The 60,948-nt window shown below is 44.3% G+C and overlaps 1 long non-coding RNA gene across 1 annotated transcript; it reads right to left on the reverse strand.

Annotated features, from left to right (window-relative positions):
* Positions 1-42,906: 42,906 nt before the first annotated feature.
* On the reverse strand, positions 42,907-60,666 carry LOC134294225 (uncharacterized). The gene is made up of 3 exons (XR_010001193.1): positions 60,326-60,666; positions 52,971-53,031; positions 42,907-44,776 (listed from the first exon to the last, which is right to left on the reverse strand). It is a non-coding gene; the product is annotated as an uncharacterized LOC134294225 (long non-coding RNA).
* Between the last annotated feature and the right edge of the window lie 282 nt (positions 60,667-60,948).

Here is a 60,948-nt window from a genome sequence, read left to right on the forward strand (position 1 = left end):
GCGGGGGGTTGGACTAGATGGCCCTTGAGGTCTCTTCCAACTCTACTATTCTATGATTCTATGATTCTATGATTCTATGATTCTATGATAGGATGGATGGCTGAATGGACGATGCAGCAGCTAAAATGCCTATTGTCCAAAGGCCTTACTATTCTGCAGCTGGAAGAATTATGATCCAATAGTGTCAAGTTTTTAAGGCAGGCCATTCTCAAGGGCCGAATGGCATTTGTTTCCGCCGTATTCCTCCTCCTCGCGTGCTACAGGGATGTTAAACCGATGGACTGGAACGTCAGCTTGCCTTTCAGAGAATGGGGACGTTGTCAGACAAAGGTCGGCACTGGGGCCAAGGTGAAGCTTCCTCTGCAGAAATTCAAAACCACCTCGTGTCGAAACAGGAGTGCTCTCTCCCCTCCATATAGATTGGGAACAAGATTTCTCTTTCATTTAAATGTGTTCTATTTTTGAGAGTTACATGAGAGAGAAAGAGAAAGAAAGAGAGAGGGAGCTTTTGAGAGTGAAATTGGTTCTGAATAATTTAGCTCGGTGGATGATAACCTTACAGCTGTCTTGGCTTTTGCTATATAGAGAAGTATAATTGGGAAGAGACAGAAAGGGAAAAGACCCTTGGCCTTTTTTCATCCACGGGACTTCAGAACGTTAATTCAGTCGCAGTGGCTGATGGAGAAATGTGCTGGGAGGCAGCGAAGTCCACAAACGGGACCCGCTGCAATGTCTGCGGCTCTGGTTGGCAATTGGTTGTAGACACTCGTCTGTCATGGTTTCAGAATTGGACTGGACTTTGGGACAGGGCTTGAATCCCCAATTGCTGACACTGAGCAAGTCACATTTTCTAAGGACGACAGTAGTGAACCCTGTCTGTGCAAGTTTTGCCTCAAAAGTTTGACTTAAAACTGCCATAAATTGGAAGTTAGGGATGTGCAAAACAGCAGAAATCCATTCTGCTTTCGTTTCGAATTTCTGTCTCCAGGAAGATTCTTCCCAAAGTGGAACTCTGGTTCCCGAACTATGAATCGGAATGGCTCCCCTTCCGAATCTCCAGAAATCTTTCCAGAAACAGAACAGGGAGCCACCAAAATTTGAAATGAAAACAGAACGGATTCCTGACACTGAAACTTTTTCAGTGCAATCTGGACATCCATCTATCACTGGTGCTTTCGGTGATACTATTGTGGACTAGATCATAATTGTCCAAGGTGGATGTTAATCGCGCAGTGGTTGGAAAACAAAAGTGATCCATGAGAACAAGCCAGGCTGATGTTGTTATTGACTAACCAGATGTATTTGACTTTGGCCAGTTTTCTGATAGCAGCTATTTGTCACATTTACCTCTGCATTCAGGGATAACCATGGATATTATCTTGAGTTCCTTGGAGGTAGGGTGGCATATCAAGATAATAAATGCATGCAGATCCCTAACTGGACAGTATCAGAGCTGTGTTATGTTATTTGGTCTCCCTTGAAGCTCAGGAGAAATTTCCAATGGAAAAGCATAACATTCAAGAGATAATTGTCCCCTCCTTTGAAACCTTCCAAGTCCAAGGATTGTGTGCCTTGCTAAACTCTTTGGGTTGTTAGAGAATTTCAAGGGGTCAGGATTTTTTGCTCTTCCCTTTAATTGGGAAATTGATCCGTCTGCACTAAGTGATCCGTTTATATTAATCTTATAGGCAAGAGCAGGAGCCAGGCCTTAGACCAACACTATGTCTAATGATTTGCTGATGCTTGTAGAAACGCACCCGGCTCTGGTTTTGAGCTCTTGATGGGAGAAGGAATTGCGGCACAGTTCAAGGCAGGCGGAATCAAGGGAAAGTCAAAGAGAAAATGTGTTTTGAGGCTGGTTTTGCTGTGCAAGCTCAATGACAGGCATCTGAAGGAAAGGAAAATGATGACCTAGTGAGTTGCTAGCAAAAATCGCTGACGGCCGGGCCAAGGTTCGGATCAGACCCTACAAAACAATTGACCCCATTGGAAATGCTGGATGTTTTCCCAGAATGCAGTAATAATAACAATAATAATACATGTTATTTGTTACCTACCTCTCCTGAGGACTTGAGGTGAAAGGAAATGGAGGCCCCTTCTACACTGCCATGCAATCCAGCATCTGATCCCAGATTATTTTATTATAGCAGTGTAGACTCATATGTTTCTGTTCAAAGCAAATAATCTGAGATCAGATACTGGATTATATGCCGTTTATACAATGACAAGACAGACAATTGTACATAGCTAGAGGTGTATATAGGCTTTTTCCATCTTCGGCATCTTGGAGGCTTGTGCTTGGTTTCAGTCATGGGAGGTACTGTCGCTCCATCTCCATGCCAAAGAGTTTTCCTCCTTGATCACCAGCAATTTCTGGCATTTTTCCTTTATGGGTGCCTTAAATACTCCCCCACTTACCTATTTATCTACTCACATTTTGCTTTCGAACCGCTAGGTAGGCAGAAACTGGGCTAAAGGCCAGGAGCTCACCCTGACCCGGGCTTCGAACTGTCAACTTCTTGATCAACAAGATAATAATAATAATAATAATAATAATAATAATAATAATAATAATAAAAATAATTTACTGGAGGTTTAAAGCCCGGCCATATATATATAAACATTTTTTGTGTCTATATGAGAAACTTTTGCTTAAAAAAGAGTATTGTGGCTGAAAAAGTCTAAGAACCCCAGATGTAACCAGTCTGGCTGCCATGTTTGGAACTCATTAGAGTTTCCAAACTTGGTGCAGAGATAGCCCAATGTGAAGCGCATTGCAGAAGTCCAACCTTGAGGCAACCAGCAGATGCATTATCATCTTAAGGTCCTCCAAATCTAGAAAGGGGTGCAACGGGCTGAAGCTAGTAGGAACACTACTGATCGTTGTATCTCCCTGGAGTGACATTTGAAGAGATGGACCCAGGCGTCGTTGTCACAAGCTGTTTTCCTTGACTGTTTCTTAGAGGCATCCAGTTGACCATTCTGCGATTCTAAATATTGGACGGAGTGGCTCTTTGGCCAGAGGAAAGCACTGCTTGGAAGTTCTTTGAAGATGCTGGCTGGACCCCACACCACCACAACAAACTAGAATCAATTCAAATCCAAGCTGCCCGCATCTCCTCTGGTCATTAAACCACCGCCGCGAAAACCACAGCAAAGAGAACCAGCAGTAGATTCGCAGGAGACGGAAATTAAGGCGGCGTCTGTTGTGTAGCAAAACACATTTAAGAAAGAGGCCTCCTTTGAAATTGACCTTCAGCGTTCCCCTGCCGTTCTGGCTGCGATGCACCAAAGTCCTTCTGGCTCCCTTTGTACAACAAGAGGCGAGCGTGCTGTTTTATGTGCAAATCTCCCTCCCTTGCTCGCTCCTGCCGCCTTCCCAAATGCACTGACGTCTACACTTTGCCTTTGAAACAAAGTCTATTTTTATTTATGCTCTTTTCTGGGTTTAAGAAAAGCCCGGCTGGGATAAGGTAGGGGTCGGAGTAATCTTACTAAGCCTTATCCCCGCCCCCCTCCCTCCGCAACTCACGTCTTCAAGATTAGACTTTCTTCTCCTTTTCCCCAACTCATTTCCATTTCATTCTGGTGATAACCACAGCAGAGGGCAACACGAGGAGGAACGAGCCCATGCTCGACTGAGTTTGTCATTAGCGAGGACAGGCTGGTATCGGTGGGATCGTGCGCCTTCATGTGCCGTTGCCAAAGGGGTCGGGCGCACCAAGGCAGGCATGAAAGGGCCCTGATGGCCGTCGCTTTCAACAGAGGCCACTTGTCACCACTTGCGTCTCTATTAGGGATGTATTTTTCCTATCACTGTTTAAATGAAGGTGATTCGGGCCCAGCTTCTCTCTGTTTATGTTACAAAACAAAACGGGATTCTTGGCTCCGGTTCATGCAGAGTGCTTTGATTACATCAGTGGTTCCCAAACTGATTTGGCCTACCGCCCTCTTTCCAGAAAAAAATATGACTTAAAAAAATTTTTTTTAAAATTTTAATAGCAATTAAACAGAAAGATGTATATATCTGTGGTCATCACTGCTCTCCTGGATTGCTGCAGCGCCCACCAGGGGGCGGTAGAGCCCACTTTGGGGATCACTGGATTACATAATAACAATAATAAAAATAATAAAATAAGACAAAGAATCAGTACAAGAAAACCACACTACAAACTAGAGCTGACAGCTGGCACAACAAAACATTGCATGGAAAGTTCCTTGACAAAATTGATGGAAAAGCTGATAAGGAGAAGACCTGGCTCTGGCTCACGAATGGGACCCTGAAGAAGGAGACAGAAGGCCTGATCCTTGCAGCCCAGGAGCAAGACATCAGGACAAAGGCAATTCAGGCCAAGATCGAAAAATCAGATGACCCAAAATGCAGACTCTGCAAGGAAACCGACGAAACCATTGATCATATCCTCAGCTGCTGTAAGAAAATCACACAGACAGACTACAAACAGAGGCACAACTATGTGGCCCAAATGATTCATTGGACCTTATACCTCAAGTACCACCTCCCAGCAGTAAAGAACTGGTGGGATCACAAACCTGCAAAAGTATTGGAAAATGAGCACGCAAAGATACTGTGGGACTTCTGAATCCAGACTGATAAAGTTCTGGAACACAACACACCAGACATCACAGTTGTGGAAAAGAAAAAGGGTTGGATCATTGATAAAATCAGCAATTAAAACATAGCATACAATAAAAACACATAATAACCAAGAATAAATGAGGTAATGATACATGTTCCTGAATGCTGGACTAGATGTCCCTTGTGATCTCTTCCAACTCTAGGGTCCCATGATTCCATGTGCCAGAATGCGCTATTCACAAGGATCAGTGCCAGAATCCAATATCACATTAACTACGTGACTACATCAATGTAATTACTTAAAGAAGGAGTTCTCAAGCGTTTTCGGGCGTGGAGCCCTTTTTGAAGCAAACATTTCTCGTGGAGCCCCAAGAAATGCTTATATATTATATTATATAATGTGTAATGTGTATTGTGTAATATATATATATATATATATATATATATATATATATATATATATCAGGCATGGGTAAACTTTTTGGACCAACATAAACAGTATTTCATTGCAAAACCCTAAGGGCTGTCCATGTTGCAAATCAGTCTCCAGAGGCTGATGGTTTAACTGATGATTTAGAGAGGATTGTGAGCTTTCCTGTGACATAAAGTGATGGGCCCTCAAGTCTGGAAAAGGATGGTTCCCTCTGTGAGAAAACCAGCTCGGAAAGTGCAGGACCTCAAGGAGGAGGAGTCAGAAGAAGCAACAGCAGATAAGGAATCAAGTGAAGAGCTGAGTGATAATTAGGGTTCCCATGGGAACCCACCTGCAGCTACGGAGATCAACAAAAGTCTTCATTTACAAATCAGAGCCTTGTTCAGAGAGATTACATGGGAAAGTTGTGAAGGAAATTCACGGGAAGCAGAATGCTTTCATGGGTGTCTATTAAGCAACAGGTTATTTACCTTAAGGTCAGTTCAGGCAACGCTGCGCAAGAGTTCTCTCGTTCCTGGTTCAAGTCAAGCTTTGATTTTGGATTTAAAATATCCTGGAAGTTTTCTATGTTCTTGTTTATGTACTCCTGTTCTAGAACTTGTTCACTCCCCTTTGCTATATGTCAGTGCATGCCCTGTGGCTCACGAGCATGGTGTTTCCACACACACAAACTGGATCATTATCTTCCTATCCTCTGAACGCGTGGGACTCTGCTCCTAGCTACAATCTATTGGCCTATAAAGCCGTGAGTAAGCAGAATTTATACCCTGCCAGAGAGGGGATGAATCAGGTTCACAGAGCATGTGATTTCCAGCTGGGATCTTATACATACTGTTTTCAAGGAGCAGCAGGAACTGTTTACTTTCCTTTTACCGAGGCCTCTCTCTGCACCCAAAAGACTTGAACAGCTGAAGACACAAAGAGGAGGAACGTTTTGCCAGGGAAGGAGAGGGAGTGTTGCTCAGTGGTTGGTAGAAACAGACAAAAGCAAAACATTGGCTCCGTCTTTTGACGCAAGCCTGCCATCTTAACCTGTGCACAAAGCTTTAGAGCAGGCTTTTGACTAGAGCTTTGGTTGGGAAAGCACAGCATCTTAATACGTTCTGTAAAAGCAAAAGGAGGTCCCAGAAGCCATGCCTGAAGCCGGCGCTACCCATGCATGCCCAGCCTATGATCATCTGCCGCTGACACTCTGAACAGAAGCCGAATCCAACTGAGAATTTTGGCTGAGGTCTCTGCAGCTGTCCACTCTGAGCATGAAGAATGGAATCGTGCCCTTTGTCAGCCTGTCAAGCAACGGAGCCAAGCCCAGCACTCTCCCCGCTGCCTCCTCGCTCCCAGCTGTTCCACAGCAGAGCCAGGAGGAAGCTCCTCTCTGTGCCATCGACCAACGTGACTTTATTAACTCTGGGGCAGTGTTTTTGTTTCCTATTCCTTTTTAAGATACTCCTTTTTCTGTCTTGAGAGGCTGAAACTTTCTGACACACCCACCTGCTTTCCCCCACCTACTGCTATTACCAAAGGTTTAAACAACAAGCCATCCACTTGGAGTCAAATGCCAGCTAAGCTTTTAGATGTGCGTCTAGAGACAGGGGAGATGGAATAAAAAGAGACAAATGCAGAAAGAATATATATATATATTTGGTATGCATAATAATCACCTAAAGGCATTGGCCTGATTGTGGAAGCAAAGCAAGATCTGACTTGGTTAGCATTTGGAAGGAAGGCCTGCGGGGAATACCTGGTGCTGCTGGCTAGATTCGTCAGAAGTTTTCAGCTTTCAACATCCAAGTCTGGGATAAAAGCAATGCACATCCAATAAATTAATAACATTCCATTAGAAGTGGACCATAGACTTGAGCTGTAAAATTCTAGAGAAGTGCTCTTTCAGGTAGAAAAATATATATATATATATAACAGAAGAAAAATGAACCATTGACCGCATAAGGAAGCTCATGAAGAAACACAACCTACAAACTATCTTCAGACCCACCAAGAAAATCCAAGAAATGCTCCGTTCAGCCAAGGACAAGAGGGATCCTCTCACCTCTGGAGGAGTCTACCACATAGCATGCAGCTGTAGACAAGGAGTCTCCATACGGACCACCAAATACAGCATTGTCCAAACACGAATCAAGGAACATGGAAGACACACGGAAGTCAGCTATAGTAGAACACTTGATGAACCAACCTGGACACAGAATATTATTTGAGAACACAGAAATTCTGGACCACCCGACAACCACCATGGGAGGCTACACAGAGAGGCCACTGAAATCCTGTTTTGTGCTTCCGAAGAAATGAAAGAAACGAATTAAATGGGAGAAACGAATTCCGTGCACAGCTCTAGTTGCTACTATCCCTGGTTTTGTATGGCTATGCAAAATCAATGGAAGTATCCCAAGCTTCGTGCTCCCGGAGAAACGAAAGAAACGAATTAAACGGGAGAAACGAATTCCATGCACAACTCTATTTGCTACTATCCCTGGTTTTGTATGACTATGCAAAATCCTTGAAAGTATCCCAAGCTTTAAGCTCTTTGATGGAGGTCCTTTTCTCAGTCCCACGGCCGTCCCATGATTGTTTGTTGGAACAGAAGACCTTCTTCTTGGCTGCTCCCAAATGTTTGAGTCCCACTATTAGGAAAAGGATTGAATATAAATGAATGAAAGAGGATGATTAATCTGGGGAATTTTTGTATTTAGAACCCACTCCTACAATCAGCACAGGTACAACGGATGCTAAATCTCGCAGCTTTTTGTCAGTCTGGATGAGCCCACATTTCACTTTAAGGAGGAAAGAGGGAAAAGAGTAACAATGTGCTTTACATATGGAAGCTTAACAAAAGTTTAGGAGAAATAAGGGGGAAATAATGGCTGTTTTTGCCTCTTTAAGGAGTTGTGTTTTGCATAACAAAGAAAAACAAGTGTCCCCAACTCTCCCTATTTTTTTAAAAGGCCCTTTTAGCATAATGCAAAATAGCGTCAATAGGTTCCTTTTAATATATATGATAATGAGTTTGTAGGCAGGGCAGGGGGGAAAAAAATTACAAGCCAAGCCAACAGATGCCTTGTCAACAAGGTTTAGAATTTAGAATCATTGGGGCCTTTTAAAGAAACAGACTTAGTGTGACATAAAACTGAAGCGTATTATAATATTTCAAATTCACACTGTTCGATGTGACACTTTTGCCTCATTAAAATGAAGAATGACACAGCCGGAGAGACAGTCCCGTTTTCCCAGCTTTGTATCTGGAGTTCAAAAGATGTCTCCGGCAAATTGTTCCAAAGAGACAAAGCATAAAGCACCTGGAACACCATCCTGCACACAATTAATCCCCTCGCTTTCCGGGAACGCTGTCGGCGTGGCACAGGGGTGGCCAAAGGAAGCATACGTGGCTGGCTATGGCTCTCCAGAACCCGTTTAATGGGGACAATAGCGATTTTCTCCCGGAGTGTAATTGTTGGTGGTTTGTGATCAATCTGTCCTGAGGCACATCTACTTCCCGGGCTTTGTAAATAGTGTAAATAGATACACAATCTATCCAAGGGTAGGATGCAGCTTCCATACCAAGATATTTCAGGCAGAACAGCTTCTTCTCCCTGTTCGGCTCCTAGAATGTTTGACTTCTTCTCGCTGGTTGTCCTTAAGGCATTCCTGTGGGGTGTGAACCTCCAAGCACAACCAAAGGTAACATCCGAAAGACCATCTATTCATACAGATGGAAGGGACCACAAGGGTCATCTAGAGTGCCCAAGAGCCATCCTGGAAGGCACGACTCCATCAGTCCTGAAAGAGTGGTTTAGTTGTTTGAAGACCTCCTAGAATCATAGAATCCTAGACTTGGAAGAGACCTCATAGGTGATGGCCAAGCTCATTATGCCAAAAAGCAGGAAAATCGCATTCAAAGCAATCCCAACAGATGGCCATCCTGCTTAAAGGTCTCCAAAGAAGGAGCCTCCACCACACTCCGGGGCAGAGAGTTCCACTGCTGAACGGCTCTCACAGTGAGGAAGTTCTTCCTCATGTTCAGGTGGAGTCTCTCCTTTCCTGAAGTTTGAAGGTCTTGTTCCATTGCGTCCTAGTCTCCAGGGCAGCAGAAGAGAAGCTTGCTCCCTCCTCCCAATAATAATAATAATAATAATAATAATAATAATAATAATAATAATAATTTATTTATATACTGCCCTATCTCCCGGATGGGACTCAGGGCGGTTTCCAATCATAAAAACCAAACATACATTACATAACAACATAATAACACATTATTAAGCAAGGTAAAACAATACAATTATATAGCAATAAATAACACTAACACAACCTGATCAAGGTGACGGGAACCATAAACCCCATACACTAAAATGTATCATTGTAGGCTAGATAAATCTTGTGCAATATATTCAGGCCCAGAGATTGGCGGTATTCCAATGTAATTACTATGACTTCCTTCCCCTCACCTCTTGATCCATGGCGCTCCTCAGGTCTCCTGTCTCTCCACCTTCTCTTCTGCAGGCTAAATACGTCCTTGATGGAGTACTTCCTCATTCCTTCCCACATGCTGCTGGAAGATTTTATGGTGCCGTAAATTAGTTAAATTAGCCTCCCCGCATAAAGCGGTACCTAAATTTCCTACTCGACAGATGCAACTGTCTTTTGGTTGCTTAGGTCAACAGCGAGCTAGGCTTTTATTAATAGTCAGGAGCTCAATCCGACCCAGGCTTCGATCTCATGACCTCTCGGTCAGTAGTGATTTATTGCAGCTGGCTACTAACTAGCTGCGCCACAGCCCGGCCCCAACTGTTTGTCTTCCCTTTTGACACTTATGAGGGACTATACCCCTGTGGACTCTCATCCTCATCGTTTTGCCTTACACAGCAGGATTGGTTTCCAACAACACGCAAAGCTTTTCTAACCAACGCAAGGGAGTGGGAATCTCTCTATTCCGTTGGTTTTAGATCCTTTCCTAAGCAGACCATTGTCTGGAATGACAAAAGGCAGGCAATGGGATGTATCTGCCCTCTTGAGAAGGACTTGGTCGGAGAGCCAGCTCCGTTTTGGCTGCTTGGTGAGATTAATTTCACCATGCGTTCAGGTTGGCGAAGGGACGGCATCTGATCACAGCTTCCAAATACAGCTTGTGGATCAAAGCCATGGCTGGAGATTACGGCTTGGGTGAGCAGCACAGGTATAAAATTGCAAGGCTTGTGCTTCTCTCTATCCCATCATCCTGCCGTTGGATCAGACTCCAAAGGCCGCCCGGTCCAGCCGCTTCCTGCCATGGAAGAAGAAATACACCATCCAAACACTCCTCCAACGAAGGAGGTTCCATCACCCGTCCCGGCAATGTTTTCCACGGCCAAACCGCTCTGACCATCACCATGTCCTTCCTAATTTTAGGAAAAGTCTCTAACGGCTGTTAGGAATTGCAAGAGTCAATGTCCAAAAGACCCAGAGGGCCAAAGTTTGCTCGTGCCTAGGCTAAGATGCTTTCTTTCTTCCTTCTTTCCTTTCTTTTCCACCTGAGAGAGAGAGAGAGCGGGCGTTGATTAGAAACCCTCCATCATTTTGTCACAATGTGCGCACAAGTATTTCTGCTGCTAAAGAGATCAACCCGGGTGAGGCACAGAGAGAGAGTGGCGCTCGAAACAATATTTTACAAGCCCGCTGGGCCCATAAATCAAAAGCCCTTAATGGCTCCCGTTGGAGGAGTCTTGTGTCTTGGGCAAGCAAATAAAGGTCATTAGTCCCATTCCGGGAAGCAAATTACAATTAATGTCCTGCGCTGTGAGGCCGGGTTAGACGTCTCGGGTGCGAGTCACCTGTTCGGCCAAGTTACCACCAGTTTCACATTGACGGGGTGAAGTTGAAGAGATCCGAGCTTCATGAAGTCAAAACAGGGAAGAGAGGGACGTTGAGGTCACCATCCCAGACTTTCCTCCAAGCGCAAAAGATCTTCCATATCCTCCGACATGTCACATATGGAAACTGAAACACGAGGACAAGTGATATCAGACTGTTTTTATTTTGGTACTTATTTACTACTTACTACTTACTACTTACTTGCTATGTATTTGCTACTTACTTGCTACTTACTACTTACTTACTAGTTACTACATACTTGCTACTTACTTGCTACTTGATTACTTGAAGCAACAGCTCCCCCTGTGGCTGGAATCCTGAAGCTGGAAAAATGTTAAAAATGCCTCTGAGTCTGTCTACTGTATGTTGTTGTCTGTTGGCATTGAATGTTTTCCATATATGTGTTCATTGTAATCCGCCCTGAGTCCCCTTCGGGGTGAGAAAGAAGGGCGGAATATAAATACCTTAAATAAATAAATAAATAAATACTACTTACTTACTTATTACTTACTGCTTATTTACTACTTACTTGCTACTTACTTGCTACCCACTTGCTACCTACTTGCCACTTACTACTTACTACTTACTTATTTACGTAGGTAATCCCTCGTTGTCCAAGCATGATGGCCTTCCAAGTCCTGGTGATGGATATGTAGGTGGCTGTGGCACCTGGTGAGCATAATGGGGGAGAAAACCAGTTTGTGGCTCCTCGGAAATGTTTTTAGGCTCAAAGCAATGCAGTGGTGGGAGTCGGGGAGAAAGGGTTCCCGTGCTTCATGGGAATTAGCCTCTGTCCCCCAGTTCACATCCACTTTCTCAAAGGACCGTAATATGCCGGGGAGAAAATGAATACATTCGGCAAGAGAAGTCAACCTTCCGTTCGGAGCGCACCAACCTTCAAATTTGCTCAGCGGGAGAGGCGCCTCCTGCTGAGATGCCGCGCGGGCTCCTTCGCCTCACAAGCCTTTTCATCCAGACAAGGGAAGACGGGAAGAGGCAGCCGGCGTGGCCTGGAAACGGGAACAACAACCGAGCCTATTGCCTGTTTGCAGGTGGAGTTGGAGCATATGCAACGTTTCCTTTTGCAGAAATACCTTCCGGCCATTCGTGTGCTGTTGGAAGGACATCACAGTCCACCCCAGAGAGCAAAGGTGGGCACAAGAACCAAGTTTTAATAGATCAACGTAGTTGTGCAAAGGAAGGTGGGAGGTCAGAGGGTCCCTGAGTAAATTCATTATATTGCCAGTTCAGTGGAAATACCTATTTTGTTTGGTTGATAATATAATAATACTAGCTGTGCCCGGCCACACGTTGCTGTGGCAAAGTATGGTGGTATGGGAAATAAAGTATTGAGGAATTGGTAGTAGTTAAGGTAAAGGGTAAAGGTTTTACCTTACATTAAGTCCATTATAAATGGGTTATATAGCTGTGTGGAAGGGCCTTGAGTCTACACTGCCATATAATCCAGTTCAAATCAGATAATCTGTATTTTATAGGCAGTGTGGAAGAGGCCTAAGTGAGGCCTAACTCTGCCTGTCCCCTGGGCTGAGTGGGTTGCTAGGAGACCAAGTGGGCAGAGCATAGCCTTCTAACTGGCAGAAATTGGCTAAAATCAGGACTTGATTTTTGTTTTCTTTTTGTTGTATGAACGTAGAGGCATGGATGAGGGGTTGTGCTGCCAAGTTTAGTGTTTCTGGGATGTGTAGTTTTGTTGTTTTGTCCTAGGCTGAAATTTCATTACCCTTTTATATATATATAATAACACTTTATTTATATTCCGCCCTATCTTCCTATCCAAGGGGACTCAGAGCTGATCACAGTACACATACACAGCAAACATTTAGAGACAGGACAGAACAGAACAAGACAGACAGAAGGAGGTATGTAGTCTTGAAGTCCAGTTCTCTGGTGCCTCTGAGGTTGAGGTTGTGCTCAGATTCAGTCGGGGGGGGGGGGGGGGGAGGTGCTGTTGCTCCATTCTCTATGATGAAGGGCCATCAGGACTTCCTCCTTCCACCTTCCTCTCAGTCACCACATTTCTGGTCTTGTTCTTTATGGTGTCGTAAAATACCTCCCTCACAATTAGCGGTACCTAATTTCTCTACTTACAGCTTATAAGCTGTTTTCGAACTGCTTAGGTAAACAGTGAGCTGGGTTTGACAGTCAGGTGCTCACCCCAACCGGGCTTCGAACTGGCCACCTTTCGGTTGGCAGATCTTGAGGATTGGCGGGTGTGGGGCAGTGTTTCAAGAACATTAGATGTAGAACACAAAAACAAACAGAAAGGCAAATTTTATTCAGCTACACTTTTCTCTGATGAATTAAATATGCAATTACCTCTGCTGAGCTTGTTTAGGAGATATAAATTCAAACACAGCGAAGCAAAATCTCTGTGTATAGTAAGAGATAAACTGTTGCAATTACTCGATGCAATTTCCCATTTAACTATGATTAGTTTTGCCGTTATAATTACTGATCATAGTCTTGTGTTGGAGAACCTCGAGATTGTCAATCATATCAATCAAATCCATGAATAATCCAATCCACAAAGGTTAAGCTGACTTTAACCCTCGGCCACAGTCTTCCCCATTATGAAGAGAAGGACGATTTCCAAGAACCAGGTTTCAAATCCCTCCTTAGCTCTGGAAACCCACGGCATGGCTTTAGATAGGTCACACTTTCTCAACTTCTGCCTCCTTCTCTGACGCATGAGGAAGAGATTGCAGGCATGAACGCCATGTGGCTGAAAACGAAAGCCAGCACAATGTCTGTGCCACTTTCATTATCGTGTTGCCTATCGTTTCATATGAAAATGTTGTCTATTGTTTCGTGTAGATGAACTGTTGACATGAAACGATAGCATGAAGGAAACGAAGGAAATTTTTCATGCACATCTCTAATATATACAACTACATAGCCAATGTCCAAATTCTAGCATGGAACCCAAATGGTCATATATGTATAGCTGCATCAACAGAGCCTGAATGTTTGCTCACCTGAAAGCATCTTGCAGAAACCACCGGCTATGTGCCGGAACTGGAAAGCGTTTCTGGGTTTGGATGTTGATCTGTCTTTGGAAGATTTGCTTGCGTTACCGCATAAACGTAAAGCGTTTTGTAAACTGCCAAAATAGATTTTACAAGGCAAGCTGTTTTGACCCTGGAGTCTCCCAGACTGCAAGACTAATTCATTCATTCCCCCGCCAAATGCACTTTGTGGCATGTTGTAGACAAGGTATGTATGCACATCTTTATAGCATGAAATACTGGCGCTGGCTTGCTACCAAAGAGCACGGCATACGCTTGTCGGGAGGATATTTCTGTATCTTAAAAGAAATAATTCACTCTGCCCAAGATACATAGATCTTCATTTAAACCATGACACAGATCTATAACCTGATGTTAATGTTCGGGGATGAGGGAGCCTTGGGGAAGGAGTGAAATAATAATATTGTCATTGATATTAATGGCAATGATATTATTCAATACGTTTCTGATATTTATTCCTCGCTCATTTCTGTCTCCCTCTTTCACTGATAAAGACCGCAGTCTCTTTATTCTCCCCATAGATGTCAAGGGCATCATAACTTTTACAAAACATCAAGGCACTTATTTTAAACTTTTCCCAGCATCTTTATTCTTGATTTGGCAGGGATGGTCCCAATGAATCTTATAATGAAATATACCCGTTCCCCTTCTTTCATTTTTCCGTATTGTCCTTAGGTTACTTCAACTGCTGCAAAATAAGTTCAAAGAACAAAAGTAGATTTTACTCACCTAACTCAGTGGAAGAGAGAGGCGGAAGGAGGAAGAGGTGGAAGTGGAGTCTGTCCCTTGGTTGTAGGATTAGGCAGAAGCAAACTGTGGCATTAAGCATGTTTGCCGTCTTGACCACACTCGGATGTTGCTTGGTCACATGTGTCCCGGTTTCCATCTGAGAAATATTGGAGAGCATGCATTTTGCCAGTTCAATTTCCTCGGGTGGGTTGGTGGTGGTAAGAAAATTAAGCCAGTATTGAAACTTTCCTACCAGGCTCAGCATCTCCCTCCTTCCATTTACAGCTCCTTCTCTGCCCCATGTGCCCAAACACTATTATATGGGGCTGGAAATCTCTGTTAGATTGTTTTATGACACAGAGGACTGCCGCAGTGATAGAAGGAAAACTCCAATCCTTTGGAGTTCAGGCTCTGTGTCAGACATCCTTTCAGGCCTGAAAGCAATAACCTCTGTTCCTGTCGACTCAACCTGGTTCTTTGGCAGGTAGCTTCAGATCTTCCCTGGGATTGGTTCTCAGCATTTCACCAAAATCCAAAAACTCAGAATTCCATACAATGGAAACAGGGCAGTTGAAGTAGAATAAGAGAACTAGAACATAGGTCAAAATCAGCTGTACTCTGTTCCTTGACATTTTAGAGGCAACTTTGCCAGATTTTGTACATGATCAGATCCCGGCCTCCATCAATGGAGAAACTAGCCACACAGATTCCTTTTGGAAACCATGATGCATTGGTAGACCCAACTAGAGTAGACCAAATGTCCAACTAGAGTAGACCATTTAATCAATTGTTGAACGGCAAGACAACACATAGGTACATTTGTATATTACATCATTGTTCGCTGAAAACAGCATGAGAATTTGGAGACTTTCTTCACCTACTGTGCAGAAGGATAGGGTTGCTGTGAGTTTTCCAGGCCTCTGAGGATGCCTGCCATAGATGTGGACAAAACAACAGGAGAGAATGCTTCTGGGGCATGGCCATACAGCCCATAAAACTCACAGCAACCCAGTGATTCTGGCCATGAAAGCCTTCGACAACACACTGCAGAAGGATAGTTGTACTTCTTTATCAAAGGAGAGCTTAGGAAGGTATCAGTTCTGGACTACTGCTCCCTGAATCTCCAGCCAACATGACCAACAGCTGTGAGTTGTAACCACGGTTGAGTGCAATACAAAAATATAGCTTTCCCAAGCTTTGCCTAAGAAAGTGGATTTGCAGCTGGTGAAAATGGTTCTACTTTTTGGGCAAGCACATTGGCAATTTCCTTGTTTCCAACTCTAGGCTTCTACGCAAAGGAAGAAAATGAATTGCCTTCCCTCCAGTTGAATTATATTTGCAGCTTTGCCTGTTGTAATGATGTGGACTTCCACCTTGTTTTAACGTTGTAAGCCACTTTGAGTTTCAGGGTTAGGAGAAAGTCCACAGAGATGTGAAATAAAAAATAGAAGCAATGTATTTTGGAGATGTTTGATTCAACCCCAGCCATGCAATAATAGTTGTTTTCCAATCGTGGAACTGCTCCAGGACACATCTGCGGTATTGATCAATGGAAGCAAAATGTTACGGTAATTTACCAGAACAGTTCTGGTTATATTCTGTACCCTCTGTCTGTCTCTCCTTCCACTTCTCGTCCAAATATAGGACTAACACGCCACTTTTATTACAGGCAACATTGTTTGCTTTCTGCATTACACAGAAGATATGATTGGTCTTGCATTGAAAATCTGGTCCTGTCTATGAAGCTGCCAGGAATTTTAATACGTGTAAGAGTTGAAAAGATGTGTGTGTGTGTGTTAGAGAGAGATTAACAACAGAGCCAGACAGCCATTGTTATTTCGGTTCAGTTTAACGTGCAACCAGTTTTTCATGTGCAGCTTGGCTATTCTTCCTGACCAAGAGATTTGCATACATTCGGGCCTGTCCAAATCTCAGTCCTGGAAGAGAGATGTGCAGGAAGCATTTCTGCTTTTGAGGGTTTTTCTTAAATTACAATGTTATTATTTTTATTAAAGGTCTGTGTAAATCATGGAGGGCTCATTAGGGAACAAAAAAAGGATTCAGAGCCAGGGCCTCGAGCAGATAATCTCTAAACACACCTACACTATAGAACAGGCACGGACAAACCTGAGCCCTCCCTCCAGGTGTTTTGGACTTCATCTCCCACAATTCCTTCAGTAGGTGGATAACATCCTTCAGTACGTGGACGACATACTCATAGCACAGGCATGGGCCAACTTGGGTCTTCCTTCCAGGTGTTTGGACTTCATCTCCCACAATTCCTTCAGTAGGTGGATAACATCCTTCAGTACGTGGACGACATACTCATAGCACAGGCATGGGCCAACTTGGGTCTTCCTTCCAGGTGTTTTGGACTTCATCTCCCACAATTCCTTCAGTAGGTGGATAACATCCTTCAGTACATGGACGACATACTCATAGCACAGGCATGGGCCAACTTGGGTCTTCCTTCCAGGTGTTTTGAACTTCATCTTCCACAATTCCTTCAGTAGGGCTGGGCTGCGGCACAGGTGGCTAGTAACCAGCTGCAATAAATCACAACTGATCGAGAGGTCATGAGTTCGAAGCCCGGGTCGGGTTAAGTCCCGACCATTAAATAGCCCAGCTTGCTGTTGACGAATGCAGCCCCGAAAGACAGTTGCATCTGTCAAGTAGGGAAATTTAGGTACGTTTTATGCGGGATATTAATTTAACTAATTTACAACACCATAAAACTGCCAGCAAAACACGAGGAAAGGAATGAGGAAGTACAGCCACTATTGGATGGTGAAGCAACAGCTCCCCCTGTGGCCAGAATCGTGAAGCTGGAAAAATGTTAAAATGCCTCTGTGTCTGTCTATACTGTATGTTGTTTGTCTGTTGGCATTGAATGTTTGCCATATATGTGTTCATTGTAATCCACCCTGAGTCCCCTTCGGGGTGAGAAAGAAGGGCGGAATATAAATACTGTAAATAAATAAATAAATAAATAGGTGGATAACATCCTTCAGTACGTGGACGACATACTCATAGCACAGGCATGGGCCAACTTGGGTCTTCCTTCCAGGTGTTTTGGACTTCAACTCCCACAATTCTTGACAGTCTTAGGCCCTTTCCTTTTCCCCCTTAGCTGCTTAAGTGGAAAGGAAAGGAAAGAAAGGAGAGGCCTGAGGCTGTAAGGAATTGTGAGAGCTGAAGTCCGAAACACCTGGGGGGCCCAAGTTGGCCCATGCTTGCTATAGAATGAATGCCATTTGGCACCACTTTAATTGCCATTGCTCAATGCTAGGGGATCATAAGAGTTGCAGTTTGATAAGGTCTTCAAAGAATGCTGGACATTACCAAACTACAAGTCCCAGGATTCTATAGCCTTGAGCCAGGGCAGTTAAAATGTTATCCAACTGGATCAAGAATCCTCAGTGTGAAAACTCCAAACAGATGAAAATATTTGTACTTCAGGACTTATTTTTTGCAAAATGTGCATGTGATTATTTCGCGCAGAAAACAGTGTTGTTTTTCTGGGCAGATTTGTTTTTGTATGTGTAGGGAAATTACCGTTTTCTGCACAAAACAAATCCATGTGAATTCTGCGTAGAGTAGGCTTCGGCCAGCAAATAGTCTTAAAACTGCACTGTTTCCAAAGACGAAAAAGCTAAATTACTCTTTGGTTCTATTGAGAAGGAAATGATTGAAGAATTACATTCCCCCTAATAAAAACAGTAATTTGAAATGTAAAAGAATGGTTCGACATGAACGGATTTTCTTTGGTGCTTGCCTGACAATTTTCCATTCTGGCTAAATGACTGCTATTTGATGATTGGATAAAAAAGTATATGCAGCATGTACTGGTGATTTGTTAAAAGCTGTCATATGCTGTTGCTGGATACATTTCCCCAAAACTGCTATAAATGATCACGTCTGGGGCCAAATTGTTCGGGCTGAATGCTGGACATTTGGATTGACATACCATTAAATAATCTACCGTTATTTCATGAATGTTCATACTCTGGCCCTATTGGGGACCACTGTGGTTGGTAGGTAGATAGATCACATGAACGAACAGATAGGAGACACCATTCATGGATAGATAGATAGATAGAGATTTTCTGCTGAAGGACTCGCTTCTCAGGTTCTCATTATTTCACAGGAAGCCAAACTTGAATCCCTTTGCAGGAGGATATTTATGCAGAGACTCTTCTGGCTTTTCTTTAGACTAAAATGTCAATACAGTAGCAAGTTAAGTAATGCACAAGCGCCACAAACCTTTAGTAAGAGAGAACGGATTTGGGAGGCAAAAAAGATCTGTCTCTTTGAAAACGCTGCCTCCTTAATTGAAGCATTATGCCACGCTTCTTTGTCAAATGGACACTAACAGTGCAACCCAAACAGTCTTGATTCAATTAATGAATAGTCCGTAACAAGTTCACAAACCATTCCTTACAGCCTTTCTTTTGGAAAGAACATGTCTTTTTTTTAACCAAGGCTAATGGATCAAGTCTCCCCAATCTGCTGATCTGTAGATGCACTAGGTTACACTGATTCTTGGCATCAATCCAGGGAAGACTGTTGTAATCAAAAGCAGGAGCTGTGAACCTGCAGTTGTTGAACTACTAGAGCCATCATCCCTCACTGTTGACTAGCCTAGATGAGGGTGCCTATTGGACACTGGAATCCTATCACCTTTGAAGGGCCATAATGTGTTGCTAACTAACACAAACTTCCTCAGCAATCTTCCAAAGCAGAGAAAAGCATGCAGGCTGAGGTATGCAGGCTGAGGCATGCAGGTTGAGGCATAAAAGCTGAGGCACGCAGGCTGAGGCACGCAGGCTGAGGCACGCAGGCTGAGGCACTGAGCCACAATTTACAATAGCTGTTTAGGCTGGGGCTCTGCTACACCAGGATGGACTGCAATCTCTGGAGTGGAATCTCCAGATTGGACTCCTCCCAAAGCGTTCAGGAAAAGCAATTCCATGGAGCTGGAGTTTCTGCTTTGCAGGAAGGGGAGCCAAATCTGCTCTGGCTAGGAATCTAAGTCCAGGTTTTATTTCTCTCTGCCTTGCTGTTGGAACTGGTTTTAGGGGGCAAAGGCTCATTGTATAAGTGTTATTCCCACAAGAACGAAGAGAAAACTAGGAAACAGAACGATCAGGCCATGGCAACCTGTCCTTGTAGGAGAAAGGTTGGAGTTGGAGGAGACAATGGGTTAAAATGCTGCCTTGTCCTCACCATCTGGCCATTCTGAGCCAAAGGGAATAAAGCTTCTTCTCCCACTGAGATCCTTCTCTAGGTTCAATTTCTTGTACACAACTAGCCCGTTCTTCTTTTCTCCAACGGAAAGAAAAGCTGTGATTATGTTTAAGTGTATCACTCATTTTTGACTCCATGGAGCTTGACAAGCAATTCACTGGTTGTCAAATGTCAGGAGTTGGTCTTGAGCACAAAAGGTTGCTTTGAGGGTTGTTGGTTTTGAAATGCTTGAGGCACCGGCTCAAAATCTCCCAACATGGTTCTGAATTGTGGCTTTGTCAACAAGGTCTTAATATTGTGAAGACAATTATTCTGATTGTAGCAACAAGAGCAACAACAACAGACATCTCATTGACAAAGCAAAGCTTTTTGTTCAGGTTCCATGTAGATGTGTGTGTGTGTGTGTGTGTGTGTGTGTGCTCATTATTCAACTAATATGCATTGCTTCATCTACTAAGAACAACCTCCTTGGAGACTCTGGTTCAGAGAAGAGGGAATCTTCAAGGTTACGATAACTATATTTCTTGCTGATGCCTCCACTTTCTAGGTTGCTGTTCCCGGAAGGCCCAAACGTGTCAACCCTCAAAAGTTTTTCATGACAGTATTCTTAGCCCACAAATAGACTTTGGAACTGTAGGGAAGCCAAAGAGACAGGGCTCTCTGAACATCCCCCCAGCATCCAGCCAACGTGCCAGATCACAATCAAATCCATGTGTGAGATGAGATGAAGGGAAGGAATGTGGGGCACGCAAACAACATCTCCGAGCTTATTAATCTGTCAGAGGGAAACAAAGGAAGTATCCAATAGAGATGTGTGTCGTATTTGTTCCTTTTGTTTCATTTCTCGTTCTATTCCGTACTGTCCATTCTGATGGCACGAAACAGAAAGGCCCTCCCGGAACAAAAAACAACTTGAAACAAAAGGCAGGCGGGAGCAGGTATTGGCTCTGAATCTGCTTTTTGGATCGATTGGCTGCAGGCCCTGAAAGGCCCGGGTGCATAGACCCAAAGCCTGCACCCTTAGGCCAAAAGTTCCTGGCCTCAAAGGGCCTGCAGCCGATTGCTGAATAGGGAGCACTTCTTGCTTGGCAATCGGCTGGGCCTCGCTTAGCCTCCTGCAACGGGTTGCAGAGTAAGGAGTGTGCCTTACTCTGCACTCAGCTGCAGGCCCTGCAAGGCCCGGGTGTGTAGGACCAAAGCCTGCACCCTTACTCCCAAAGCTCCTGGCCTCAAAGGGCCTGCAGCCGATTGCTGAATAGGGAGCGCTTCTTGCTTGGCAATCGGCTGGGCCTCGCTGAGCCTGCTGGAACCGGTTGCAGAGTAAGGAGCGCTCCCTACTCGGCACTCAGCTGCAGGCCCTGCGAGGCCCGGGTGCGTAAGACCAAAGCCTGCACCCTTACGTCCAAAGCTCCTGGCCTCAAAGGACCTGCAGCCGATTGCTGAGTAGGGAGCGCTCCTTGCTTGGCAATCGGCTGGGCCTCGCTGAGCCTGCTGGAACCGGTTGCAGAGTAAGGAGCGCTCCCTACTCGGCACTCAGCTGCAGGCCCTGCGAGGCCCGGGTGCATAGGTCCAAAGCCTGCACCCTTACAGTCAAAGTTCCTGGCCTCAAAGGGCCTGCAGCCGATTGCCGAGTAGGGAGTGCTCCTTACTCGGCACTCAGCTGCAGGCCCTGTGAGGCCCAGGTGTGTAGGCCCAAAGCCTGAACCCTTAGGCCAAAAGTTCCTGGCCTCAAAGGGCCTGCAGCCAATTGCTGAGTAGGGAGCACTCCTTACTCAGCACTCAAAAATCGGGAGGTCACCAGTAATTTTATGGTGTCATAAAATACCTCCCCCACTAAATTAGCAGTACCTAATTCCTCTACTTACAGCTCAGCTGTTTTCGAACTGCTTAGGTAAACAGTGAGCAGGGCTTGACAGTCGGGTGCTCACCCTGACCAGGCTTCGAACTGGCCACCTTTCAGTTGGCAGATCTTATTACACCTTCCAGTTGGCAGATCTTATTTACCAGCAGTGCTACAGCCCGAGAAGCATTTGTCTATCTCCCAGACACATACCAATCATTCCTTGAGATGTGCTGGCAACCTCCAGAGATGCTGGCGGAATATATAAACCAGGGGTTGCCAAACTAGGGATCTCCAAGGTAACTTATCCTGCTCTAAACTTTAGACTTAGAGTCATCCTAAGTATGAGATGACTTGAAGGCACACAACAACAACAATCCTAATGCACTTGACTCTCTCTTCAGCCAAAAGCAAGTCCACACCATGCATTGAAAAAATGGTAAATTTATGTTGGTTACAATTGTTCTCCATTTTACATATTGTATTGTTCTTTCGTGGATGGTTTGCACTCCAAATAAGACATGAGGGGTGCGCATCGGAAGGCACGAACCGGGGAGGGAGGAGGCGGCAGCGAGCCTGTGCTGAATAACTGTGAATAGATAAGCCATTGGGCTTGAGATTTGACTCCTTCCCTCCCCAGTTAGTGCCTTCGTATCCTAACTGCAGCATTCTGCCATGGGAAATAAATATTTAGGTGTCTCAGCAGACACAAATCTCCTAATTATAATCCTCTGAAGGAGACATAAACAGCACGCGTGCACGCCGCAATTGCCGGCGATGGTACCGCGAGCTTCCAGGAGATGCCGTCGTCATGGAAACTCGCCACGCCACCCAAGAGCATGGTAATTTCTCCGAGACAGTTTCTCCCTGGTGGCAAGCCATGTTTTGAAAGCAAAAAAATCACTCCTCTTGCTTTTTACTGACACACATATATATATATACACACACACAGTTACCTGCTTGATAACAGGTTCAAGATTTTTTAATGGAACGGCTGCATCGTTTCAATGGCGAAGGGAAACCATGCCTGTGCACAAACATATCTCTAGTGACGGCAGCCTTAAATGCAGTCGGAAAATCATACGGCTGGAAAGTACTCAAAGGACCATCTATCTCAGGCATGGGCCAACTTTGGCCCTCCAGTATGTGGACAAGAGTACATGGACAACATCCTTCAGTATGTGGACGACATATTCATAGTACAGGCCTGGGCCATCTTGGGCTCTCCAGGTGTTTTGGACTTCAACTCCCAGTACGTGGACAACATCCTTCTGTACGTGGATGACATATTCATAGCTCAGGCATGGGCCAACTTGGGCCCTCCCTCCAGGCGTTTTGGACTTCAACTCCCACAATTCCTTCTGTACATGGATGACATACTCATAGCACAGGCATGTTGAGGCTTGTAAAGACACTATTATGGATTGGTTAAGTACATGTAAGAAGCTGATTGGCTGAGCCTGCAAACAGCTAGGAATCTGATTGGTCAATTTTTCTGTCATGCAGCTGGAGAACCAGTCTGAGCAGGTTTACCACAGTGAGTGTGTGTATGCTGACTGGAAACAGCCAGAAGGAAAGATGGCTGCCGAGTCTCAGAGGCCCTGTTATTTCTAAGGCACTGGGACAATTCTATAGACTTTAAAAGTACTACTGTTCTCTGTAAATAATCAGAGAGACTATTGTAAATATCATTGCTCTGCTCGATCATTCTGAAGTTAGTAAAGTTCCCGTTAATTGTTCTACAAAGCTGAGTGGCACAGGTGGACGTAAGAGCTTCTGTTTAACATCATCTACAATCCTTAACAAGCCATGGACCAACTTGGGCTCTCCAGGTGTTTTGGACTTCAACTCCCACAATCCTTAACAGCCTCAAGCCCTTTCCACTGAACTCATTGGAGTTTACACCAAGGGAAGCCTATGTATGATGGTTAGATTAGTATATGTGCATCTGTGCCTTCTAGTTTCCTGTTGACTTAATGGCAGTGACCCCATTCATTCGTTAGGATTTTCTTAAGAACTGAATACTCAAAAGTCGTTTGCCTGTTCTGAAATAAAGCCTGGTATTCGTTGGTGGTCTCCCATCCAAGTACTAGCCAAGGCTGGCATTATTGAGCTTCCAATATCAGATGAGATCTTCTGCCTTTAATACTGTATATACTCGAGTATAAGCCTAGTTTTTCAGCCCTTTTTTAGGACTGAAAAAAAAACTTCCTTAGCTTATACTCGGGTGAGGGTCCTGGTGGGCTTATATTCAGGTCGGCTTATACTCAAGTATATATGGTATATTTATTATTTTTCTCTATTATTAATGGTATTGTTACATTTATTATTTTACTCTATTATCGTTGTTATTTTTACATTTATTTTACTCTATTTTTATTATTATTAATACATTTATTATTTTACGGCATTATTTATTTATTTATTTATTTATTTATTTACAACATTTATATCCCGCCCTTCTCACCCGAGGGGACTCAGGGCGGCTTACAAAAATTGGCAAAATTTAATGCCCAAAACACAATCATAAAACAAAACAATAACAGATCTATTAATAACATTATTAAAACACATTATAAAACCTTAAAAACGTATATATAATTAATTCCATTCGTCCGAGATCCTCATTCTACATCCTTAAATCAGACCATGTCAACTTATTATTATTATTATTATTATTATTATTATTATTATTATTATTATTACATTTATTATTTCACTCTATTATTATTAAAAGGATACATAAGCACATTTACATTGAAGAAGATGAAAATAATGATTTAATCAGAGTTGAACAGTCCTATCTTAAATTACAGTTTGATATAAAGATTCAAAAACATTTAACCTACTGATGCCTCAATTAATGTAATTTTATTGATATCTCAGCTTATACTGGAGTCAATGTTTTTCCAGTTTTTTTGCGGTAAAATTAGGTGCCTCGGCTTATATTTGGGTCGGCTTATACTCGAGTATATACTGTATATTAATATGTACATTATCTGAATTACAACCTCCACTCTCCAGTTTTCTATACCAGGGTAGGCAAGCTCGTGCCATCCAGATGTTTTGAATGCCAACTTACAGAAATTGCAGATACAATGTGGGCTCTACTTCAAAAAAACTAGAGGTTTCTCCATTGGCTATCTATGGTCCCAGCACTGATGAAACTACCTGTATATACTTCTGTTTTGTACATATGTTTGGCACTCACCATGATCACACCCAACCGTGGAAAGACTGGCACGTCCACACACGATCCGTGATGCCATCACGGCACCGAAATCAGATCTCTCAGTCGACACTCATTTCATTTGCAGCTCTTGTCACACAAACATACACTTTTCTGAACAGCTTACGCTAAGTATAAACACAATTTAAATGGGTAATCAAGCGTGAAGCCAAAGGGGGAAAACAAAAGGGATGCAATAACAAGAACGAAAACTGACAGCAACCTCAACGCCAAGGCGTAGATTTCAAAACTGGGAGGCCAAAGAGACGCAAATTCCATCAAAGGGAGTGGAGCTAAAGGGACTCCAGAGATGGTTCCAGAGATGGACCATCATGATGATAAACCATCTTGAAACCAAACCCTGTGAGTAATAGTTGACTGAAATAGGAATATTTTGCTTGGATCAAAGAATTGAAAAATGATGGGATGATGTTGTGGTTATGGTGTTGGACAATAACTTTTGGGACCAGACTCGGAAACCCAATGGATGACCATGCGCAAGTATTGTACCCAGAAAAACTCATGATAGGTTCGCCGTAGGGTCACCATTCATCAGAAACAACTCAAAGGCAAATAACAACAATGGCCAAAGTTTTCCCATCGCCGCCAATGGAACAAAACAAACAAAACAATACAAAAATTTCAAAATTCTGACTCAAAACAACGTGCGCCCCCCCCCCCAAAAAAAATCTAAATATATTCAAAACTAAACGGGGGCCATCCGAATTGCAATATGAAATTCGAAAGAGCCCTAATAACTAAACACTCTGACTGAGCTGTCCAAGGTCCCAACATCTTTTCCACAAGGGGTTCGGCATCTGGAGAAGTGCCTTTCAAAACTGGAGTAAAACCTGCAGTGAAATCATTGATTTATGTATGTATTTATTTATTATTTACAGTATTTATATTCCGTCCTTCTTTCTCATCCCGAAGGGGACTCGGGGCACACAGAAGACGGGGCGACTTGGAAGGCGCTGAACAAACTGCTCTCTGGCACCACGAGATGCAGAATCTCAGGCAAGTTGGCATAATAGTTTCATCTATGCTGACGATCATGCCATCCCCGCCCAATAGCTTCCTAAGATCGACAGAGATACTCGCAGGAACACCTCAGCAAGTGAGAGTCCAGAAGTGGCAGGCTAGAACTCGGAACCTCAATCCATGGCTGAGACTGGATGAGAGACTCTCTCCTGGACACACAGAAGACGGGGTGACTTGGAAGGCACTGAACAAACTGTTCTCTGGCACCACGAGATGCAGAATCTCTGGCAAGTTGGAATAATAGTTTCATCTATGCTGACGATCATGCCATCACCGCCCAATAGCTTCCTAAGATCTACAGAGATACTCCTCAGCAAGTGAGAGTCCAGAAGTGGCAGGCTAGAACCCGGAACCTCAATCCGTGGCTGAGACCGGATGAGAGACTCTCTCCTGTTCACACAGAAGATGGGGCGACATGGAAGGCGCTGAACAAACTGCTCTCTGGCACCACGAGATGAAGAATCTCTGGCAAGTTGGGATAATAGTTTTATCTACGCTGACGATCATGCCATCACCGCCCAATAGCTTCCTAAGATCGACAGAGATACTCGCAGGAACACCTCAGCAAGTGAGAGTCCAAAAGTGGCAGGCTAGAACCCGGAACCTCAATCTGTGGCTGAGACCGGATGAGAGACTCTCTCCTGGGTATACAGAAAACGGAGCAACTTGGAAGGTGCTCTGGCACCACGAGGTGCAGAAATGGGGCCACAAAGCAGAGTCTGCGACATGCGAGTGTGGAGAAGAGCAAACCACAGACCACGCACTACAATGCGGTCTTAGCCCTGCCACATGCACCATAGAGAACCTTCTCACAGCCACACCAGAGGCACTCCAAGTGGCCAAATAAAATGTAGTGCCATGCCCAGTTTGTGATTTTAAATACATTATAACTGTACCCTGACTTCCTTTCTGACACGACAAAGAAGTGCAGTCTTCCCACGTCTGGAACTGGGAGTAAAGTCTTCAGTCACTAATAAACCTCAAGACACTTGCGCTCCGTCTGTCAGGTCCACGCAGTAAAGACTTGGGAAGCATCTCTATGCAACCGGCGCTTTCAAGAGTTGTTGCTCCCATCTTCCTGAGAGAGGTGGGATTGTATGTCTTCTGTCTCCTGAAAGGTGATTTCATGCTTCAGGAAGTAAAGTAAGTTGGGGCCTTGACAATATAAATGCAGATGGCTGGCGGTAATGATTGACACCCGAGGTCGGACGAGAGGAGTTGCGTCCGGGCTCCCAGTCGATCAGGCAGCCGTGAGAACGAAGCCTTGTTCGGGAATTAGGAAGTCAAAGTTCTGACAGGTCCATCTTCCGTCGTTCCTCTCTCTCTCTCTCTCTCTCTCATCGGGAGCCGACGACGGTGGAATTGTGCAGGCAACCGGGGCGAGATTAGATTCTTTTCCTCCCAATTATCTCTTCTAATAGATAACATGAAAGTGGGCTGACAAGCCTCCCAAGCATGGCACCCCATCATGCAAAGAGAGATAGTATGTGCGTGTATATATCTGGCAATGCAGGAGAAGTAGGAGGAAAACACAAAATAATTCACTGGCTCTATACAAGATTCTCAACAGACCGGTTAATAATTTCTTCTCAAAAGCTCAGTGAAAACGGACCGTTACATAAATAAAGGACGACCTGCAAATCTCGCCATTGCTAGGTGCATGATAAAATGCTTCATACGTACTTTGCTTGCACGATAGAAATTGTGCTAGTCGCCGAAATTGGTCCATTAAAGATACAACCTTATAATATAAATTTATTGACTGATTGGTTGATTTGCAGTACAGTAGAGTCTCATTTATCCAACATAAATGGGCCGGCAGAATGTTGGATAAGTGAATATGTTGGATAATAATAATAATAATAATAATAATAATAATAATAATAATAATAATAATAATAATAACTTTATTTTTATAGCCCGCCCCATCTCCCCGAAGGGACTCGGGGCGGCTTACATGGGGTCTGGCCCGATAAAACAAACAAATAACAGTAACAAAGCAATAAAACAATTATCCCAGTAAAAAACATCAACATCAATAAAAACAATCATTAAAATCAATAATAATAAGGAGAGATTAAGAAAAAGCCTATTAAACATCAAAATAGGCTATGAATTTACAAATTAAGCACCAAAACATGTTATACAACAACTTTGACAGAAAAAGTAGTTCAATACACATTAATGCTATGTAGTTATTACTGTATTTACGAATTTAGCACCAAAATATCACAATGCAGTGAAAACATTGACTACAAAAATGCATTGGATAATCCAGAATGTTGGATAAGTGAGTGTTGGATAAGTGAGACTCTACTGTATTTATATTCCGCCCTTCCTTCTCACCCCGAAGGGGACTCAGGGAGGATCGCAATGCACGTAGACATGGCATATATTCAGTGCCATTAGACATACGATATATATAGACAGACACAGAGGCAAGTTAGCATTTTCCAGCTTCCGGCTTGGAATTGAGGATATGCTCAATTCCAACCACAAGGGGAGCTGCTGTTTCATCATCCACTTGTGACACCGACTCCTTGATGGAGTACTTCCTCATTCTTCCACACGCTGCTGGAAGTTAGTTAAATTGGCCTCCCTGAATAAAGCGGTACCAAAATCTTCTACTCGACAGATGCAACTGTCTTTCAAGTTGCTTAGGTCAACAACAAGCTAGGCTATTAAGGGTCAGAAGCTCAATCCGACCCAGGCTGGCTTCGAACTCATGACCTCTCGGTCAGTAGTGATTTATTGCAGCTGACTACTAACCAGCTGTACCACAACCCGGCCACTTGCATTCAAATCCGCCCAGTGGGGTGAGATTTGGAGAACTAGACCTCTTCACACCCATAACGGTGAATTCTACCCTCGTGTCTCCCATGCAAAGAAAGGTGACCACCTGACATAGAACGTTATTTGGAAGGGACTAGAAGAGCCATGTATTCCACCCCTGCCACAAAGGAACACTCAACCAAAACATTACTGAAAGACACTCGCCCAATGACATCCACGTGACATCTTTGAGGCTTTGTTTTCTGCACCACAATATTGCATCCCAGCACACCTCTCTCTCGATCAATATTGTATCTCTTTTTCCCTGTGTACAAGGAATAGTACTGATGGAGGTGTAATTTGGTTATGGGCATAATAGATAAATGGTGGTGTTAGCAAACATTTTTACACGAGCCACAAGGGGATTCTTTGGCAGAGGTTCAGTGAAGCTGAATGATAAAAAAAGGAAGAGAAAAAATAAATTCTTTCCTCCTTAGAGGATCTCTGCAAAATTTGAGGTTTGCACTTAGTCTGCTTGCATGAGGGCTGCCTCGATTGATGGCTTCTTCTAAGCTAGGGAATACGCAAGGCTTTGGGAAATGAATGCAACGATGTTGCACCCATTCTAGTATTTTGAAAGATGCAATAAGTTCGGTCCCAAAACGATTGTACTGAAATATTAGATCATCTCCTTTAGTACTTTAGCTGTGCATTCGTCCACGGCAGAAATGTTGGACTACGACCAGGTTTGTATTGGGAAATACAGTTCTTCAGATGGTCTGGATCCCACCTTTTTAGGGCTTTGTAGTTCATGACCAACATCTTGAATTGGGACCGACAGAAGCCACTGAAGCTGTTTTAACAAGGCAATATGTTGGTGGTTGCATTTTGAGCCTGTTGAAGTTTCCAAACACTATCCAAAGACGACAATAATAATAATAATAATAATAATAATAATAATAATAATAATAATAATAATAATAATAATAACCCAAAATGCAGACTGTGCAAGGAAACCGATGAAACCATGAATCATATCCTCAGCTGCTGTAAGAAAATTGCACAGACAGACTACAAACAGAGGCACAACTATGTGGCCCAAATGATCCATTGGAACTTATGCCTCAAGTACCACCTCCCAGCAGCAAAGAACTGGCGGGATCACAAACCTGCAAAAGTATTAGAAAATGAGCACGCAAAGATACTGTGGGACTTCCAAATCCAGACTGACAAAGTTCTGGAACACAACACACCAGACATCACAGTTGTGGAAAAGAACAAGGTTTGGATCATTGATGTTGCCATCCCAGGTGACAGTCGCATTGAAGAAAATCAACAGGAAAAACTCAGCCCCTATCAGGACCTCAAGATTGAACTTCAAAGATTCTGGCAGAAACCAGTGCAGGGGTCCCGGTGGTGATGGGCACACTGGGTGCCGTGCCAAAAGATCTCAGCCGGCATTTGGAAACAATAGACATTGACAAAATTATGATCTGCCAACTGCAAAAGGCCACCCTGCTGGGATCTGCGCTCATCATCCGAAAATACATCACACAGTCCTAGACACTTGAGAAGTGTTCGACTTGTGATTTTGTGATACGAAATCCAGCATATCTATCTTGTTTGCTGTGTCATAATAAAATAATAATAATAATAATAATAATAATAATAATAATAATAATAAATACATCACACAGTCCTAGACACTTGAGAAGTGTTCGACTTGTGATTTTGTGATACGAAATCCAGCATATCTATCTTGTTTGCTGTGTCATAAAATAATAATAATAATAATAATAATAATAATAATAATAAATAGATTACACATCCAAATATACATCACACAGTCCTAGACACTTGGGAAGTGTTCGACTTGTGATTTTGTGATATGAAATCGAGCATATATATCTTGTTTGCTGTGTCATACAATAAAATAATAATAATAATAATAATGCTTTGTTTATATTCTACCCTATCTACCCAATGGGACTCTAGCTTATGATATTGAAGCCAAAATCTAGCTACACACCAAAGAGGGAAATCTGATGCCTGGCATGTCCCACTTTCCTGCCAGCCAGATGGAAACACACAAACTGGGTTGAAGGCAAAGGAAACCGAGGTTATTTACTTTCAGGCTTGAACCGATGTCTGCTTTAGAGTCTCTGTTCAAAAGGAATTGGACACAAGCAAGCAGTTCAGTGCAAGGCAGCTATTCAGAATTCTCGTGCCCTCCCGATTGTCCTTGCTGCCCACCCCTCAATGATCTCATTATTTCATTTAATAAATTTAATAAAAGTTGCCTGTGTTGGAATAAATATAGGCAACTTTTATTAAATTTTCCTATACAAAGCTTCCTTGAATTGATGAAAGTACACGCAAATCCTCTTTCCCCGCCCCCTCTACAACTTTCCTTTTATTTATGCATTGTCTTTCCCCCGCTCATTAAACTTTTAAATAGTAAGTTTCTCACACTGGGCTATGAAAGTAATATTAAGTACACGAAACAAGGAAGGCATAAGTGGACAGAGTTGAAAAAGCTTCATTTATAAAGGTTCCTAAATTACCCGACACTCCGATTCATCAGGAGGAGAAAGCCGCAGCCTCCTTCTCATTGCAACCTCTCAATTAGAAGCGTGACCTATTAATAACAATCGGCTCGGCCTTATTTCTGAATGCAGCAAAAGGAAGGCTCTTTGAAGAGTAAGGTGCAATTTTGTCTCTGCTGCTCTGTAATCTTGATTGAAAGCCGGGATGAATACAGGGTTGGGAAGAAGGAGGGTTGGGAAGCTATATAGCATTAACTCTAATAAACAGTGGGAGACAATATGTATTAAGGCTTGTCCACAGCCTTCCCATTGCGTCTATCTAACAGTTTGAATGTTGGACTATGAAGCTGGAGAAAACTTGGAGAGTTGAGTATGTTTAACCAGAGTTCAAATCTCCACTTTGCATGAAAACACACCGGGTGACCTTGGGACAGTCACAGAAACGCAGTCCTTCGCTGAACAAATCTTGCCATCATAAGGTTGCACCAGTAGAACTTGGAGATCAACAACTACAAAAGCCATTTAGGAAGTCAGCCATCCCAACCCAAAGCACCTTTGTAGTTTTGGAGACTGAGCCTTCTAGAACGTCCCAACGAACCAATTGGGATTCTGGGAATTGTCATTTTTGAGCAATGAAATATTCAAGAGACCTGCTGCATTCCATAAGCTACACGGCAGAGTGACAAATCTGTGCGACTGCAGATCAAGGATTCTAAGAGCCTGTCGCTGCACAAATAAATCAGCAATTGTTACAGATAACAAATGAATGCTAACGGTCCGGGATTGAAATGAAGTGGGCTTCAAGCGCAGTGACAGCTTCCCTTCCAAGAGTTGTATCCCATTTGTCTTTGAGATGAGATTTTCTTCTTCTTCTTCTTCCTGGTTTGCCAAATTGGTGGGCACGCCCTTGTGGTTTAATGGCAGACAGGATCGTATTGTCTCCTTGGAAAGAATGAATGCCGCTCCCGTGACATGCGCTCCTTCTCCTTGAGTTGAAATGACTACTGTGTGATTAGCCTGGGAGGGCATTTCTTCAATGGACGTGGTACTGGACGTATTTTGACAGGAGGCCATCAAGAAAACGAGCCCTCCAGCGATGATGAGTGGATCTCATTTCTTTGGAGCGGTGAATCTGTCCCCAGCTTTGGTCCACCTGCTAAAGGAGTTATCCTATGTTCTGATGCATTTTGCTGGAAAGGATAAACACCTGTAAAGTGCATATGAAAGTCTTCATTGATTGATAGAACCCATCATAGATGTCTAGAACCTCAGAGTAGGAAGGTGCTGCAAGGATCTCCAGCTACACCTGCCCCGTTTTCAGAGATTCGGCTGCCAATTTGATCGAATCCCCCGAATACGGAACACCACCCCGATATTATGCACATCCCTACTTCAACCTGTGGCTCCAACATGTTTTGGACTCCATCTCCCAGAATCCCTGAGTATTGACAAGCTGGTTAGGATTTCTGGGAGTTAGAGTCCCGAACACTAGAGAGGCCACAGCATGTGTTGGCCTGATCTAATCCAACCCCTACAGAGTACAAAAACAAAGCATACCAAACAGCAGCAAATGCAGATTGCATCATTCTTCCAGATGGGAGCTTTTGTTTGTTTACGGTGCAGTCAAAGGTGTCCCTTGGATAAATCTGCAGGTTGGAAAATGATCTTTCTCCAAAGGGCAGCGAACTTTGCCGAGGGATGTGGCCTGATCTCCTGCAATTAGGGACGGCAGGCTTTGGCGGGGACCTGGCCGGGCTCTGCTGATTAGCTTTCGCCGAAGTCTGGCGGTGTGTGCGCCCTGCTTAATTATTGAACGGAAGCCGTGTAATGGGCCTTTGGAAGTGCGTGACCTACAGAAATCAATCCATCCACTTTTGCATAATGTATGTGGCATCAATCTCATTTCATTTGGAGAACACTTAGGGCGGAAGGAGGGGAGGCCCGCACCGACCTTTGGCACGCTCTTCCTCGCTGGTTCCTCCTCCGCAGCGCAAAACACAAACACACCGCTTGCAGCATTTGCTTCCAGCGCTTAAAGGCAGCTCCCCTGCAAAGATCCCTGTGGTTTTTACCACCAGCCCTTTCCTTCTCTTACACACACCTGTCTTCTCACCTTGTCCAGGTGGAGAGCATTCCCTTTGAGGTTCAGGCTTCTTATCCGTTTCTGTTGGCCTTCCACATTTACAGCGTTGAATTAGTCATGGATTTGATTAAAATCTCCTCTCAAGGAATCTACAGCAGGCATGGGCAAACCTTGATCCTCCCTCCAGGTGTTTTGGACTACCAGCTGTTATGAATTGTGGGAGTTGGAGTCCAAAACACCTGGGAGGTCAAAATTTGCCCATGCCTGCTCTAAAGTTTTCCCCTTAGCGCCAATGGATTGACTCTTACCAAAACAAAACTCCAGATCCCGAATTACGAATCCGAACAGCCCTTCTCCTAATCTCCCAGAACAAGGAACTCAAAACAGAAGCAGACCAGATTTCTGCCGCTTCGCACACCCCTAGCAAAGGTTGAACTAGATCTGGAGTCTTCCAACTATTATTCTATTAACTGTTATGATTTTTGTGTTAGGGAAAACTATCTAAAAATACAGCAGAGCATCCAAAATATGCAAAAACAGGATACTTATAGTTGAGCATTCAACTCACAGCAAGTAGAGCGTGAAGCACCATGTGGCTGTATATACTTACAATTTGAGCATTCGGCTCACAGCAAGCAGAGAGTGAAGTGTCATGTGGCTGTAGATACTTACAGTTTGAGCATTTGGCTCACAGCAAGCAGAGAGTGAAAGGCCATGTGGCTGTAGATACTTATAGTTTGAGCATTTGGCTCACAGCAAGCAGAGCGTGAAGTGCCATGTGGCTGTACATACTTACAGTTTGAGCATTCGGCTCACAGCAAGCAGAGAGTGAAGTGCCATGTGAAGTGCCATGTGGCTGTAGATACTTACAGTTTGAGCATTTGGCTCACAGCAAGCAGAGCGTGAAGTGCCATGTGGCTGTAGATACTTACAGTTTGAGCATTCGGCTCACAGCAAGCAGAGCGTGAAGTGCCACGTGGCTGTAGATACTTACAGTTTGAGCATTCGGCTCACAGCAAGCAGAGCATGAAGTGCCACGTGGCTGTAGATACTTATAGTTTGAGCATTCAGCTCACAGCAAGCAGAGCGTGAAGTGCCATGTGGCTGTAAAGAATTTAGAGCTCTGGAGACAAATGTGCAGAGTTCTGAAACGTGCACTCTATCTCTTTAGGGTTCAAAAGAGAGGGAAAAATCTCCAAGACACTACATCTCTCCTGACACATAAGCAGAGAGGTCTCAATACACTCATCACACACCAAGATGCAAAAGTAGAAGTCAGAAGTAAAGGCTTGCAATAGAAACGTATCCATTCTACACAACCAATCAGAATGAGAGCAGACACAGAGATGAGAGCCTATTCTACGCTAACTAACTTCTTTCTCATTCAGGACTAGAGACTTGGGCAGTGTGGGGTTGAATTCCAGCCTTAGACACCTAGAGCTTTCGCTATGGGGTGGGCAAAATGAGGCCATTCTGTCACCCCAAATAAGAATTCTGCCTCTTCCAGACCACTTTTCCCATCAATTCACAAATATCAGGCATTGTGGTAAGATAAAGCTTCAAATTTAAGAAATCGAGCCTAGCCTTCCAAAACCGAGCTAAGGAAGGGTTAGTAAGGGAAAGTGTGCGTAGTAAATAAAAAAGTATAAGGTGTAAATTATTGTCAGTGTGTCATTCTCTGCAGACCTAGACATGTGGGGGATGATGGATAATGTCGCGAGGGCAGCAGGATCCTTATAGGAGAGCAATGCTCTCGTTTTCCTCCCCTATAGCTGTACTCGTTCTACCATTCTAGCCTATATTCGCCGTGGGAATTCTCCAATTATGCCCATGTATTTCCTTTTCTCCTTCTGAAAGACCGTGCTAAGATTTGCAGTAATGTCTTCTCAAGGAAAGAAATCAATTGCAACGCTCCTGGATGTGGACGGATCATTAAAGGGGGTCAGAAATTTCCTTAGATAATGGACAAGAAGTTCGAAATTGCAAGCCATTTCCTCTTTCTTTCCAGTTGACACTCCAGCTCCCTTGCCAAGCTGATGGAGGGCTGCTTTGATTTAGCACACTCTTCCTCCTCTGCTCAAATACAATATATATATATATTAAATTGCCATTCTTATTTACTTTTTCAGAGGCAAAAAAAACGCCATTTATTTTGCTGGCTGAAGTTGCCTTGGTGTTTTTCGCCCGAGGAGCAAAGAAGCAACTGAAGCAAAAATCAATAGTATGTAATAGTGTCCAGACCATAAGTGAGGAAAGGAGCCCCCGAACACACATAAAACTGCAAAGCTTGACGTCTGTTTTAGGACTCGGCGTGGTCTTTTCTGCATGCCTCAAAAGGAAAGGGGAGCCTTCGCTCTCCACCAAGAAGGCATGGAATCTGCTCAAAAAACATGGTGTGTTTCCTCCCTTTGATTACACCGATATTAATTGAAAAGTTTCTAAACACTAGAGTTGTGCATGGATCCGTTTTACTTCGTTACTTTCGTTACTTTCGAGAGCACGGAACAGGAAGTCCCCTTCCAATTCAAAAATCAGCTTGACATGAAAGCAAGCAGGAGCCAATCCCAGGTGTTCACCTGCTTTTTGTGAGCAGCCTCCTTGCCTTGGAAAGAATGTGTGTGTGGCTTGCAGGCCCAGCAAGTGCATGCACCGTCCTCTAGAGTAAGAAACAAAATTTGCCTCCTGGCCTTGGAGAGTGTGTGTGTGGCATGCAGGCCTAGAAAGTGCATGCACCTTCCTCTAGAATAAGAAACAAAACATGTCTCATTGGAGAGTGTGTGTGTGTGTGGCATGCAGGCCCAGAAAACATGTGCACCTTCCTCTAGAGCAGGAAACAAAACATGCCTCCTTTCCTTGGAGAATGTGTGTGTGTGGCATGCAGGCCCAGAAAGTGCATGCACCTTACTCTAGAGTAAGAAACAAAATTTGCCTCCTTGCTTTGGAGCGTGTGTGTGTGTGTGGCATGCAGACCTAGAAAGTGCATGCACCTTCCTCTAGAATAAGGAACAAAACTTGTCTCCTTGCCTTGGAGTGTGTGTGTGTGTGGCATGCAGGCCCAGAAAATGCATGCACCTTCCTCTAGAGTAAGAAACAAAACTTGTCTCCTTGCCTTGGAGAGTGTGTGTGTGGCATGCAGGCCCAGAAAATGCATGCACCTTCCTCTAGAATAAGAAACAAAACTTGTCTCCTTGCCTTGGAGAGTGTGTGTGTGGCATGCAGGCCCAAAAAATGCATGCACCTTCCTCTAGAGTAAGAAACAAAACATGTCTCCTTGGAGAGTGTGTGTGTGTGGCATGCAGGCCCAGAAAGCGCGTGCATCTTCCTCCAGAGTAAGAAACAGAACTTGCCTCCTTGCCTTGGAGAGAGTGTATGGGGACTACAACACACAGAATCTCCCAATCAGCGTGGAGGTTACAAAGAGGAACGGATATCATCTTGAGATTACAACACTCAGAAGCCATTGGGGGACCCTGGGAGCCGTAATCCAAAAAAGGGAAACATTTCCAAGCTCTGGTTTTTGCCCAGTCTGTTTGCTCGGAAACACTGCTCCCAGAAGCTGGTTGTAATGAGCTTTCCCTCATTAAAGGCAACAACTGTTCAAGCCTCCCTGAGCATAACTAAAGGCAAAACAAAAGCAGATGGTTTGCCTGCAAGTGTTTGAACCGGGGACAGGCTGTTTTACACTCTCCAGTTCTTTCCAAAAGATTTTTCCTTGAGAAATTGCAAGGTAACAGGGACCGTGGTAGACTATGTAAAATAAAAGAGTCGACCCCATTGATTCCTCCCAATCAATGCGAGACACTGCCGGCCAGAGAGCACCGTTCAGGGGTGAGAGCAGACGTCGGAGGATCTATTTCGTTTTCTTAACTAAAGACTGGAAGTCCATCAACCAGAGCCTGGTGCGAAAGAGGCACAATTCAAAGCTCAGGGATTCTAGAACAGCTGCCGACTCCCGTGTTGGCACACACATCCTGTCCAGATTTCCATCCAGACTTCAATAGTCGTGGCAAAGGTGATGGCGAAGCTGTTTTCTAGCTACGGATCAGCACCTTGGAGAGTTCCTCCACTATTCCCATTGAAAGATGGATTCAGTGCCCCACTGGGAAGCCTCAAGGCAGGATCGGCAACCTCTCTGTAGACGGCCAATTCTCTCACACCAGAAGCCACTTGCAGTATGTTCTCAAGTCGGGGGAGCTCCCATCCGTCAGCTCTAGCTTGTGGGAACATGAGAGAAGCCTCCCAGCTAACACATCCGGGCAATGTCCCCATAATTTTTGTTGTTTTGTTTTTACATTGCAGTAGTGGGTTGTTTATTCCGACACAGTCAATAACACAGATCTTTTTGTACAAGAGGATTGCTGGTAGAGGAGCTTCAAAAGGTGCTGTTCACATTGTGTACATATGTCCATAAAAGGCCAATCCATCATGCTTTTTGTACAAGAGACCAGGGGTGGCAATACACAGTGCGGCTCCAACACAAGAGGATTTCTTGTTGAATCCCAGTGTTGTACTGCATATAATGGCTGTGCAGTTTTCTGGTCTTTCAGGACCAGATATTCTTCCTTGGTAAGTCGTATGACCTCAAAGAAGTTAAGTGGAAGGCGCATACAGTTATATAGACATTTTGATGCAGCAATCCTGATGGATCACACTGCTGCAGAGATGGCACATATAAGGCCATACAAAGTACTGGTTGTGGCAAATGGGACAAACCTGAGCCCTTGAAGAGATACACAGATCTGTCTGGGTGGAATTTTTCATTTCTGAATATCTTGTTCCCATCAAATCTGCAATGGTTGGTAGTGATACCGCTGTATATCTTTTCCGATTGTAGACAGGAAGTGACTTAGATTCTGGACCTGAAGTGGTACAATCCGGCCGAAGCTGTTTAGCATTTGAAAAGTGTAAGGTAATAATAATAATAATAATAATTTTATTCTTGTACCCCGCCTCTATCTCCCCGCAGGGACTCAGGGCGGCTTACAAATGCAAAAGAGTATAAATACAAAAACATCAAATACCGAAAACGCACAAATGAAAAATTAAAACATACGATTAAAATCAAACCATTAATAAGACCAAGTTATATGTACTGCTCTTCTGCTCAGAGAAGATGCTGCCACTTGGAGAATTCAAGACAAACTTCTGACAGTTTTCTTTGCGATAACTATGACTTCTTTCCGTAAGGGTTGGGCGAAGCATTGGTGGATTTTTCACTTCCATCATGAGTTGATCGTGAAGGCTGAGCTCTATTTTTGTTTGCGCACCAATGCTTTGTAGAGGACATAGCGTTTATTTTTTATACCATCCAACACTGTCCCCATATATATATGCACACACACACATACACACACCCCACCCTCCAAAAACCGCACACTCCATTTAACTTTAGACGGTGTTTTGATTTGGAGGCTTGTTTGTATGTCAAGCCAGAAATGACCCGTGGCCAAGCGCAGGCGTGAATCCCTGGCTGGAAGGCGTCTGCTCGCCCTGAGCCAAATTGAAGGGAGCAGGGCTAATTTACCCGGCCAGGATCCGGGGCCTAAGTAGCCATTCATGGCAGGGAAACTCTTTCCCGGCCGTGGACGAGAAGGAAAATAGATTTCCTCTTTCGGAGGCCTGCTGCGGGAGGCATAAGGCACTCAGCGGCCATTCTGGAAAGAGCCAGGCAGACCATCATTTCAGCCCGACGCGGGGAGATTTTTCAGCTCCAAATGAACCCGCTCGCCTTCCTCCCGCTTCCTCTTCTTTTTTGGGCATCGGAGAGCTTGTGGTGAGAGTTAAAAACAGCCAATCACTTTCCAAAACAAAACCAGCTGTGAAAAGTCATCGACGTTCACCTTCCTCTATTTCTGAGGGCAAGGCGGCAGAAAGAACGCAGTCGAAAGAAATTGCTCCGACTCATATTGCATTTCTAGGGAAATGGGGTTGGTGTTGAAGGACAGATTCCCCGCAGGGACTGAGATTGCTGGCACGAAAACTAGAGGTGAATCCTAACACTCCAAAGCACAGGTGTTAAACCTAAGCCTAAACCCAGCCCACCGTGTCATCTTACATGGCAGACTCCTGTCTTCCTCATCAATAGTCACAAGGATCAGAACTGATGGGAGTTGTGATACAGTCACATCGGGAAGGCGATAGGGTTATTGTATGTCTTTCGGGCTGTCTGGCCATGTTCCAGAAGTATTCTTTCCTGACGTTTTGCCCACATCTATGGCAGGCATCCTCAGAGGTTGTGAGGTATGGATAAACTAAGTAAGGAAAGGAAAGAATATATATCTGTGTAGAGTCCAGGGTGTGGCAAGAGTCCTTTGTCAGTTGGAAGCCAGCATTAATGTTTCAGTTAATCACCCTAATTAGCATTGGAAAGGTTTTGTCTCTTGCCTGGAGGCATCCTTTGTTCAGTCATTAGCTGTCCTCTGTCCTCAGAGTGTTGGTTCCCATCTACTGTTTTGATTTTAGAGTTTTTTAATACTGGTAGCCAGATTTTGAAGGCAACAGTTGGTTCGGTTAAGTTCAGGCTTGAATGGAGATGCAAAGTGGATGGATATGATGACTGACTTCAGAGCCACGAGGGCTGTTGGGATGCAGTTTCCATCATCCCCAGTCTGCATGGAAAATAATCAAAAGGGATAAGAGCTGTCATTCAATAACATCTGGGGATCCAAACTGAGTGAAAACCAAAGAGCCAAGCAGAGAGAGTTGTCCCTATGTAGCCATTAGACTTGTGCATAATTTCATTCTGAATTTATACTTCAGATCAAATTCATTAGATTCATGCATACGAATCAGTATTAGCAATATGCAGGAAAGGTGGGGGAAATTTAGAAATCGAAACACTCCCCAATCATTTTTATTAAGATTTTGTAACATTTGGGTGCCTCCCAAGTCCCTGCCCTAAACTACATTTCCCAGAATGCAGTGCTCAGCACTTCAAAGCCCAATGAGGGCTGCAGCAGCCAGCCAGTCAGCCAACCATTCAGAGCCAGTCTAATAATAATAAATAAAATTATTGAATCTGCAAAAAGGACTGAAGTAAGGAAGCTAATAGTATAAATCTGTGCTAAGTCGAAGTTTTTAAAATAAATAATATTGGAAGGAGGAAAAATACGTACGTCATCATTCATCAGAATAATTGCTGAGTTTAAATACATATGTACCCGATACGTACAAGCAGCAAGTAAGGCATTACACCGAAAGCCTTTTGAAAATGCTCTCCGGCCTATTCCGAGGGGAATAAATAAAAATCTCCCTTTGCCGACGCCTTGGAATTGCAGCCGCATAATCTGATGTCTCCTGCTTTTAAAAAGGCAATTTGGCTCATTGGATTCAGTGTGGCAATTCCAATTCATCATTTCCCTAACAAGAGCCTTCAGCAATTGTGTGGCTCATGAATTATCGGAGCCAGAATAGCAGTCGAAGCAACGCGGGGCTAAAACTTGCACCCTGAAAATTAGGGCCCGTGACTACAGACCACAAGCAAAGTAATGCTAGGCTTGCACCTAAGTTCACCGTAGGCATTATTTCCAGCAGTCTAACTGGAAACTACATATTCCAGAGGGAGTTAATTAACTTTTTATGAAATTAATCCTCAAGGGGAAGTAAAGATGAGAGGCATGCCCACCAAGCCTACCTCAAAATCCCCTAACAAAAGGAGTTTGGTTCCATGCTTCAAAACTATACATCCCACCATGAAGGAGACCCCATCCATCCCTGACATCATAAGGATTCCCCAGCCAACAAAGACCTGGATTGAAGCCTGGCTGATTTCTGACCAAGCTGGAGAGGACGTGGGGATTTTGAATGGTTGTCTTGCACTGTGTTGCTTGGTTTTATCCTATTTATTTTGAGCACAGACTCTATAAAGACATCCTTTCAGCCTGAAAGTAAATAAACCTCTGCTCTGTTGTTTGCAACCTGGTTTGTGTGTCTTCATCTGGCTGGCAAAGTAGTGAGGGGTTTGGGTCTTGTCTCCAAGATATTTCATCATGTACAGTAGAGTCTCACTTATCCAACGTTCTGGATTATCCAACGCATTTTTGTAGTCATCGTGATATTTTGGTGCTAAATTCGTAAATACAGTAATTACTACATAGCATTACTGCATATTGAACTACCTTTTCTGTCAAATTTGTTGTATAACATAATGTTTTGGTGCTTAATTTGTAAAATCATAACCTAATTTGATGTTTAATAGGCCTGTCCTTAATCCCTCCTTATTATCCAAGATATTCGCTTATCCAGCGTTCTGCCAGCCCGTTTATGTTGGATAAGTGAGACTCTACCGTATATGCAAACAATTCCAAAATCCAAAGCATTCTAGATCATGGGTAGTACTCAACTTGTATATCTGTAAAAACCTAATTTATTTTAACTCATTGGATTCCTTTTAATGACATTAAATATTATTTGGAAATTTGGTTTCTCAGGTTCAAGAACATTCCAAAACCAATCAACACTATGACTTCAAAGCAGATTTCCATTTCATTTCATTGTCGTTGCACAGTCGGTGGCAAAGGTGCAACCCAGTTGGAAGCCGCTCGAACGCCCTTGCTCTGATTGTCCCAAAATCACAGGAACTTGGGGAGCAGCAGCTGGTGTTTGAGGGGGAAGTAGGGAACTTTCCCCCCTCATTTCCTTGTTTAATGAAGGTTTCCTTGTTACAGAAAAGCAAAGGCCCCACTGCCTCCTTGGTGGTAATTGCTCAATAAAATTGATTGTTCACAGAAGTAATTGCTTCACTTTTAGCCTGTAGTTTACACTTTAGCACAGTTTCCAGCAACTGATTGCATGCTTTTCACAGTGTTTTACCTTTAGCCTCCAATTATTCCAGTTTAGAGAAAAGGTCTCCATGTCCTGCCCCCAATAGTAGTTGGTTGAGCGACTGAACCCAAAAAGTGCTCCCAATGTTCCTTTTTCCTCCTTGAAAGAAATGACTAGTGGAGTTCCATAAAGAGAGTTCTGTCCTAGTGAGGTCGAATTTAGACTAGAGCCACGTATATGGAGGGTCCTGCCTGGCAATCATTTGCGCTAACAGCCCAAAGTTTCAGATTGGAGAACACACTGACCTGGGCGAAGACAGACACAGAGGTTTCGATCACGATCTGGCCAAAAATGATGCAAGTGCCAAATGTACAAGCATAAATATGAACACAGAGACGTGAGGTTTTACACATTTGACAGCCACTCAAACTTGGCGCTCCACCCTGCTGTTTACCCCAGGCTCTTCAACTAATGAGCAGTGCGAGTTCTTTGTTTGTGAACATTTTCAAGATGATGCTCCGCTGTTGTTTCAGCTGCAAAAAATCCACTGAGTCATGAAACGGTGCCTTTTTTGTCATGAAACAGATTGAGACAACTTGCTTCAAAGGCTTTTATAAAATTACTTTATCTGCCAGACTGCCGCAGCCTGCAATGTGTTCTGAATGCAGTCATGACAAAATATTTGCTCTCTGCCAACTTCTCTGATTAACCAGCAACAGCTCCAAGTTACCATCATTTCACTGAATGTTTACATGTTTTTACTCCAGTATCTAGAAAGAGTTAACACACACATATATCAAGAATGCGTATATATTTGGTAGGAGTGTGCAAAGCTTCGGCGTTCTGATTCGCAGTTCAGAGATTTGTATGATTTGTAAATATGAATCTCTAGATTGCGAACCGGAAAGGGACATCTATGGAGCATTAAAAAATTAAACAGCAGCCTACGAAACATTCATAGATTCGGATTACTTATCGGAATTCGATACAAAGCAGAAGGCATCCGAATCTCCAAAATGAATTACTAGTCAGATTTCAGCCTCTTCGCACTTTGGTCATTGATTCCATGGGATTGAGCCCTGGTCATGGAAGTGGTGCCAAACTGAATTAATCCTACAGTGTTGATGCACCCTTAGAAGTCTATGAAAAGTTCTGTAGACTTCTGGGAAGGAGACAGACTCCCATGGCGCTTTTCAGAGTATCACCATTGTAATGAAGTGTGAATTTTTGGTTTACAGATGTTATGTGTAATTATGTGTTTGTGTTTTTAAAAGGGTCAGTATTTCAGTTGTTGCATCTCTGCACTCGGAGGTTGGTTGCCATGGAGAAGTGGGCGGAGCCAACTGCCGTTTTGGTGATGAAGTGCAGAGTTTTTAAAAAGTGGTTAGTCTGTGCTCTAATGAGGCACAGGGAAGACTAATCCTGGGTTGAAAGGATCAGGGAGGCTCAATTGCTTATTTCTGAGTCAGTTTAAAATAAGTTTGGTGACTTATTTAATGCAGTCTGTGTCCTGATAAGGAACGGAGAATTTGTGATTGTATTTCACAGGGTGACTGCGGTTTAGAAGCAGTAGAGAAAGAAGTGACATTTTAGGAAGTTTGAGTCACCTCATTCTAATATTGCAACTGTTAACTAAAGTGCCTCTAAGGATAAACGTTATTGTAACCATTAAGCTCTGTGCCTGAATAAACTTGTTATTGTTCCTCAAACATCTAAGCCTCTGTCACATATATTATGAACTGAGTTGTGTTACCATCTAAGTAAATAAGAAGAAGAAAGAAAAACAAAATTTAAAATTTCGCCTCTCTAGTTCTTTGGTGGCTGCATCTTCCCAAAGTGGTGTCAAGCGTTAATAATCCCCTTTACAGTTGGTGGCAGCATTATAAAGACTTTATAATTTGGTGGCAGCATTTAATAAAATATAAGCTCCTTCGTTACAACCACATTCTACAAATGGGCTTTACTGGTAACCCAGGCCCTTCACACTTGGTGTAACTCCACTGAAAAACTTCAGTGTTTTACTTTTTAGCAGCCAAAGAGTTTCCAGCACAATAGCCCACTCAGTGTAATTAGGGCAATCTGTTAGGAAAGTGGTTGAAAGTATCATTGGGTGCCTGATTAATGTAGTTTCCACAAGCGTGCATGCACACATGCACTCACGTACACACACACCGGTGTAAAGAAATCCTTGAGTTTCCAACAATGTGTGGTCTTTCTCCTCCTTACCTCCTCTGTGCCAGATTAATAAGCTTAATTGGATTTCTCTGGACACAACTCATTTCTCAAAATTTCTCGCAATTATACAATACCCATAGCTCATTTATTTTTTGTTTCCTGGTGATTAACATTTAAGACACTGAAAAATGCTGTGTGTCTTCTTTTCCTGCCTCATCACGAAGTCTTTTTCTCTCCCACTCGTCTCACGGTTATTTGCATCACCTTCTGTTCTGGACAGATTCAACAGCGGTCGATCAATAAAGAAGACGACATGGGCTCATCACCATCATCTCATCAGAGTGTCTTTGTTGGTGAACATTCCCATAATCTGGGTTTTCTCCATTGAGCTCAAGGTGGCATATGAGGTTCCCCTCTGCAAAAACAACATACCTCTAAGGTCAGTCAGGCTGAGAGAGAAAGAGTTGGCCCAAAGTGTTGGGTCAATGAATTATTTATTTATTTATTTAAAACATTTATACCCCGCCCTTCTCACCCGAGGGGACTCAGGGCGGCTTACAAAAATTGGCAAAATTTAATGCCCAAAATGTAATCATAAAAACAAAACAATATAAACAGATTCATTAAGAACGTTGTTAAAACACATTATAAAAACCTTATGAAGGTTATGAACCTTATGCTGGACACGGATCGGCCAATGCCTAGACTAATCCTGCTTCTTAACAGGGGGTTGGACTGGATAATAATAATAATAATAATAATAATAATAATAATAATAATAATAATAATTCCGAAAATACATCACACAGTCCTAGACACTTGGGAAGTGTTTGACTTGTGATTTTGTGATACAAAATCCAGCATATCTATCTTGTTTGCTGTGTCATAATAATTAAATAAATAAATAAATAATAAACTTTATTTTTATATCCCGCCCCATCTCCCCAAAGGGACTCAGGGTGGCTCACAAGAGGGACAACATATTTGACAAAAACTTAAAACATTCCAACGATACACAAAATAAAATAAAATAAAATAATGGACAATATATTAAAATCCATGAGGATGGCCCATGAGGTCTCTTCCAACTCTATGATTCTATGATTCTATGAATTAGATGGTCTGAGAGAATTCATGAGAAGACCTTGAAGCCCAAGTGCGTCCAGCATGATCTCATGGCTATTTGGTCGGGCTTAAATTAAATTATGTTGGCCTTACGCTTCTCAGAGGAGACGACGTTGCCAGTATCCTCAAGTTTCTGTTCTAGTTCTAGTTCTGTTCTAGTTTCTGCCTATGTTTCCTGGAAGGGTTTATTTATGGATTTATGCTTGCAGTAACACTGTGGACGGTGATGCTCTTGACTTTATATATTTTGACATTTTTGGATTCTTACTATTTTTGTATTTGCTAGTCTCCTGACACCCTTTTTGCCTGCTTTCTTCAATAAACATTCTTAGATAGAACCCTTGATCTCGTGTATGGTGCTGGGTGAAAAGCGCCAGAGTGCAACATGACTGTCGAGTATGGACTAGGCGTTTCCTCCTTGACCATGTCATCTGCCTTGACTGTTGAAATCCATGCCAACTGTTTTGACTTGGCAAGAGTTTCCATGGCCAGATGAAGATTCAAACCCTGGAGAACAGACTTTGGCAATCTTTGACATCTCGGGACACACTGACAAAGAACAGATGCCAGCCATAAAACGGGCCAGCCATAAAACCTCAATTACCCTCTGGTATGTGAGAGCCCCTATATAAATGGGCTAAAGAGAAAATTCTGGTATTCTGTACAATAAAATCTGTTGGAATCTACCAGCGTGTGTCTTGGTGCTTTCTTCTGGTGGAAGACTTACCCACAGCACAACTGGGAGAAGAGAACCCAACACAAGCCATCATCTCTCAGCCTCGGAGGAAAGCAAAGGCAACCCCCTTTTGAACAAACTTTGCCAGGAAAACTCAGTGAAAGGGTTGCTTTGGGGTTGACAGAAGTCAGAAATCACTTAATGGCGTGCTACTCCAATACGCAAACCCCTACAACACGTTGGCTCATGCTAAGCTTACCGTATGTATGTATTATAAACTCAGCCATTTCTACTGATAACTGGATTCTTCCTTTTTTGCATTTGATCTTCTAAGAACGTCCATAGGACGATAGCATGGTTCCTTTGGGGAACTGAACCAAAGCTTCAGAGATGTTTCCTTATTTATTTATTTTTGCCCATCTCCAAACATTAACAGAAAGACACCTGCTTAGCAGTAGCAATGGAACAACTTCAACCAAAGGGTTCAAAGAAGAAGAAGAAGAAGAAGAAGAAGAAGAAGAAGAAGAAGAAGAAGAAGAAGAAGAAGAAGAAGAAGAAAAGGAGGAAGGGACCGTTCAAAAGCTGGATGCAAATATTATGCATTTCAAAGCGCGAGCATTTCAAAGGCGACTGCCTGGGGCCCCTCCTGCTAACCATCCCAGACATAACTGTTGGAATTTTTCGCAAGATCCTCATATTTAATCAAAAGCAAACTCAAAAAGGAGCGTGCTGGCATGCAGCGCGCGAGGTGTTCTTGCTGCAGGCCTCGCCATTCAAAGGCAGGCATCCAAGGGACAAGCTGGGCATTTGATAATTAAAAATGCCCCAAAAAAAGCCTTCCGACTTGGGCTCCCTAAGCACATACTTGCGGGAAGAAGCCGTTTGGGGTTTCAGAGGAGGAACGAGGCCCGGCAGAGCAGTGAGTGTGAACTCGGGGTGATTGGGTTTGAGTCCTCTCTGGGACCAGGGGCTCATAAAGAATGCCTTGACCCAGATGCATCCCATGACACGTATAATAAAATGACACAACTCTGAAAAAAGAAGGACCAATAACAGCCATTCCCTCTGCCTGCAGTGACTGTGGCCCCTTCTACACTGCTATATAAACAGATAATGTGGATTATTTTAGTTTTGAACATCTGCATTATATGGCAGTGTAGAAGGGGAGAGTTGTCATTTGGTGAGGCACCAAACACTTAGGCAGACTTTGTAAAACTACGATTCCCACAATTACGCATCATTGAGCCAAGGTGGTTTAAAGTGGTATCAAGTAGAGTTGTGCACAGAATTCATTTCTACTGTTTCTTTTGTTTCTTTTATTTCTTCAAAAGCATGAAACAGGAAGCCCCCTCCCCGCACGAAAATCAGCTTGACACAAAAGCAAGCTGGACCCGATCCTGGCTCCAAGCCTGCTTTCATCTGCAGCTGGAACTTGCCTCCTTGCCTTGGGAAGAGAGTGCATGTGTGGCATGCAGGCCCGAAAAGTGTGAGAGCCTGCCAGTGCCTGCAGCAAAGCGCTTCCTCTAGAGTGAGAGGAGCTCAGCTGCAGACACTGGTAGGCACACACGTTTTCTGGGCCTGCATGCTATGCCACACACACACTTCCTTTCCAAGGAGAGGGCATGTGTGGCATGCAGGCCCGGAAAACATGCTCGCCTGCCAGTGCCTGCAGCAAAGCGCCTCCTCTAGAGTGAGAGGAGCTCAGCTGCAGGCACTGGTAGGCACACACGTTTTCTGGGCCTGCATGCTATGCCACACACACACTTCCTTTCCAAGGAGAGGGCATGTGTAGCATGCAGGCCCGGAAAACATGCTCGCCTGCCAGTGCCTGCAGCAAAGCGCCTCCTCTAGAGTGAGAGGAGCTCAGCTGCAGGCACTGGTAGGCACACACGTTTTCTGGGCCTGCATGCTATGCCACACACACACTTCCTTTCCAAGGAGAGGGCATGTGTGGCATGCAGGCCCGGAAAACGTGCTCGCCTGCCAGTGCCTGCAGCAAAGTGCCTCCTCTAGAGTGAGAGGAGCTCAGCTGCAGGCACTGGTAGGCACACACGTTTTCTGGGCCTGCATGCTATGCCACACACACACTTCCTTTCCAAGGAGAGGGCATGTGTGGCATGCAGGCCCGGAAAACATGCTCGCCTGCCAGTGCCTGCAGCAAAGCGCCTCCTCTAGAGTGAGAGGAGCTCAGATGCAGGCACTGGTAGGCACACACGTTTTCTGGGCCTGCATGCTATGCCACACACACACTTTCTTTCCAAGGAGAGGGCATGTGTGGCATGCAGGCCTGGAAAACATGCTCGCCTGCCAGTGCCTGCAGCAAAGTGCCTCCTCTAGAGTGAGAGGAGCTCAGCTGCAGGCACTGGTAGGCACACACGTTTTCTGGGCCTGCATGCTATGCCACACACACACTTCCTTTCCAAGGAGAGGGCATGTGTGGCATGCAGGCCTGGAAAACATGCTCGCCTGCCAGTGCCTGCAGCAAAGTGCCTCCTCTAGAGTGAGAGGAGCTCAGCTGCAGGCACTGGTAGGCACACACGTTTTCTGGGCCTGCATGCTATGCCACACACACACTTCCTTTCCAAGGAGAGGGCATGTGTGGCATGCAGGCCTGGAAAACATGCTCGCCTGCCAGTGCCTGCAGCAAAGTGCCTCCTCTAGAGTGAGAGGAGCTCAGCTGCAGGCACTGGTAGGCACACACGTTTTCTGGGCCTGCATGCTATGCCACACACACACTTCCTTTCCAAGGAGAGAGCATGTGTGGCATGCAGGCCCGGAAAACATGCTCGCCTGCCAGTGCCTGCAGCAAAGTGCCTCCTCTAGAGTGAGAGGAGCTCAGCTGCAGGCACTGGTAGGCACACACGTTTTCTGGGCCTGCATGCTATGCCACACACACACTTCCTTTCCAAGGAGAGGGCATGTGTGGCATGCAGGCCCGGAAAACATGCTCGCCTGCCAGTGCCTGCAGCAAAGCGCCTCCTCTAGAGTGAGAGGAGCTCAGCTGCAGGCACTGGTAGGCACACACGTTTTCTGGGCCTGCATGCTATGCCACACACACACTTCCTTTCCAAGGAGAGGGCATGTGTGGCATGCAGGCCCGGAAAACGTGCTCGCCTGCCAGTGCCTGCAGCAAAGTGCCTCCTCTAGAGTGAGAGGAGCTCAGCTGCAGGCACTGGTAGGCACACACGTTTTCTGGGCCTGCATGCTATGCCACACACACACTTCCTTTCCAAGGAGAGGGCATGTGTGGCATGCAGGCCCGGAAAACATGCTCGCCTGCCAGTGCCTGCAGCAAAGCGCCTCCTCTAGAGTGAGAGGAGCTCAGATGCAGGCACTGGTAGGCACACACGTTTTCTGGGCCTGCATGCTATGCCACACACACACTTTCTTTCCAAGGAGAGGGCATGTGTGGCATGCAGGCCTGGAAAACATGCTCGCCTGCCAGTGCCTGCAGCAAAGTGCCTCCTCTAGAGTGAGAGGAGCTCAGCTGCAGGCACTGGTAGGCACACACGTTTTCTGGGCCTGCATGCTATGCCACACACACACTTCCTTTCCAAGGAGAGGGCATGTGTGGCATGCAGGCCTGGAAAACATGCTCGCCTGCCAGTGCCTGCAGCAAAGTGCCTCCTCTAGAGTGAGAGGAGCTCAGCTGCAGGCACTGGTAGGCACACACGTTTTCTGGGCCTGCATGCTATGCCACACACACACTTCCTTTCCAAGGAGAGGGCATGTGTGGCATGCAGGCCTGGAAAACATGCTCGCCTGCCAGTGCCTGCAGCAAAGTGCCTCCTCTAGAGTGAGAGGAGCTCAGCTGCAGGCACTGGTAGGCACACACGTTTTCTGGGCCTGCATGCTATGCCACACACACACTTCCTTTCCAAGGAGAGAGCATGTGTGGCATGCAGGCCCGGAAAACATGCTCGCCTGCCAGTGCCTGCAGCAAAGTGCCTCCTCTAGAGTGAGAGGAGCTCAGCTGCAGGCACTGGTAGGCACACACGTTTTCTGGGCCTGCATGCTATGCCACACACACACTTCCTTTCCAAGGAGAGGGCATGTGTGGCATGCAGGCCTGGAAAACATGCTCGCCTGCCAGTGCCTGCAGCAAAGTGCCTCCTCTAGAGTAGAAACAACAGGTAAGACGCCTCCTGAAAGCATGTGCTGGCAAGGGGAGCCTGGGTGGGAAGTCCCACACACAAACACACACATAATGGTACAATAGAAAACTGATCTTTTGGGGGCCCTAAACCAAAAACAATTATTTGCCCTCCCAATTTCAGGACACTCCCAAAAAATGAATCACGAACCCCCACTGAAAGCCAGGACATGAAACGGGTCAAGGTTTACCCCAAATGCACAACCCTATTATCAGAGATATATATATATATATATATATATATATATATATATATATATATATATATATCAAAATAAATAAACATGAGTCATTGTATTCCTTTAACTTGTAGACAGGAGTGGGTATTCAAGGGAAAACCCAGTCATTTGCTCATCCATCGGCCCTTGTTCTTATTCCTTTCAGTTGGAGAGAGCCCTAATGCAACCAGGACGAGGGAGAGAAATTGTCGGAGTGTGTATCTCCGTTCCTTTATAAATTACCTGTGTAATTGGGAAGCCTTGGGCTTCTCTTTCTGGACTTTGACAGCTCTTATCCTCTGGAGTAGCAACAGGGTTTCTCCCCCCCCCCCCCCGACTCCAAAATGAACCGCTGAATGGAAAAACGTGGACATTACGAGCAAGAGATGAGCAGGAAGGTCTCCCAGCGAAAGCGTTGGGAGCCTTATTGAATCAATGCCTCTCTTTATTAAATTGCCTCTAAAGCCAGTGCTCTAATTTCAATTTGTCTGGGATTGGGCAGGTGAGTTGCCTTCGACTTGCCTGAAGAGTAGGTGTCAATACGGTGGAAAGTGGCAAAGTTAGATGCAGCAGAAGACTGTGTTTGAGTCCCGAGTGAAATCAAGGAAAGGGGAGTTGCATTTATCTTGTTCTTTTGGCATAAGGACACAGTGGCCTGCAGCACCTGAGAGCACTCTGGAGCATTCTCAGCCACTGCATATCTTGCCCTCCTCCCAGCATAAGGATGGTGTGAGATGTCCCATCCTTATACCGGGAGGACAGCTCAAGGAGGCACGTGGAGTCCGAGAGCCTTCCGGAGCACTCTCAGCTGCCACGTGCCTAACTTGAGCTGTCCTCCCGGCATAAGGACTGTATGAGAAGCCCCATCCTTATGTTGGGAGGACAGCTCAAGGAGGCACGTGGAGTCCAAGAGCCTTCCGGAGCACTCTCAGCTACCACGTGCCTACCTTGAGCTGTCCTCCCGGCATAAGGACCGTGTGAGATGCCCTATCCTTATGCTGGGAGGACAGCTCAAGGAGGCACGTGGAGGCCGAGAGCCGTCCGGAGCACTCTCAGCTGCCACGTGCCTACCTTGAGCTGTCCTCCCGGCATAAGGAGCGTGTGAGAGGCCCCATCCTTATGCCGGGAGGACAGCTCAAGGAGGCACGTGGCGGCTGAGAGCTTTCTGGAGCACTCTCAGCTGCCACATGCCTACCTTGAACTGTCCTCCCGGCATAAGGACGGTGTGAGAGGCCCCATCCTTATGCCGGGAGGACAGCTCAAGGAGGCACGTTGTGGCTGAGAGCTTTCTGGAGCACTCTCAGCTGCCACATGCCTACCTTGAACTGTCCTCCCGGAATAAGGACGGTGTGAGAGGCCCCATCCTTATGCCGGGAGGACAGCTCAAGGAGGCACGTGGCGGCTGAGAGCTTTCTGGAGCACTCTCAGCTGCCACATGCCTACCTTGAACTGTCCTCCCAGAATAAGGACGGTGTGAGAGGCCCCATCCTTATGCCGGGAGGACAGCTCAAGGAGGCACGTGGCGGCTGAGAGCTTTCTGGAGCACTCTCAGCTGCCACATGCCTACCTTGAACTGTCCTCCCGGAATAAGGACGGTGTGAGAGGCCCCATCCTTATGCCGGGAGGACAGCTCAAGGGGGCACGTGGCGGCTGAGAGCTTTCCGGAGCACTCTCAGCTGCCACATGCCTACCTTGAACTGTCCTCCCGGCATAAGGACGGTGTGAGAGGCCCCATTCTTATGCCGGGAGGACAGCTCAAGGAGGCACATGGCGGCTGAGAGCTTTCCGGAGCACTCTCAGCTGCCACGTGTCTATCTTGAGCTGTCCTGCCCTCTCCCGGGCCCTACACAGCGTGTGAACGACCCCATTCCCTCCCGACCCGGCCCTCCCGGCTGGACCCACAATGTGGCTCCAAGGCAAAAAAGGTTGCCCATGCCTGCGATGACAACACTCTCAAGTCATTGATTTAAGGCACGCAGATGAAATCGTTCCAGAGACGCAAATCAAATATTTGATCTGCAGATGGGGACATTAGGTGCCAACAGGAAAGCATTTAAGGAAGCACCCAGCCGTGGTGTTTACGAGCCTTTAGAGACCCTCTTTCTCATAAAAAAAGGTGGAGCTTCTCAAACATCTGCAGGCGGCATTTCGGGAATCCATCCGGAGGGCTCGGCAAAAGTGCTGCGGCAAACAGTTTGCTATCTGTAGCCGGAATCTGGAGGCTAAGGAAGGTTTTATGCGCGCCCATCACTTTCTGCTGACACATTCCTCAAGAGTGGGTCATTTAATTAGACAATTCATCACCGTCCTCCCATCTTTTTTTTTTAATCACCATCAGCATAATTGAGCTGTTAAATGGGGGAAATGGCCTGGGATTTACACAGGCTCCCAACATCACATGACCTGCCAAGGAAGTCTACAGTCATTTTGAACCCACCTTGCAACCACTTTCCAAGCTGTCTTCTGCTTAAGATGCCTTATTGTTGAGTTTAGGAAGCCTGAGAAAAGAAAAGAAAAGAAAAGAAAAGAAAAGAAAAGAAAAGAAAAGAAAACTCTAATGAGGATCCTGGGAACAGTAACATTCAGCATGTAATAGTAATAATAATAATATTTCTTACTCGCCTCTCCTCGAGGTGGGTTACAACCTAATTAAAAGACATAAATACTGTAAAAATTCTATAAATACACATATTTCTATAAAATAGATATATTAAAACGTATTTCTATCAAATACATATTAAGATACACAAGACATGAGTTTAGAACTCATGCTTAAACCTGGCTTCTTCTCCATGATGCTAGTATAAACTTCTGGAAAATTGCTTTTTGTAATAATAATAATAATAATAATAATAATAATAATAATAATAATAATAACTGCAAAAGGCCACCCTACTGGGATCTGTGCGCATCATCCGAAAATACATCACACAGTCCTAGACACTTGGGAAGTGTTCGACTTGTGATTTTGTGATATGAAATCCAGCATATCTATCTTGTTTGCTGTGTCATACAATAAAATAATAATACTATTTATATTCTGCCCTCCATAATAATAATAATAATAATAATAATAATAATAATAATAATAATAATAATACTTTATTTATATTCCGCCCTCCTCCCCGAGAGGATTCATAGTGGATTACAGTATATATAAAGCAGACAAAGGCAATATTCAATGCCTTGTTACAATCACATACAATGAGACACACAAACAAAGGCAAAGGCTTCTCCTTTCATTTCCGGCTCTGGAGGCAGAGTTCATCTCTGGCCTTCATTGTCTGAGACCTCTTGGTCATGTGGCCATAAGCATGACTACTTGGAGCATTTTTTTGCCTTTTCTCACCTATTTATATACTCACATTTGCATGTTTACAAACTGCTTGGTTGGCAAGAGCTGGAGCTGACAGATGGGAGCTCACCTCGTCCCATGGATTTGAACTGCCGAACTTCAGGTGAGAAGGACAAGGGTTTAACCCATTGTGCCACCGCAGCCCCAAATCTTACCATGAGAACCCCTTAGGCTTGGCATAAGTCAGAAACAAGAAGGTTCAGAGCATTACTTTCAGTCGAAGAGCCAAGAACAAAGGCACCAAACATATGAAAAGGTAAATTTGCATTTAATCAATGTGTCTGTTCTAGGCAAACGATGAATCAGATCAAGCAAGGAGATTGTTCTTTGTGGGCAGCCTTCGTTCTAGGATGACAATGTGTTCGGACCTCCTTGGAAGTGAAATATGGCCCGCCGGGCTTCCAACCGGCTTGAGGAAGACCTTCACTTCTGATCAATAATAAAATATAGTCGCTTTGCCCGTCATTAATACTTCTGTCCAACTTCCTATCTCAGAAGTTTCTGGTTTATTACCAAGGAGATGGATCTCTTTATCTTCACCTGCCATTCTTATCACACCGAGCACAATCTATTCCATCTTAATATTTTTTTCCTCCCTGCTGCCAGACGCTTGTCATATATCTTACTATTAGAATTTCGGTGCTAACGCGACACAGATTGGGCTCCGCGATACATCTTTGGCGTGAGCCGTGTCAGGCCTTTCATTTCAGAGTTGTCACTGGAGATGGTGGGAAAGGGCTTTGGCATCTCCTTTATTTCAAGGGATGCAAAAACGAAAAGAGTTGGACCAAGGGCCAGCCCAGGTACAGGAAACTGACCCATCCAGAGATTATGGCATTCGGTTTTTAGTAGAGATGTGCATGGTATTTGTTTCAAAACGAAAACAAGATGAAACGAATGAAACAAAACAAAACGGATCGCGATTCCATACAAATGCACATGACTAATTCTTACTTTTTTTTTTTTTTGCGTGGGCGCCCCTCGCGTTTCTTAATATCTTCTCGTAAGTACGGATCTTGAATGTTAAATTCTCGTACTAACGGTTACTTCTGATCGGATGCATCCGCATGGTTAATTTCTTGACATAGCCTCAGGGTTCAACTCACATTTTTGGGGTCTCCCCCATGATCTTATAGCACTTTTAACTTCCTCCATGTTTACAAGTCTCAGTGCATTTTTGACCAGCCCATTCTTATGTTTTTATTGCTGTGTTTTAACTTTGTCTTATTAATGGTTGTGATTTTATCGTATGTCTTTAATTTTTATTTGCACATTTTCGGTATTTGAGGTTACTGTATGTTATTATTATTATTATTATTATTATTATTATTATTATTATTATTATTATTATTTTTATACCCCGCCCCATCTCTTTGAAGGGACTTGGGGCGGCTTACATGGGGCCAAGCCCAGGTCACAACCAATATAAAAACATAACAATAAAACAATCAATCAACAATAAAAAAGTCATGGGTCAACATACAATAAATATACTATGATAAAATCCTGAGCTTTTATATTTGTAAGCCGCCCCAAGTCCCCTCAGGGAGATGGAGGCGGGGTATAAGAATAAAATTATTATTATTATTATTATTATTATTATTATTATTATTATTATTATTATTATTATTATTGTATGACACAGCAAATAAGATAGATATGCTGGATTTCGTATCACAAAATCTCAAGTCGGACACTTCCCAAGTGTCTAGGACTGTGTGATGTATTTCTGGATGATGCATGCAGATCCCAGTAGGGTGGCCTTTTGCAGTTGGCAGATCGTGATTTTGTCAATGTCTGTTGTTTCCAAATGCCAGCTGAGATCTTTTGGCATGGCACCCAGTGTGCCCATCACCACCGGGACCACCTGCACTGGTTTCTGCCAGAGTCTTTGCAGTTCAATCTTGAGGTCCTGAGAGTGGCTGAGTTTTTCCTGTTGTTTTTTGTCAATGCGACTGTCACCAGGGATGGCAATGATCCCATCAATGATCCAAACCTTTTTCTTTTCCACAACTGTGATGTCTGGTGTGTTGTATTCCAGAACTTTTCAGTCTGGATTCGGAAGTCCCACAGGATCATTTGGGCCACATAGTTATGCCTCTGTTTGTAGTCTGTCTGTGCGATTTTCTTACAGCAGCTGTGGATATGATGATGATTATTATTATTATTATTATTATTATTATTATTATTATTATTATTATCTTACGAAATAGATCCGACATACGAGGCACAAATGACTTCTTTGCTGAATTGCACACCCCTACGGACAATTATGGTAAGGTCCCCTTCAACCCGCATTTTTGCCTAATGTGATAAGGTTCCTTAGCTATACTAACTGTTCTTATCTCTGGGTCTAACTTTGAGAGGAAGCTTGAAAAGGGCCACAAAGCGTGGCAGAAATCCATCACAAGATTTTGCAGCATCTGGACTCACTCTTTCTGAGCCATATTTAAGGCCCACTCAAAGCACCAACCAAATCTGGGCAGGCACGGTGTGGTAGGAGTTGCAGTCCAAAACACCTGGAGGGCCAAAGTTTGCCCATGCCTGGTCTAGACGAATGTCCAAGGATGCCAGCTGTTGGTGCCAACTTCAACTATGATAATTCTATCTGCATTAGGAGAAACTTTTTGCCTGTGATATAGTCACAACCATGGTGCCAGCTTATTATACAAAGTAATGGCAGGCGTTCCCAGCTTCCGCAGTGGCAGCCAACCGTTCACCATGGGGATCTCATAGGGATCTCTGGCCTCACGCCCCTTTGAAGTCTGCGCAAACGAATCCCCTCGTTTTCAAACAAATCCCAGATACAAAGGCCTACCTGTGTTGGTAAGGATCTTTGAAAGTAACTGTCACACTTTGCCATCCGTATATACAATGTAGTGATATGAGGCACGTTTGAGTATCTTTTAAAAACTTGTTTGAGAAGGTTAGAAGATCAATAAGGAGAATGTCAGCGCCTATGAGGCAATTTAATTGGATTTTTCTCTCGCAGCACTTGAGGGGGCAAAAAGAAAAACCCGTACACATAGACGCATACTCTATGATTTAACACAAATGAAGGGCTGATGGGATTGGGAGGGGAAGAGAGAACAGAACGTCTGCGAGGAGAGTTTGAGGGAAGCTATAATTATCTCAGCTGGAGCTTCGCAAAGAAATGGGTTGCAGACACATATGGAGAAAGGGAGACGGGAATGCGCTCCTTGCTTCAGGCTCAACTGCCTCGTTCACAGCCAGGCTGGAGCATCTCTCCTGATTGGATTGCTAAGCATTGCAGAGCCACAAACGCTACTTTCTCTAACTTAGCATGTTTTGTGTTGCAGTACTAGTGGCACAGCCTTCCCGAAGATCCTCCCAGCGCCCGCTTGATGCAAATGAGAACTCGCTTTCCCAGAAGCACTTCGTGAGGCTCAAGCATTCAAGGAGCCTTGTGCTCCGTCCTGAAACATGATGCGAGTTGAGGTTTCTCGCTCTGTGCCCATTTTTCTCCTCTCTTGTGACGCATGGTGGTTTGGACTTCAATTCCCAGAACTCCCTCTTGTGGGTTTTTAAATGTTTAAATGTTATGCTTTCCCTTCCGCTTTTTAGGAAACCTGGGTTTATGGCAACTGCAAGGGCTTAAGATAGCACCCTCTCTGGGATCCTTCTCCTTCTAGCGGCTGTCTCCCTCCCCGCACTCCACGTGTCGCTGAAAGAAACAGAAAACAGCCATTTTTCAGCAGCCACTGTTCTGTTGTGGCTGGAAAAAATAAGTGGCAGAGCCCATGCCGTTACGGGTGTCCGAACTAGCTGAAGGCAACCATCTAAAATGAATCTGTGCACAAACCTACTAGTCGAACCAGCCGAAGGCAAACATCTAAAACGAATCCGTGCACAAGCCTATTAGCCGAACCAGCGAAAGACAACCATCTAAAACGAATCCGTGCACAACCTACTAGCCGAACCAGACGAAGGCAAACATCTAAAACGAATCCGTGCACAAACCTACTATCCGAACCAGCCGAAAGCAAACATCTAAAATGTATCCATGCACAAGCCTACTAGCCGAACCAGCCAAAGACAAACATCTAAAACGAATCCGTGCACAAACCTACTAGCTGAACCAGATGAAGGCAAACATCTAAAACGAATCTGTGCACAAACCTACTAGCCGAACCAGACAAAGGCAAACATCTAAAACGAATCCGTGCACAAACCTACTAACCGAACCAGACGAAGGCAAACATCTAAAATTAATCCGTGCACAAGCCTACTAGCCGAAACAGCTGAAGGCAAACATCTAAAACGAATCCATGCACAAGCCTATTAGCCGGTTTGTTTTAGTATGGGTCAAAACAAATTGCTATGATCAACAGCTGCCCAAGGATAATGTTTGCCTCCTATGCAAATCCTTGCTGAGGGTTTCACATCACCCCGTCATCACTTAAGTCAAAAGTGACAAAAGTGATGAGGAAATTACAGTGCTTTTTCTGCCACGATCTCTGCTCGCTGTGGTGCTAATTGCATATCCCACCATCATACCTTCTGCTCTTTCCTCTCCATGTTTTTTTTTCCAAAAGAAGCAATTACAGCCACAGTTAACACTGTATGTTTTCATTTATCTAAATTAGATGATGGCTGCTCCGTGCACCTGAAGGGGGGAAATCACTTGGATCCCTTTAAGGCGGCCACTGAATTGGGGACGACGGTTTTGAAAGGAATAATTTTGGGCCAAGAAAGTCAATTGCTGAAAACAACTTCTCAAGAGAGTCCCCTTCTTGGAATATGCCTCTATAACACATGCAGTTGGTTCTTGGTATCTGCTAGGGTTTGGTTCGGGCCCCCATGGATGCCGTAATAAATCCATGGATGCACAAGCCCTGTTATTATCTCCAACTGGATAATAAAATGGTGCCTCTTAAACAGAATTGCAAAATTAAGTTTACAATTTTTTGAGTGGGGTTCAAGTTAGATTAGGGTTGGAATGAGAGATTGAGAAGATTGAGTTGAGTGCTTGGTCAGGGCATGATTTCATTTGTCAGGTTAGCTTGTTGTGAGGTCCAGGTTCATGCGCAGTTATCAGGGTTGTGGGTCACTTTGCCTCTACAAAATGGGGATGTGACTCAGAAAAGATCGGGAACTGCTGCTCCAGACACATTGGTTGACGATTTACTCCATGTTTCCTCCAATCAGCCCAAGGCAGTGTATATAGTTTTCCTCCCCGTGCCAAGTCAGAGAAGAGCGAGCAATGGACCATGGACACCAGGGAGGTCCGTGAAGCTTGGTGGGGACTGAAACCACCATCACACAAGTTCCAGGATAACTTTCTAACCATTTTACACACTGTTCCTCCTTTGTGGATCTCCAACTTCCACAAACATATTCTAATTGAGTTCTCACTGCTCTCAAGCAACCCTAGTCTTTGAGTAAACAGAAGGCATGGCTCAGACAGGCAACCAGTTCAAAAACACTCCCTCCCTTGTGTTCCAGGCCACTTGGATCTGCCCCACGCAACCTCAACCACTCCGATGTTTACTCTGAAGTCTCTTTCAAGGAGGAGATGACAGACCATGTATGAAAGGCACACTGTTGCTGCAAGGCAGGTATCTGAAGCGTGATGTGGAAACCACACAGACAAAAACAGCTTCAATGCCCACCTTCAGTTTGTTTTTCTTGATAGGATTACAGTATGGAAACCTCAATTCCCTATAGTAACTACTGTGAATCCATATCGCCTCGTAAGTACGGATCTTATGAAATACAGTAGAGTCTCACTTATCCAACATAAACGGGCCAGCAGAATGTTGGATAAGCGAATCTGTTGGATAATAAGGAGGGATTAAGGAAAAGCCTATTAAACATCAAATTAGGCTATGATTTTACAAACTAAGCATCAAAACATCATGTTATACAACAAATTTGACAGAAAAAGTAGTTCAATACACAGCAATGCTATGTAGTAATTACTGTATTTACGACTTTAGCACCAAAATATCATGATGTATTGAAAACATTGACTACAAAAATGGCTTGGATAATCCAGAATGTTGGATAAGCGAATGTTGGATAAGTGAGATTCTACTTTTTATCTGACATTAAAAAAGGTAAAGGTAAAGGTTTTCCCCTGACGTGAAGTCCAGTCGTGACCGACTCTGGGGGTTGGTGCTCATCTCCATTTCTAAGCCGAAGAACCGGCGTTGTCCGTAGACACCTCCAAGGTAATGTGGCCATAAGCATGACTGCATGGAGCGCTGTTACCTTCCCGCCACCTATTGATCTACTCACATTGGCATGTTTTCGAACTGCTAGGTTGGCAGAAGTTGGGGCTAACAGCGGGCGCTCACTCCACTCCTGGGATTTGAACCTGGGACCTTTTGGTCTGCAAGTTCAGCAGCTCAGCGCTTTAACACACTTCGCCACCGGGGCTCCGACATACAAGGCACAAATACATCAGGACTCACCCTTTCGGAGCCGTGTTTAAGGCCCACTCGAAGCACCACCCGAATCCGTGCGTAGTTCCGACCGCTTGACATAAAATCAGTCAACAAGCCACAGCAAAACACCCTCCGCTTCCCAGCTGTACAAAACCAAAAAGGTCTGCCCTGTTTTGAGACATATGGTGGGACGGCTCTCCGCGGCGGAGTGTTTACAGAACACGCCGCCAAGTCAAGAATCCCCACGTCTCTGTAATTACCTTGTTTTCTACAGGACAGCCAGATGTTCAATGGAAATGAGTACATTCCAGCGTGTCTATTTCCGTCTTGGCATCACCGCAGGGGTCGGCAAAACATGACAGCGTAAGCAAAGGTTCAACGTCCATTGGCCCGCCTTCCGTCCTCAATGGCGTTATGTCTGTCCTTTGTTTTTGTGCCATCTTCTTGCTGTCGCCATTCCTCTATTAATTTTGCACAGAGGACTCCCTGTGTGAACTTCGTTTTGCTTCTCAAATCTTTTGTTTATTCATGGTTGATATACACAAAATTACGTTCATATACCTATGTTTGGGAATAGTTATAAGGATACACCAAAAAGGGTCTCTTAATTGTCTCGTATCCTCAAAAGTGCTCCAAGATCACTTTTGCAG

This window comes from Anolis carolinensis, unplaced genomic scaffold (assembly GCF_035594765.1).
Source record: "Anolis carolinensis isolate JA03-04 unplaced genomic scaffold, rAnoCar3.1.pri scaffold_13, whole genome shotgun sequence".
In the NCBI taxonomy this organism is placed as follows: domain Eukaryota; kingdom Metazoa; phylum Chordata; class Lepidosauria; order Squamata; family Dactyloidae; genus Anolis; species Anolis carolinensis.